The following is a 72,089-nucleotide window of genomic DNA, read 5'->3' on the forward strand; positions in this document are numbered from 1 at the left end:
ATGTTTCTAGCCCAACAGAGTGGCCAGTTGGGAGTTTTTTTGTTCCAAGTGTTTCTAGAGAAACCGCACTTGGTAGATGTGTTGCATGCAGAACATTCCAGAGTTACAGGATCAGGTTCGAAAGGAAGCCTTTCTTATTGAGAGGGAGTGTTGAAAAGTGTGCAACAAGAAATGTAAAAATAGAAATTCCTAAAAATAGCGGTTTGGCCAGTGTGGAATTTTGGCCACCTTGGATGAGAGGTGAAACTGCTAAAAACAACATCTTATAAAAATAACATTTCTAGGTCCCTTCCTATTTATAGCAGTCCCTGGTCTATCTATAGGAAGTAAATTCGAATTTGGTCTTACCAGCAGTTTGGAATATTAATTAATTAATTCTCCATGAACTAATTATTTAAGGAAAAGCAAACTTGAAGTCTTTGTGAGAACATGCAATTATTTCTCCATTGATTGGGGAATGTGTCCTTGATTTGTTCCACTAATTGAGGAATTAAGGATGAGTTCTATATTGAGAGGATCATATGACTTAGTTTAACTTAGTCAAGTTCAGTTAGATTAATTTAACAAGTTGTTAAATTAATGAGATATAGTTTGTTGATGCTCGCATGCATGTGACAACTATTATTTCATATAACTGAGTATTTTCTCATGGATAACTGATGCATGGTAGTTAATACAGAGACCCAGTTGTGATTAGATGGTGGGACAGTGTTCTGTCAGTTGCTAGGATATTTCTAGTAAGTATTCCTTGCATGCAAGAGGAACTTGAGTCCTCAAGGATTGCATAGTTGGACCTGAGGCTGACAACAGGTATGATTAGGCCAATTTACATGTGTTTTGTAATTGGACCCCAATCAAAATTGCACAAGGAAATAGGAGCTTGGAGGACTTGTGCAGCCTATATATTCAGGCCTAGGTAGTCCATGAGCTAGATCATCAAAGTACAAATAGAGCAGGATAGCTTTTGAGTTGATTATTTTTGTATGTTGTTGAGGATTTCCACTTGAATGATAATACAGAGTTGGGGTTTTATGCTGGTGCTTTCCCCAATGATATATTCTATGTTATGTGTGATTGATTCCTTTTTATCAGTTATATGTGTTCATGCTTGATGTTTCTCATGGTTGATTAGCTTCCGCAAAGTTTATGGTAGATGTAGATCTAGTATTATGCTTTAGTACATTGCATATATCAGTTGGATCTGCAGGTGAAATTTCTACATGTTATCAGTGAGCTAGTTGATTTGTAGAGAAAATTCTACAATATCTTAAAACAAAAATCTAAATCAGAAAGAAATATCCCTCTCTAAAGTTGGAATGGCTAGATCCCAGCTTTACAAGTGGTTTTGTGGTTACCTCTCGGTTTCTCTCCATATCCTAGGGAAATTACAGAGTGATAAAATTCTGGCAACCATACTGGGGAAGAAAATTATGATACAAACTATATTTTTCCCTGGTAAATATTCCTTTCAAATTTCAAAGCTATTTACAGTGTGTGACTGTGAAATAAATGTTATTAAGGTTGTTTTTCCACCCAGATTTTGTACATATATCTATTTGTAAATAATCTATTAAATATCTGGCTCCTAGAAAGATCTACACTAGATCCCATCCAGATCCTAACCCACCTAAAATTGTAAATAATCCTGAGAAACTTATTAGGAAGAAGAGTTTTACTGAGAGCCAAGAAAGCAATAATCCTTTTCCTAGAGTTAACTCTCTCCCTGAAAGTTTTATAACTGTAGAGGATATTGAATTTGACTTATCTTTTGAGCACAGTCTTTTCCGAACCAAGTCAGAAATTTTTTTCCATGGGACATCTTTTGATGAAAAAAAAAATTAAACCTTAAATCTCAACACATCAACCTGACATTTTAGATTATGATGAAGATGTTATAAAACAGTTTAATAAACTTGAAGATTTGGTGACTGAATTGAATCTAGTTGCTCAGAAATCATTTATTGATCAATCAACTGTCTTTTCTTCTTTTGCCTCATCACCCACCCCTCCAATGGTTTCTCTTATTACCACTATCCCTATTTCATCTATCATCCTTACAACTACTATACCAACTCAGCAGAGTATAATCCCACCTTCTTTACCACCCTCAATATCCACATCAACTATAGTTTCATCTTCTTCCCATTCCCATTTACCAGTCATGGCAACTCAATATGCCCCTCTTGTCTTACCAGGACAACTTCATGCCATGCCACAAGATTATCATAGTCGTATACCTCAATTTGATGGCACTGAGCCAATCACAACAAAACAACACATAGACAGAATGAATGATTATTCATATTTACAAGAAGTTGACAAAGATGATGTGAAAATGAGGCTCTTTGCACAAAGTTTGACAGGAGAAGTTAAGAAATGGTTCAGGGAATTGCCAGCAGCTAGTATTGCAGATCTCCCACAATTTCATCGAAGCTTTATCACGAGGTGGGAATTAAAAAATAATCCTCTTAGAATCTTGGCTAGATATGAGAGTATAAAGAGAGCTCCTGGTGAAACAGTTCAATATTATTGCACTAGATTCAATAATGTTTACAATTCTATTCCAACAATAATACAACCTCCACCAAGGCTAGCTCTGATCAAATTTCCATATGGTTTTGATGCAAATATGTCTTATCAACTGAGGGAGAGAAATCTTGCTACCCTAGAGGAAATGCAAAGGAATGTTGTTAGTGTGGAAGCAAATTTATTGGCTAAGAGAGCAAGGTTAAAGGCTGAGAGAAGAGTCATGATCAAAGAAGAACCTTCTTCTTCTTCATCAGATGCAAAGTTAGACACCTTAGTTAAAACCATGGAAAGAATGATGGAAAGGATAATTTTAACTGATAGGGCTCCACCAAGAGAAACTCAAGGGGGTCCTCAAATCAGAAATCCTAATTTTAGGAAGAATCCACCCCAAATTAAATAGAGAGAGCAAATAGGCCTAGCTGATCAACAACAAATTAGACCTCCATTCCAGGAGAATTATGCAAATGAAGAAGCTGAGATAGTTGAGGACCTTGAAGAAAATTAGATAAATCTATTTGGGGAAGGAGAAATAGACAATATTTTCTTAACTAAGGAGGAACAAGATCTATTCTTGTTATCACAACTAGAAGTCATCCCTGCAAAGTCAGATGATTATAAAAAGGAATATCAAAATGTTGTCATGGAGGTACAAAAATGGTGCAATTTGAGAAGTAAGAAGGCTGTAGGAAACCTTCCCACGAATATTCAGAATGATGACCCTTCCACCAGCCAAGCAAAGGATGATTCTAAAAGCGATACTTCTCAAAAACAGGATGTAGGTATCAAAGAAGTAGATAAACCTCAAACATATTTCAGTATTGAAAATGAATTAGCCAAGGTAAAAATTTATATTCCTCTGACAGAATTGATTAACAAGAATGCACATAGATCTCAAGTCATGAAGGCATTAAAAATAGGGAATGGAACAGACGCAGTCAACTTAACTGATGACCAACCTGAATTATTGTTTGGACCTGAAGTTGAAGGAATGTCTCAGGATGGTAATGTGCCACCTTTCTATGTTAGTTTGAACATCCATGACAACATTCTTCACAATGCCATGCTTGATTCTAGTGCTTCGCACAATCTTATGCCTAGAGTCATCATGGAAAAGCTAGGATTAGATATAACAAGACCCTACAAAGATTTATATTCTTTTGATTCTAGCAAAGTAAGATGCTTAGGTCTCATCAAATATTTATGTGTGACTCTGGCCCAAATCCTAGCAAAGAGTGTGGTGATGGATATTGTAGTAGTAGACATACCTCCCAAATATGGAATGTTGTTATCAAGATCATGGGAGAAAAATTACAGGGTACTTTGTAGATGGACATGACATATGCTACTATTCTTGTTTTTGGTCAACAGAGAAGGTTGTACAAGGAAGCATTAATGAAATATATGGTAAGTAGCCAAGACAAACCAAATAACTACCCCCTATATTCCATACATTTAGATATGGATTCCTTCATTCTATATAATGACATATGTGTAGAAGAGGAAGTGTCTGACCTGGAAATTAAATTGAGAAAAACAAAGGAGATGAAATTAGATGTTGGGAAAGAAGATGAAGAGGGTGAAGCCCTTTGGAACATGGATTTTGATGGGGTAGTGAGCAAGGAAGTGTTGTCTAGGTAAATCGTCTCTGTGGACAGATACTATCCCTCCAGCCCAATGAGTGGGACTAGCAACCTATGTGACAATCTACTCAACACTTTCCTAAGTTACAATTGAAAAGAGAAAAGAAGAATATGGCCTACCTCGTTCTAATGCTATCTTGATCTCCTTTGTTGAAGACCTTGAATCACGTGCGTCATGGGCTTGTTCTTGCTACTCATAGCATTTATGCACCTGCACAAGAGATCAAGACACAAAAATACATGCAAATACAAATAGCATATTCGAAAGCAACCTACTTAACTTATCAAGGAATGTTAAGATACATGATACATGAGCATACACATCAATGGAAAATGAACCAGCAGTTTTATATTGATAGAAAAAAAGGGGAAGCATACAACCAAGCCTTGATGTTGATAGCCTCACCTTGATTGAATGTCCAAGTCCAAGCTAATCTCTCCAAGCACTCATTCTCTATTTTCACCCTTATGCTAAGACTGCAAATAGGAATTCTCTTTAACATATCGGCGACACGACTCCAGAGTGTGGTAGCATTTGACTCAACATAGGACCAAGGGTCATAATGATGAAGTGGAATAATCAAATGAGAGGAAAAATGGATTACCCAAACCCAAAAGGACAAGTGACTAAGTGAGGATGTCCCAAACCCAACACGAGAAACAAATGAGTGTCATGTTCAAGAGTGACATGTTGCCTATACAAGAGATGTTTCACTTTCACTTTTTCCCCCACTATTTCTAGTGAGTACCTCTTTATTTTTACACGAGCTTCAAGAGGATACCATATGCTTGTCGTACAACTTCATTCTTCAAATGAATCCATCCTAGTAAGTTTTGCGAGTCCTAGGAAGGAGAAACTCGGTCTCATCATGGTGACGAGTCTTTCATCGTAAAATTTTACGAGTCCAATGGAAGAGTAACTCGGTGTCTTTTTCATATTTAGAGAGTTTGAAAAAGAGAGAAAAAAGAAAACTCCATCAAGTCCCTTTTAATAATTGGTCTCTCGAATCTGAAAAGGTAGATAATAATATTCGACAGAATCTCTTGACTATGTCAACCAAGGTGTTCCTTTTTCATAAATAGTCAATCCCAGCCTGAAAAAGGGGTAAACATATACTGATATGATGTCAACTCATTTAATTTAATGAGTTTGAAAAGACAAGTACTCAGCAATATTTTCATTTTCCAAGAGTTAGAAAAGAGCTTAAAAGTGACTCCTTTTGGAGGAACGAGTGGTATAAAAGGATATCAATTGGTTCTGGTGATGATGGAATTGTTCAAAACATGTAATGGTCAAGAGCTCAGTTAATAAGACCACTCATCGCAAATGTTCCTAAGGCACAGGTAAAACAACCAAGTGAAAGCATATGATTGGCCAAAGAGATGGTGACGATGGAATGGACAAACCAAGGCTCATCTAACAAATAAGATGATAAAAACAACAATCACTAGATGTAAAGTAGGAATGGTTTCATTTTTACACAAGCTTGAAACATGAGAAACTATGCTTAAATATACTTGAAGATGGTTTCATTTTTTCACAAGCTTGAAACAAAGATAAATTGTGTTTGAAAATGGTTTCATGCCCCCAACATAATGACTCAATTCGAGGTACATGCCCCCCAAGCTTCATTTCATTCACCTAAGTGGATGGAATGAAGGTTTAAATACAATATCAAGTGAAAGGCTTGACTGGGACTTTACGAGATCTTAATCAAAGACTCAAATTAGAAGGGGATTTTACGAGATCTAAGTAAAGACTCGAATTGGAAGGGGATTTGTTTCATTTTTTAATGAGCTTGACAGAGGAAAAGAACCATGCTCATGACACCTTGTTTCATTTTTAAACGAGGTTGACTTATTAAAAGAACTATCCTCATGGAGACCTAATTCATTTTTTAACGAGGTTGACATAGTAAAAGAACTATCCTCATATCCCTTGTTTCATTTTTTAAGGAGCTTGACACAAGACAAAGAACTCTGCTCCATGATCTTTGTTTCATTTTTTAATGATCTTGGCATAAGACAAGGAACTTTTCTCCATACCCTTTATCACAACCCAAAAGAGGCCATGGCTTCCAAGAGGTTCTCATCAAGTGGGAGAACAACACTCTGGAGGGGATACATGTTGAGGGATCCAGATGAGAAATTGGGCTCCAATGCCCCTAGTACATGATTTACTACATCACCTACTAGACCATAAGTAGATGTGGGCATGAAATAGGTGGCCAAGTAATTAACCTGTGGCAAGGGTGATATTGTTTGCACATAAGGACCATTTAGGGATGATGGTTTAGTGGGAGTTGAGTCAAGACCAATGAATGTAAGTTGATCAATGATCAGAATGCTTCCTTCCTGTGGGAAACACATCACTTGAAAGAGGGAAGAAACAAGGGCTCCCATGACATAAACATAGTCACTTCCAAGGAGTAGATTAAAATCTAAATTGCCTTGGAAAACCATCATGTCTATATCAACAGTCTTTCCTCCCAAAGTAATAGGTAACTTAGGAAGGATCCCTAATGGCTGACTAGTTCCTCCGTTAAAATCTAACAGATTCTGGGTGATGGGGACAAGATGAGGAGAACTTAAAGCTTGCCAAGCAGTTGAGGACAAGATGCTAATAGATGTGCCCTCATCTATGATTGTTTTAGGTATGGCCATATGGTAAGCATGTAGTGTAATCTAGAAACGCACATAAGATGGAAGATGATATCCTACCAGTTGACTCCAATCAAAGGAAGTGACCAAACTGCTCAGGGGCGTGTCATAAGAAAGGGAGAACTACCCTCTTGCTTTATGGGAACAAGAGAACTACTCTCATGCACCTCAGGAATGGGAGGATTTCCCTCTATCTCATTCGAAACTGAAGAAACTAGAAGAATATGAGTAGTATGAGGTTCACTCTTTATCGGAAAGGTACGTTTAACTAAAGGTGGAGTCAAGTCTACCATTTTCTCAACCAATGGTTGGTTGAAAATGGATTCACAAGTCTCACTTTCAAAGAGAGTGGGGTTGACAAAATATGACTTTTGATCAATCACTGGATCAACTAGTGGAGGATCAGGGGAAAGATTTTGATACCCAATCGGAAGACGAGGTTGAGAAGCTATAAGTTTTTCCAACTCTTTGGAAGCTTCATCCATAAGAGGACAAAGGTGAATGGGATGATTACCTTCACACAACTTACAGTGAAATTTGACTTTCCCCTTTTTCCCATAGGCATTATTGTTACTATTTGAAGGTTTATCACCAGCATGATCGCCAAAGGCTGATGATAAAGGTCGATGTGAACCTGTAGACCACACTTCTAAGACTTTGGGAATATGAGGACAATTTCGAAGAAGGTGGCCACCCTTACATAACATGCAAGGGAATTTTACATTCCGAGGCTGGTTGGAATATTTCTCCACATCAATTGCATTCGTAGTAATGGTTGTTTGGTTTCCCCCTTGCTTATTTTGCTTCTTCTTCTTTGTCCTCTTCTTCTTCTTCTGAGTTTCCTGGTTACTAAAATCCAGACTTTCACCAAGTGAAGAGGAAGAACGAGGTGAAGAAATATGCGAATAAGGTAATGGGTCAATTCTAGGATCAACATGAGGTTGATGTTGTTCAGGTGGAGGAGATCTTGGTTGAAAATTAGTTTGGACACTCTGAACCACCAAGGTCGCAAATAACCAAACTGGCAAACCAATGGTCAATCCAGGAAGGGACAACATTTCCATATAAGGAGCACCAACATTTCCAAAAGAAGGAAAAGGACTAGGATTCCCATCAGAGGGGTTTCCTTGACTGGTAGACTTAGGAAATGTTGCCATTGGTATCAACCTAAGATCTACTAAGGAGTATTTCCATAGGAAGGATGTTTTTCCATAGTCAATTAATTGATTTTAGAACTTTAACAAAAATAAATAAAAAAGGGGTAATCTAGGCAAGAGGGTTTACCAAGTATCCATGAACTGCAATATACACCTTAGCCGAAACCAAGGACTTAACGTACGATGGCCAATCTCCTCGAATGTTGTGTTCGGTGTATCATGTTTACAAGGCGGCTGACTTGGTTACCTGTGGCTAAAGGATAACAACCTAATGGGGTCTCCCAATATATACTCGACGATACAGGGAGCACAAGTCCCTGTTAACGTTGTCTAATGTAGAATCATTTGATGAGAGTGTCCCTATATACTTATCATACTGAAGTGCCTCTGATATACCAAAAAGTACTAGATAACCTTCTATATACTTCCATACTAGGATGAGATTTCACCCTCGGGATACACTGCAAGTAGTTAACAACAGTTGCTTAAAAGATGTTGGAACATGTCTCTAGCCTAGACCTCTAGATATTTTTGTTAAGTTCCAAATGATCCTTAGGTTAATTGAGGTAAATTTTAATGTTTATCTTCAAGTATGTTTCACTTTTATGGCTCAAAATAATGTCACCTGAACACCTATGATGCAACTATATGAGAAAAGGAAAACCTTTCATTTTAATGAAAGCTAGACTAATCAAGGGAAGAAATTTCAATCAAGTATGCATCAAACAAAACGCATCATGCAAAAAAGCATTCCACTAACTTTCATTTTTGTCTTCCAAATGCAATTCCAAAAGTAAAAATCATTTTGACATTTCACTATCCTAAATGCAACTATTGGAAAGCAAAATGATTTTGACTTTACAAAGATGCACTTATACGAATCATGCTTCTCTTTTTGTTTTGAATGATTTGATGCACCTAATACAGTATTTGGATTTCAAACACCGAAAAATGTGATCTATTTTCAGTGATGAATCTCAAAAAATAACTTTTCAATGCAACTAATATAATGCATTTTTACGAAGATTAAATTTCGAAATACAAGCTAAAACAAATGCAAAACGATGTTTTCAATGATTTCCACAGAAAACAACACTCAATCAATCATCAAAACAAACATCTCAATGACACAAACAAGTAGAAGTGATGACCAATTTACTAGAAACCCTAGAACTTACTCAAATTTCACTTCAAATCCAATGAGACAAATTTTCCAAATTAATCAAGTCAATCAATCAAAAACTGACAAATCCAAGCATACAGGATAGGGAAAGACCTTAGAGGCCAAGACACATTGGATTCCAAGGAATAAACCTTAAAAACTCTCACATTCAAGTATCATCGCTACTTTATATACCCAAACCCATGATGGTTGGGTTATCATCGCTACTTTTCAAAAACCCACGATGGTTGAGGTCATAAACATTACTTTATATAGAAAAAGTAGTGATGATTTCAGTGTGACTAGACAATGAATAAAAAAAATTCCATCACAATTGTACAGGTAAAAAATTGCGATGTCATTGCGACTGTTAGAGATAAACCCATGATGGGCGAGGAATATGGGAAAAAAACAAAAAGAATTCCAAGAAACAATCCAAAATTAGCACTCTAAGGAAGTAATTAGTGATGGTGTAAACCCATACTGATGTAGATAAGCCGAAAAATTGATGGTTGGTCTAACTCATCACAAATTCAAGGTGAAGGATGGGATGGAAAGGGTTATAGCTTCCCCGGTGGAGTCACCATTTTGTTTTCTAGGTAAATCCTCTTTGTGGACAAAGACGATCCCTCTAGCCCAATGAGTGGGACTAGCAACCTACGTGACAATCTACTAGACACTTTCCTAAGTTACAATTGAAAAGAGAAATGAAGAAGATGACCTACCTCATTCTGATGTTATCTTGATCTCCTTTGTTGAAGATCTTGAATCACTTGCATCACGGGCTTGTTCCTATTGCTCATGGTGTTTATGCACCTAGACAAGAGATCAAGACACAACAAGGCATGCAAATACAAATAGCATATTCAAAAGCAGCCTACTTAATTGATCAATGAATGTTAAGATAGATGACACATGGGCATACACATCAATGGAAAATGAACCAGTAGTTGTATATTAATAGAAAAGAAGGGGAAGCATACAACCCAGCCTTAATGTTGATAGGCTTTCCTTCAATGAATGTCCAAGTCCAAGCTAAGCTCTCCAAGAACTCCTTCTCCAAGCCAAATGAGTAGCATATAGGCACAATCTTAGCAAAAGGGTGCAAATAGACATAGACCAACCATTTGGGAATGGGAGAGGATGAATATTGTTACACTAAAATTTGTCACCATGACTATCTACAGTTAGTATGGCTTCATCAACTGTCATACTATCCTCCTTGGCAAGTCTCATACCTCTGCTCCTCATGTCAAACTCCAAGAAAGAGAGAAAGTCCTTAAAAAGTCAATTAACTCTGGTTACGCAGTTTCTCTTAGCCTTACCTGCGTGTACGCACCCCAAGTTCACAATACCTGCGTACTTGTACGCTCTGTCTGTAAAGGGGTGGGTGCGTACTCCTGTAAAGGTCAAAAGGCGCAAGTTTCACTTCAAAAAAGTTACTTGTGGTCATTTCTAGAGCATTCTAGAAGATGGTTTGACGTGGATTGAGCGCCTCCAGATGGTTCATGCATCCCTATGTAAGAGGAACTTATCCCATGAAGAGGGGAGCTATCCCATTGAAAGAGGGGCTTATCCCATTCATGGTGGACCTGATTAACTTCCTCCTAAGCACTATAAATACAGGCACTGGGCCAGAGGGAGGGGAGGTTGAAAGCTGAAGATTCCTAAGGGTAGATGTTGCTGAAATTAGGACTCCCTTATAGAGCTTGAGAGGAGAGATTCCCATCCTTTCTTAGCTTCATTTGGAAGTGGATGAGCTGATCAAAGTAAAGGAAAACTCTTGCTGGACCCTAGGAGGGACCTGCACAACACCAAGGCACAGGTTGTAATGGTTTCTTTTGTTTCCACTTAATACAATTAAGCTCATTTTTCTCAACAAGTTGTTATACATGATTTGTTTCATATACTCCTTGGTCTGTATGATGAATATGTTTTATTTTATGAGTTATTCAGGTGCTATGTAATCATTTGCTTGTTAGTGAATGCAGGTTTCGAAGAGAAGGAGGAGCTCATCTGGATCAGAGAGACTGGACTACTACAAAGCGTTGGACTAAAGGTATGCTATAAACACCTGATTACTTGTATTCTAAATGACATTTAGGGAAAGATAGTGTTTAATTGTCTTGTTTGTCGCTAGAAAGCCTTAGCTTCTAGGGAGGTCGGTTTTGTCCGCAAAATTAACTCTTTCCGCATGACAAAATGACTAAACAATTGCTAGGGGGCAAGTACTCTAAATGGATTGTTATCCTACAAGAGTTCGACTTGGAATTTGAAAAATCTAAGTCTAAGAAATCTTTAGTGTTTGCAGAGTTGATGTGTGATTTCCCGGGTGTTGACACGGAAACTGTGGCAGAGGAACCCATTGCGGACGAATCTTTGTTTCTCATCAGCACTTTAGATCCGTGGTATGGGGATATAATCGTCTATCACACATGTTTAACAAGATAAGCTGGTAATAATGATATATATAGATAGGAGTGTGTCAAAAATACATCGTCTTCGATCATAGGTTGAAAAACACCTTATGATCGGCAAAAATGATAAGTACAAAAAACCAAAATGTCGCATGTGTCTACAAAAACGACCATCCAATCACTGGTGATGCTTTCTATATGACACCATTGCACGGGCTACCCTACACAAGAACCTCCTAAAAGGTCCTGGGACTGCGACTACATAGTGCTGAAGCCTGATAGGAATATCATCTATAGTAGTCTCTGGTATATCTGCCGTCAGACGCTCTAGGTCTTGTTCCAACTCAGCTAAGGTCTCTGTAGCCTCATCCTGTGGGACCGGTGCCGGTGCAACTGGTTGTCTCCTCTCGAAAGGCCGGAGATTGGCTGGACGTCGTGGGCCTACATCTGCATTTTGGAAATTGTCACTGTCAGTTTTGAGATGATATAAAAACAAAACAAATATAAATAATTTAAAAACTTGTGAAAGTGAATTACCTGTGTCGTCCCACTGTTCTCCCGGTGGAAGAATCATGTCTGGATCTCCACGAAAATCGACTCCGGCATAAGGAAAATCCTGTATCGAAAAGATCTGGTCCTCCAACCAGTGAAAATACTCCGGTCTAAATCGGACAACCTCCGTGCCCTCGTCAGGATGACGAGCCATCACCGCAACCCATCGCATCAACTTAGGCTCTCGAGGAAGCCCAGCCTCAACAGTGAGATGCTACGGGATCAGCATCGGAACCCTCTCTAGAGAAAAACTCACAACTAAAGGCCCATAACCAAAAGTCTTTAGTTGCCCATTCTTTGCCCTAGTTAGTTGGCCCTTTAAATTGGCCAAAACAGCATCACACCAGTTGAAAATGGTGCCTCGATAGCAGTCAATCGCCATCCACATTTGGGACCCGGTGGCAATATGCAAAGCGGCAGCTCCGCAAAGTCTAGTAACTGTAAAGGCAATTACCGTAAGTTCAGGTCGGGATATCTTTTTAATCTCTATCCCCCTCTCCTGGTTTTGATCGTTGCACCACTCTAGACGGAGACTAGCGATGGACTGGCCACCCGGCCTAGTCCCGGACAGAGTCAATTGTTCGCCCCTCTTGGGCAAACCAGTGAGAAAGTAAATATCTGAGGGCTCTATCTCGAGCTGGTGCCCTCCAATGTAAAAGCACTGATCCTGGACCACGTTTCAACCAGCCACTCTAGAAAGCGCACCTGGGCCCTCATGCCAGGTATGGCCCAGTATCTGTAAAGACCGCATGCCTTTAAAGCATCAATGGAAGGTTGGTGATTAATCACGGCCAAATCAACATCTTCGTGTTCCCTTTCGCGCCAATCAAGCATGGTGGGCAATCTACACACCATAAAACATCTATTAGAGTCCATAAAATTAAAAGTTTTTGGTTCATTTTGGAGAAATGGGGGTTTGAAAATCCTCTCCGCGGTGTACGCAGCCCGCCTTTAGAGACAGAGCGTGTGTACGCAGGTTCTCTTAAGGCAAGCTGCGTACGCCCGGCATTTTCCCAACTGAGAAAATGTCGGGGTACGCAGGTCACCAATGGAGCACCTGCGTACCCCGAAAAGCGGACCTTGAAACCCCAAGGCCTCCAAAAAATGAAACTAAAGCTTAAAAACAAATTCTAAATGGATGGAAATGCAAGGGAGGATGTTGTAGAATACCTGATGAGACAAAGTTCGGTTTCGACGGTCGGATTCTCCGCAATGTCCACGGGAAGTTTCTTGCCAAAAGCCCTTTTTCTCTCCTCAACAGTAAAATGGTAAAAATGAAATGGTAAAAGCCCTTTTTATAGGTTTTTTGAGTAAATAAATGTTAAATTTGTTTATTTTCCACCATGAAAAGGTATTTTTCGAAGTATTTTATCTATCTTAAACAGGTATGAGTAATGTGTTGGTTTTTGTGCAGGATAAAGGATTTTCAGGGAAAATTGTCATTTTTCACAAACAAAAACATCAGAGTCATCTTTTAAGCCCTTTTCTGACTCCTAAAACATGAAAAGATTTCCGAGCGTTTCTTTTACACTCATTAAAATGGAATTAAAAGACGGTCCCCTTATAGCCCTTTTCTGACCGTAAAAACTGGAAAAGATTGCCGGGTTTTTGTCGTTTCAAACTCGATATTGGAAATAAAACGACGTGTCCTTGATCGCTTTTTACTTTTCAGGTCAAAGACACTAACTTTGAAAGTACTCCTTGGTCGTAAAAAACCAAGCGGTTCTCTCAAGTATTATTTTATACTTTTTCGGGCTTGGGAGACACAAATTTACGAAAAAGTTCAACGCTGGAGTCTTCTTAAGTTTTTCAGACTCTCTAAAATTGAAAAACGCCGAGTTTCGCCTATACTGGACTCATTAAAATTTCACAGTAAAGGACCTGTTCGATTACAAACAGGAACGAACCACTCCTTCTTAGGGTTCGAATTTAAACTAAGTTGGACTCATCCGAAGGATGAGCTTATAATCAAGCATATGTTATCCTCCTCAAGCTTGTAAAAAATAAAGAGGTACTTGCCAGAAATGGTGGGGGAAAAGAGAGAAAAATGAGCCTACTTGTTATCCTTTATCTTAGAAGAAACCGTGTCACCACTCTTGAACACGACACTTTTCATTCACCTGGGTCGGGAAATCCTTTGCCTCACAAGTTGATCAAACCACATTGAAAGTCTTCAGCCGGGTATTAACTTTGGGTCAATCATCACCAAGCCATCTGTCGTGTCATTATGTGTTCAAGAGGTCACTGCAAATAAACCATTCATCTGCAAAATACCTGTCATCCATTTTGACCATCCCTGAGTCAGTCCTTACAGCTACATTTCTTCAACTTGATCTATGATTTCGTGTTGTGGGCTTGCCTGCAACGGGTCGTTTTCTAACTGTTATAGACATTTTTGTGCCTTACAGCACTAAGCATGAAATGTCAATAATCTAAGGGATCCAAAGTCCCTAAACATGTTGTTCCTACCCCTAGAGGAACAAGGCTAACAAACCACAGTAATTCACAAAAGTTCTCCACCTGAAACTGCTCAAAAACAAGTCAATTCAGGATCATGTCAACTTCTCCACTGACCATCTGCGCTAAATGTCAACTGCTACACTGGCTACCTGCGTTGAATGTCAACTCCAACACTAGCTACCTGTGCTGAGCGAGTTTGGACATGTGGCAGACTCATTCCTCAAGGTGTCAGAGCCCAGGAAGCTTCCAAAATGACACTTGCCTCAGGGAATTCGATTGGTGATGAGTAAGAGGTTCCAAATCTCCAAGTGGAATCAAGAACTGATAGAGGGAGAGGACACTAGTCAGATCTCAAGCTGACTCATCCTCTCTCCAAAACATCTATATATGGATCTCTCCTCCATGAGATCTAGAGGCTGGAATTTTGTTATTGCAAAGAATTGATGTTGGTTTGAGACTGGAATCATTGGGTGCTTAATGCTTTGAAGGGAGGTGAAGATAGGAATTCCATTCTGCTGGGAAGGAGATGCTGGATTGGAGCCCTCTGGGTTGTATCTCTTCCTGAACCTTGTTATTTATCAATAAAGCTATCTTGGTTTTCTCCTATATACTGATGTATCTTTGATGTATGATTGCATTAGTGTATTTGATTTATTTCTAATCCCGAATCATTTATGAATATGAATATTTGCCTTTGTGTTGTGTTCTTCTCTTGTCTCAAGTAGTTGTTCTCTTGTCGCAAGTAGCTGTTCTCTTGTGATCTTGCAGGAAGGCAAGTAGTTGTTCTCTTGTGGTTTTGCGAGGAGGCAAGTAGCTGTGAACACCCAAAGAGAAGAGGATCTAGATCGAGGGACAAACGGAAGACACCGGTAAGTCCATTGATCTCTCTTCTTTCCCATTTCATAAAGGAAGAAACCAGAATAGCTGTCTCTGTTTGTTGCTAAGGCACTGTCACACCTTAGGTGGATAGGATCGTCCTGCATAGGCATTTTTCCCCACAACAAATTGGCGACTCCGCTGGGGACATTTGTTTTAGTCATTTTATTTGTGTTTACATCATTGTTTGTTTCATAGACTCAACAGCAACGATCGAACTGCTTCTGCAAAGTAGACAGTTGCTGCCTTGATCCTTCACTGGATTTTGTCTATGATCTGAACAATGGACTCACAAATGATTTGATGATCCTTTGTGATAGATCTTAGTACCCTCTCAAAGCATCCCTTTGATTATACCTTGCTTGTGTTTCTGATTTGGCCTGAAACTGTTGATTTTTGAGCAATCTGTGACCCAGAACCCAGTGAGAAACGAAAGTTTCTCCTTCAGCGCAACTGCTGTGAAGGCATTCTGCATTTCAACGTAGGTCCCGTGAAGGCTACCTGCACTGAATGTCAAACCCACAGTGTTGAGGTTGCGCTGAACCAGTTTGGCCTTGTGCAGCTGGGGTTCTCTGCTCTCTGTTGCCCTGTTTTGATCTCTGTTTTTTGCAGCCTTTAACCAGCATAGGTACCAGTCTGATAACTCCTTTTCTCTGCTTAAATTCCGCCTCCTTTTGTACAAAAAGACTATGAGTGTTTTTATGTGTTTGTGGCATCATTTACAGTTTTCCTTTGCATGAGTGAAATAATCATCCTGTAGCCCTTGATTCAGATCTGTTGATTGTGATCTTAGGAGAGAGTTCATTGGCTGTTTACAGTTGATTATACATTTACTTTTGCTTATTGGTTTGAGTTTGTCTCTTTTAAGTGTCGAAACAAGCTGTTCATTTCGAAAATCGCAAAGTGTTGTAATCTCTTCTACCCTTGTTGATTTCAAAAAAAGTAAACTTGTTTTTATCTGTCATTTAAAAGCAAATTCAAAGTTGTACAAAAAGCTTTCTTTGTAGGCATCAATACTAAGAAAGCGGAAAACAAACACCTGCATTGTGCATTTGCATTTTGATAAGTTTGCATGCTTGATTTAGGAACAGTGCATTAGAGTGTGCTGATTGCTCTTTGAGAAAAGATGGTGTCTTTCTTTTCCCTTAGTAGCTAGGATTTTCAAAGTTGAAAAGATATAAAGCTTGCTTATCATCTTTAGACTGCATTTAGGAATTTGTATCATACATCTCGTGGTGAACCTTGAAAGGCAAACTTCTAAAAAGATCAACTTAAAATAAACTGAATGAACCTAACAACGCTTTGCAACATAACGCACAACATAGAGGTCTAGGCTAGAGACGTGTTCCGGCATCGTTAAGCCTAGTGACTGTCGATCTCGTGGAAGGTGGGTGATTCCTCCTGAGGGACGATAGTGCTAGTACGGATTGTGCTCCCACGTACCGTCGCGTATATATTGGGAGACCCCTATAGGCATATATCCTTTATCCTTAGGAAGTCGTGTCGGCTGCCCTACTGATCGCAATGCAGTGAACACAGCATTCACGAAGATTGACCGCCCGTACCTTAAAAAGTATTCTGCGGTTTTGCGAAAGGTTTGGCACACCCTCTGCCTAGAACTCCAGAGCAGTTTCTTTTGGCCTTTTTCAGACTCTATAACAGAAAAAGTCCATCCGAGCATTTGTCACTTCGGGCTCGTTAAAACATCGAAGGAGACTAGAGTCATCTTTAGCTTTTTCTCGACTCTTTAAAAAGTGAAAAAGCAAGTTGTGTCTAAGCGTCGTTAAAATTTATTTTAAACGGAATAATCATCACCATTCCCTCGTTGGTCTTCGAAGTTAGTCTCTTTTCATCGCAAGTTCTTGTAGAATCGCTAGAAAATCTTTTGGATAGACTAAATATGTCTCAACAACCGTCGACATCTAGGACTGTGTCATCCGACACAGCAGCAGCAGAACCTCCTGTTGCTACTCCAACGATGTTCAATGGTATACCATCTGTCCCGGCAAATTATCAACATCAAGCCGGAGTCCCATCAGGGACTGCTTCGACAACATGGTTAGTTCCTATTTCTTCATCCGGATTATCATCTGGTATTTCTTACGTTGAAACTCAACAAATTGATCCAATGTGTCTTCAAAGGCCAATCTACCCTTTAAGTACTGGATTTCCGCCATATGGAGGGCAGTATGCCTTTTCATTGTTCCCTCCCGGAGAACAACCATATGGGAGTTTACAACAAAGTTCAGGTCAAACTGGAATTACATCCAGCGGTTGGGTACCAATACTGCCTCAGCAACCAAGGGTTGTATATTCAATGCAACCAGTCCACCCTGTGTCGAATATTCCCACTATACCTGCTATGGTGACTGCGTCGCAAGTACAAGCGCTACCTGTTGTATGTCAACCCCAACAGCCTCAGGTTGCAATACAACAGCCTCTTGTCTCAACGACTCAATCACAACCTCAGGTTAGTGCCTCCTTATCTAGAGCGACTCAGGCTCAAACAAGTACTATGACTCCTCATCTTGGTCAATCATCCAGTATTGGACAACAGCAAATGGTCCAACAACCAGGGCTGGTTCAATCAGAACAACCGCCATTCCAGCAATCATATCAAGGACCTGAGCAACAAGTCTTTGTAAGTAATGGGCAACCATATTATAGTGGTTATGCCCATCAACCTTGTCAAAGTTGCCAACATTATGCTGGTATGCAAAGACCCACTGCTCAGGAAATTCCATCGTATCCTGGGTATGCTTCGCCTAACCTGAATCAACAGTTGCCCTTTGTAGCAACTCTAGAATTACCAGATCTAAACCGGCTGACGAATGATCCAATTTCTTATGCCCCTTGGTGGCCAGCGATTCCGCATAAACTTCCATCAGATATTCCTAAATTTAATGGAAATCCAGGTGAAGATCCATTGAATCACGTGATGACATTTCATCTATGGTGTTCATCAAACACCCTAAACGATGATTCGATAAGGCTTCACCTTTTTCAGAGGACGTTAACGGGTCCAGCAGCAAAATGGTATATTGAGTTGCCTAGAGCTTCGTTCGACAACTTCAGTACCTTAGCCACGACTTTCTTAACCCATTTTCAATTACCGATAAGGTATGAAACGGGAACGGAACTCCTAACCAACTTCAAACAGACAACGGCCACTCACATATCTGATCATATACATGAGTGGCGACGTCGTCGTAGGATGGTGAAAACGTACGTTCCCGATTAGTTATTAGCTGAATGGTTTATCAAATCCTTACTTCCTACAATCACGGAAGATGTGGCAAAAGGGGGAGTCGTAACAGAAGAGTAGGTCATCGCTCGTGTGCAATATCTGGACTTGGTCTATACTCAGTCTGGCACGCTCTACGACAAAATACCTGACGCCCCTAGACCGGAATTCTCAATTCCTCCTCCTCCTAAATCAAACAATGACTCTCATGCCGGCGATGGCGTGATTGGCAAAACAGATACGAAATCGACAAAGGCTACATCTAAAAAGGCCTGTAAGATTTCTAGTCAAAATGCAAATGAGGAACTTCTTGCCTCGGAAGTAAATGTCATGTCGACCGACAAAGGCAAACAACTGAAGCAACCAGGGGGCAAGAAGAAAAAGAAAGGGAGAAAAAGGAAACCCCCTGCGGGGTGTCATATATGTGATGAGGATCATTGGACGAGAGATTTTCCACATATAGCTGAAGTTAAGAAACTCTTTAAGAGTTCAAAAACCCTAGCGGTATTAACTGATCCGTTTCCAAGCCCAGGAACCAAACTGGTTGCTAATCAAAATGCTTCCCGATCCCAAGTGCTTATGTTGTCTGTCTCAAGGCAGCAAAATGATGCTTTGACAAGGAATAAAGATTACGGGAATCCACGGCTGTCGAATAACAAGGCTAATGAACAACCTAGTAGTTCGACGACAACTTTAACCAAAGTTGTGCCACCCATCATTCCTGAACCAATGATAAAGTCGTCAGAGGGAATAGTACACAAATCGACATTTAATCCTCGTGCCAAAGTAGCACAGAATTATAATATAGTAGAGGACCTGGCCCAATCGCCGTCCGCTATGTCGACACTTGAGGTACCGCAAAATTGCCCCTCCCAAGAGCAAGCTTTATTATCAGCAATAGGTGGGATTGGCCCAATGGATTCCAATCTTGTGGCCTTTGATCATAAAGAATATGACCCTCAGTTACCAGCTCAACTAGCTTTCCTTATTCAAGTGAAAGCCCTAAACAAAACTGTTCATCAAACAATTATTGATGAAGGGGCATCTACATGTCTTATGTCGATGAGTTGCTGGAAAAATTTAGGCTCACCACCCTTGTCGAAATCGTCAACGACGTTAAAAGCATTTGATGGACGATCATACACTCCATACGGGATTTTAAGTAACTTGCAAGTTGAACTGGGGGGCAAAACAGTAGAAGTTGATGTTGAAGTAATCAATGGAAACCTCGATTACAACATCCTACTAGCAAGGCCCTAGATATATGCCATGGCCGCAGTTGTGTCGACCTACTTCAGGAAGATTGCATTTCCCTTTCAAGGAGGAATTACAGTCGTCGACCAACAAACTTTCCTCCCCGACAGTTCACAAGTTACGGGAAGCACTCCAATGATCCATGGAAGCAATCATTCGCTTCAAAACATTGGAGTAGGTCTCCTAAAAGACCCTGCCTTAATGGGTACTTTTGCCCTGTCGCCTGCGAGTAATCTGGCGGAAGTAGCCACAGTGGAAACCTACAATATGAAATCTTCTATATCTAATGGATTCAGAAGATTCCTAAACATTTTGTCAGCATGGATCATCGCCCTAATAGAAATACTGTAAATACAATGGGCTCCGAGGACGGTTCTTATCTCGTGTCAACCTCGTTAAAAAAATGAAACAAGGAGTCATGAGGATAGTTCTTTTACTGTGTCAACCTCATTAAAAAATGAAACAAATCCCCTTTCCGAGACTTAAAGGTAAACCTTCATTCCAACCACCGAGTTGAATGTAATGAAGCTTGGGGAGCATGCACCTCGATTTGCGTTATTATGTTGGGGGCATGTAAACTTATCGAGCAGTTTTAGTGCATAGTTCATGCTCGTTAAAAAATAAACATAAGATCGAGCAGTTTTAGCACAAAGTTCATGCTCGTTAAAAAATAAACGCAAGATCCGAGCAGTTTTAGCGCATAGTTCATGCTCGTTAAAAAATAAACATAAGTTTGAGCAGTTTTAACGCGGACTTCATGCTCATTAAAAAATAAACATAAGCACCACCCGGTAAATAACCACTGTGAATGTAATATCATCAGCCATCAAAGCCTTGGTCGTGTTTGCACCATCACAACCACTTTTCATTTGGCCGATCGTTCACCTCCATATGATTGTTTACCCATTTTGAGGAACAGCTGCGAAGAGTGATTTCACCTAGCCATCCTTGTGACACTGCCGTGATTGGAAAATTCCAACCTGTACCTGGAATCAGCTGCTAACCCTGTTTATCACTCGTTCCTCAAAAGACGAGTCTTCTTTAAGCTCTTTTCAACTGACTCGTAAAATATGAAAAGATTGCCGAGTTTTGGCCTTCCAGCTCGTTAAAGCGACCGGAAGTGCTATCCCTCCTCTAGATTTTAATCTTTTTGGACCAGAGGGATTATTGCACAAAAAGATCGAGCGCTTGTTTGGTTCAGCTCATTAAAACTATCGAAAACTCATCCCTTCTATATTGTTTTATACTTTTTCGGACTTAAGGGATTAGATGACGAAAAAGGAATTTTGGAGTTAACTTTACGTACCTTTTCAGACTCTCTAAAAATGAAAAGGACCGAGTTATCTTTGTCGTTAGACTCGTTAAAATCATTAAATAGCGACAAACTTGTCTTTAGACGAGAACGAGTTTCATTATCGCTAGGCTCGTTAAAACATAGCGATGGGCTTGCCCGAAGGGCAGGTTATAGAACAAGCATATGTTATCCTCCTCAAGCTTGACAAAAATAAAGAGGTACTGGTCAGCAATGACTGGGGAAAAATTGGGAGAAACTAAAGAAAACTTTGATGGTAGCAAGTCACTCTTGAACATGACACTTTTCCTCCGTACCACAATCGGGTTGGGTTGTTTCATTCACCGGTCATCACCATGGTCTCGCCATACCATCCATAATTGGGGTAATGCTACCAATCCATCGCATCAGTGTCGCCATATGTTCAAGAGAAGTCGTTCAGAAAGAGTCAACCGGGTCCCATCCACTGCCATACATTATCCTTCATCCATTCATGACCGCCACCCTGAATCATATGTCACAGATCGTTTTCACCTCCATTAAAATCATTAGCTCCGTTTCGTGTCACTGATGTGGGATTCATTAAGGCCCTCCTTTGACGGATCGCTTCTTGTCGACATCAGCTCATTATCCAAGAAGTTGATCTAGGAACAACCCCTTCAGTACTTTGAAGCTTGCATTCCTCAATGGCAAGTTTCTCACTTCCGGCGATAGGTATACATCAATGACCTTCGACCAGAAGATTTTGCGTGGTGTTCGACACCAAGTCCTTTATTCACACCACGTGAATTGTACTGCAGTACCTTGAGGGTCATTATCATTATCGGTGATTCCTCTCGCGCTTGTTAACGGTTTACATCATTGACCGGTAATCAAGCGATGTCTTTCCATGTTCGACTTCAGCGCAATTCTCACATGGATCGACTTGTACTTAGAGTGAAGATCGAACGAGTTTGAAGACCCCGGATCTAGTTTCATCCATCCGGGCTGCGATATATATTCAGGAAAGATAGAGACATTTGACATGTACATCATTGCAGCAGATGATCATCCTACTCAAAGGATGATAATTTCACCAAAATTATCAGTCTACCATCAGACGATCGTCTGTTCTATGTACAGAAATGAATTTATAAAGCTGAGCATGGGAATGCCCGCCTCAACTAGATCATGAAAGCAGTATGAAAAATAATGTATTGTATTGTATCTTATTACAGGTCTCCTCCCAGCAAATGGATGAACTACGGACCCTCCTGGATAAAGCATTTCACCCGATAAACGGCCTCATACTTTAGGGGGCAACTGTTATAGACATTTTTGTGCCTTACAGCACTAAGCATGAAATGTCAATAATCTAAGGGATCCAAAGTCCCTAAACATGTTGTTCCTACCCCTAGAGGAACAAGGCTAACAAACCACAGCAATTCACAAAAGTTCTCCACCTGAAACTGCTCAAAAACAAGTCAATTCAGGATCATGTCAACTGCTCCACTGACCATCTGCGCTAAATGTCAACTGCTACACTGGCTACTTGCGTTGAATGTCAACTCCAACACTAGCTACCTGCGCTGAGCGAGTTTGGACATGTGGCAGACTCATTCCTCAAGGTGTCAGAGCCCAGGAAGCTTCCAAAATGACACTTGCCTCAGGGAATTCGACTGGTGATGAGTAAGAGGTTCCAAATCTCCAAGTGGAAGCAAGAACCTCCAAGTGGAATCAAGAACTGATAGAGGGAGAGGACACTAGTCAGATCTCAAGCTGACTCATCCTCTCTCCAAAACATCTATATATGGATCTCTCCTCCATGAGATCTAGAGGCTGGAATTTTGTTATTGCAAAGAATTGCTATTGGTTTGAGACTGGAATCATTGGGTGATTAATGCTTTGAAGGGAGGTGAAGATAGGAATTCCATTCTGCTGGGAAGGAGATGCTGGATTGGAGCCCTCTGGGTTGTATCTCTTCCTGAACCTTGTTATTTATCAATAAAGCTATCTTGGTTTTCTCCTATATACTGATGTATCTTTGATGTATGATTGCATTAGTGTATTTGATTTATTTCTAATCCTGAATCATTTATGAATATGAATATCTGCCTTTGTGTTGTGTTCTTCTCTTGTCTCAAGTAGCTGTTCTCTTGTCGCAAGTAGCTGTTCTCTTGTGATCTTGCAGGAAGGCAAGTAGTTGTTCTCTTGTGGTTTTGCGAGGAGGCAAGTAGCTGTGAACACCCAAAGAGAAGAGGATCTAGATCGAGGGACAAATGGAAGACACCGGTAAGTCCATTGATCTCTCTTCTTTCCCATTTCATAAAGGAAGAAACCAGAATAGCTGTCTCTGTTTGTTGCTAAGGCACTGTCACACCTTAGGTGGATAGGATCGTCCTGCATAAGCATTTTTCCCCACAACACTATCGACATCGACACATTATCTAGAAAGATGATCTAGAAATCGTAAGTACCTTGAAATCCGCATGCATCAATGGCAGATTTCTCGCCTTCGACGACAATTTACATCATTGACTTTCGATCGAAGGATTCCGTGACATGTTCGACATCAGCGCATTCATTCACATCTCATGGATTGTACTGAGTACTTTGAGAACCATTGACATCACTGGTGGTCTCTCTCACACTTGTTAACAATTTACATCATTGACTGGTAATCAAGTGGTTTCTACCATGCTCGACATCAACCCATTTATTCGCATGGATAGAATCGTACTATTTCGGGAAGTAGAAATGAAAACCCTGGATCTAGTTTCCACCATCCAGGCTGCGAGGAGTTTTGTATTCATTGTATAGTAGACTAACTATAAACAGATGGCTGCGTCCATACTGTGTCTACATGAGTCTATGATTATGATGTACTGCGAAATCATTCCTGTATCAGAGCAGTAGTTAGTTTGTTAGTTAAAGTTTTTGATCTGAGTATGGGAATGCCTACCTCAGCGATGATATGATCTCATACATGTATTTTGTGTTGAATACTTGCAGGTTCCAACTGGGCTCTCCACAAGATAATCCTTGAAATGATAAAGTACTTCACCCTTCCTAGATGATATGAAACCCTAATCTACTACAGGCTTCGCACTTTAGGGGGCAATCTGTTACACTTGTCACCATGACTATCTACAGTTAGTATGGCTTCATCAACTGTCATACTATCCTCCTTGGCAAGTCTCATACCTCTGCTCCTCATGTCAAACTCCAAGAAAGAGAGAAAGTCCTTAAAAAGTCAATTAACTCTGGTTACGCAGTTTCTCTTAGCCTTACCTGCGTGTACGCACCCCAAGTTCACAATACCTGCGTACTTGCACGCTCTGTCTGTAAAGGGGTGGGTGCGTACTCCTGTAAAGGTCAAAAGGTGCAAGTTTCACTTCAAAAAAGTTACTTGTGGTCATTTCTAGAGCATTCTAGAAGATGGTTTGACGTGGATTGAGCGCCTCCAGATGGTTCATGCATCCCTATGTAATAGGAACTTATCCCATGAAGAGGGGAGCTATCCCATTGAAAGAGGGGCTTATCCCATTCATGGTGGACCTGATTAACTTCCTCCTAAGCACTATAAATACAGGCATTGGGCCAGAGGGAGGGGAGGTTGAAAGCTGAAGATTCCTAAGGGTAGATGTTGCTGAAATTAGGACTCCCTTATAGAGCTTGAGAGGAGAGATTCCCATCCTTTCTTAGCTTCATTTGGAAGTGGATGAGCTGATCAAAGTAAAGGAAAACTCTTGCTGGACCCTGGGAGGGACCTGCACAACACCAAGGCATAGGTTGTAATGGTTTCTTTTGTTTCCACTTAATACAATTAAGCTCATTTTTCTCAACAAGTTGTTATACATGATTTGTTTCATATACTCCTTGGTCTGTATGATGAATATGTTTTATTTTATGAGTTATTCAGGTGTTATGTAATCGTTTGCTTGTTAGTGAATGCAGGTTTCGAAGAGAAGGAGGAGCTCATCTGGATCGGAGAGACTGGACTACTACAAAGCGTTGGACTAAAGGTATGTTATAAACACCTGATTACTTGTATTCTAAATGCATATTTAGGGAAAGATAGTGTTTAATTGTCTTGTTTGTCGCTAGAAAGCCTTAGCTTCTAGGGAGGTCGGTTTTGTCCGCAAAATTGACTCTTTCTGCATGACAAATATATAGGTTGGGAAAGGGAGTTAGGATCTCTCCAAAGATAGGAGTAGGCCCTCATCTCAAGGAGGTAGCTCATAGGGATAAGACCAAGAGGCAAAGTTGGGAGAACTCGACCTCATCTACACCGAACAACCTCCAACTCGCCACTTTGGAAGCTTCTAGATCACGAAGCTTCTCATCCTCTTTGGGAAAATTTCCTTTTTAGGATCATTGCAGGTATACAAGTAAACAGAGCAATGGCATCACAGGTCGAGTATAATACATCAAGTGACCATTGCGTTTTTTAGTCTCATAAGAGCGATGATTCTCAAATTAGGGTTTAAGAGCTATTTCCTTTAGGGGAAGCTCAAGGCATTTTCTAATCAATGTCTTAGGGAGGATTTGAGATGCATCTATGAATGATTACACTATATAATGGTCATGTTTTGTGTGCTTTGGAGTATGTCACAAGGAAGTGCATGAGGTGTGACAAAATATTGTGTAACAGGAAGGAGCAGAGGCAGGTGTTTGGGTCCCAAACTCATAAACAGGTATAGCAAAGGGATATTCTTACAAGCTTAATTTCTAATGCACCAATAATATAGCTGAGTATGAAGCACTGATTTTAGGACTACAAATCTTGAAAAGGTTGGGAGCTAAAAGGATTTCTATACATGGTGATCCTGAACTCATCATTCAAATTAAAGGTGAGTACTTGGCTAAACACCCTAGACTAAGGGCCTACAGAAATGTTGTCTTAGATTTTTCTGTAGCGTTTCCTAGAGTAATAATTGTCTCTGATTCCCAAAGGTCAAAATATCTTAGCTAATGCATTGGCTACCTCAGACAGTACTTGTAAGATTCCTTTTCATCCCAATAGAAAATTTGAGGTTGAAGTGAAGCATAGGCCAATTGTCCCAGATAACATTAGATATTGGCAAGTTTTTGGTAGTGATAAGTAGGTAGAAAAATTTTTGCAGTTAAAAGAAGAATTTGAGAATGTACATATTGATACAGATAACAATGTAGATAATGATATGAATGAAATAGTGTTGAACGAGACTAATGAAAATCTAAAAGAGCTTGAGGTCCTACAATTGAAAGACAATGTGTTGCCAAGGGGTTTGGTACCATTAGAAGAGTTGTTTGATTTTAATGATGTGGCTAAAAAGCCAAAGATAGAACCTATAGGAGCTGAGGTTGAAGACTGTAATATAGGTACTGAGGAAAATCCTAAGATTGTAAAGTTGTCCAAGTCCTTACCTCCCAAAGAAAAACAAAAGTACATTGATCTACTAAAATAATATTTTGATGTGTTTTCTTGGGGTTATGAAGATCTAAAGGCATATGATACTAGTATTATACAACATACCATTCCCATCAGAGAGGACCAAAAACATTTCAAGCATAAATTAAGGAGGGTAAATCCAGTTTTGTTACCCTTGATAGAAAAAGAGGTTAAAAAATGTTTTGATGCCAAAATCATTGTGCCTTTAATATTTTCAAAATGGGTGTCAAATCTAGTGCCAACAAGGAAAAAGACAGGAGAAATAAGGCTATGTGTGGATTTCAGGAATCTAAACAAAGTTTCTCTCAAGGATAACTACCCTCTACCTAAAATGGATCATATTTTATAGAAAGTAGTTGGTTCCAGCAGAATTTATTTTCTTAACGATTTTTCAGGATATAACCAAATTCTAGTACATCCTGATGATCAGCATAAAACAACTTTCACAACACCTTGGGGAACCTTTATGTATGTGAAGATGCCCTTTGGCCTTATGAATGCAGGGGCCACTTTCCAGAGAGCAATGGATATTTCTTTCACAGATGAGAAGGATAGATTTATTGTGATTTATCTGGATGACATTATTGTATTTTCCAAAATAGATGAAGATCACCTGCTTCACTTAAGGAAGGTTTTTGAGAAATGCAGGAAATATGGTATTTCCTTGAACCCCAAAAAATATATTTTTGGTTTAGAGGAAGGAAAGCTACTTGGTCACATTATTTCAAAACATGATTAATAGACCCTAGCAGAGTTGAGGCCATAATGAAGATTGATCCTCCCAGGAACAAAAAATAAATTCAATCTTTCATTGGAAGGATAAATTTCCTAAGAAGATTCATCCCAAACCTAGCCAAGATTTTGAGAGAAATCACAAACATGCTGAAAAAGGATACTGAGATAAAATGGAATAATGAGGCTAAAAAATATTTCAGTGAAGTGAAAGTAGCTTTGACATGTGCTCCTGTTTTAATTAGCCCTGATTTTACTAAAGATTTCATGATTTTCTCTTTTGCATCAGAACACACTATTGCAATAGTATTGTTACAGAAAAACAAGGAGGGACATGAAAAACCTATAGCATTCTTCAGCAAAGCTTTAAGAGATGCCTCCTTGAAGTACAATATCATGGAAAAACAAGATTTTTCTTTAGTAAAGGCTTTGAAGGACTTCAGAGTGTATATTCTACATTCTCACATAATTTCTTTCGTTCCAAGTGCAGTGGTGAAAGATATCCTCACTCAGACTGATCCAGATGGGAAAAGAGGCAAATGGATTGCAGTGATTTTAGAATATGACATTGAAATAAAGCCTACTAAACTCATCAAAGGTCAAGGACTAGCCAAATTGATGGTTGAGTCAAATTTTCATGCACTAGACATAAATTTTGTAGCTGCTCTAGATGAACAACAAGATATGGCGACTCCACATGTATTAAAAAACTTTCTTACTTCCCCCTGGTATGCAGATATTGTGTATGTTTTGCAAAATTTACAAGCTCCTACTGGTTTGACCAAAACCAAGGCTAGATTTCTTAAACTAAAAGCTATAAAGTTTTGCATTTTGAATCAAGCTTTATATTGGAAGGATGTTGGAGGTATTTTACTGAATTGTTTATTGAAGGATGAAGCAGATAAAGTCATGGAGGAATTTCATCAAGGTGATTGTGGAGGACATTTATACTGGAAATCCACTGCCAACAAAATCCTAAGAGTGGGTTTTTACTAGCCTACCTTGTTTACAGATGTTCATAAAAAAGTTTCAACTTGTCATCAATGTCAAATTTTTGAAGGCAAGAGAAAACTCCTACCTCTACCCCTCAAGCCTATCTCAATGGAGGTGCCTTTCCAGCAGTGGGGTTTGGATTTTATTGGAGAAATTCACCCAAGTTCTTCAGCTCAACACAAGTGGATCCTAACAGCAACAGACTACTTCACCAAATGGATAGAAGCAGTCCCAACTAGACAAGCTACAGATTTTATCATCATTCAGTTCATTGAAAACCATATTCTCTCCAGGTTTGGTTGTCCCCACAAAATTATTACAAATAATGTTGCAGCTTTTAAATAAAAAAGGATGATTGATTTTTGTAACAAGTATCATATAGTGTTAGGTCATTCTATTGCCTATTATCCCCAGGGAAATGGGTTAGCTGAATCCTCTAACAAGTCATTGGTGAACATCATAAAGAAACTACTGCAAGAAAACAAGAAATTTTAGCACAAGGACTTGATAAATTCCCTATGGGATGATAGCATAAGCACAAAGAAATTGATTGGAATGTCACCTTTCCAATTGGTTTATGGAGTGGATGTAGTTTTTCCTGTTTCCCTAGGAATTCCAGTGCTGAAATTGTTGCAGGAAGAGGAAGCAGAACCAAATGATGCCCAGAGAAGGATCAATCAATTGATACATTTGCAGCAAACTAGAGAAGAGGTTTACAACAATACACAAGTCATTCAAGATAAAATCAAGAGAATTCATGACAAGAGGATTAAAGAAGATGATTTTCAGCTAGATGATATTATTTTAAAGTGGGATGCCAGGAATGAAGAGAAAGGGAAACATGGGAAGTTTGATAGTTTGTGGAAAGGCCCTTATAGGATTGCATCTCTCTAAGGAACTCATGCATTTTTGTTAGAAGATCTCACTGGAGAAACACTGCTCGAAGGACCTATAAATGGTAGGCTACTCAAGCACTATTTTATTTGAAGGCAGCTAGTAACAAACACATCATTGTATATATCATTTTAATATTTTAAAAACGAGTGGTTTTTCATCAGGAATTGAAGCCCGGAGTGAAGGCCCTAAGTTCAGATGAGTTGTTGTTATATTTTGTTTGATTTTTCAGTTTACAAAGGTTAGTCTTAGTTTGGTGATAAACATATTTGCCCAATGGAGAAGGCTACTGATCTACAATGTTCTTGACACCTCACAAGGAGGGTGTCATCCCCATTGGAGCCAATGTTAGGGTCCTATAAATATAGGAGTCATGTATTTTCAATAAGTGTTTATCCCATTGGGATATTGTAAATGTTTATTTTATCATTTCAAGATTGTTATGTTGAAAAGAAAAATAAAAAGAAAAATGAAAAATAAAATAAAAGGGAAAAAAATAAAAAATAAAAGATTAAAAAATTTAAAATATATATATATATATATATAATAAAGGCCCCCTATAGTGAGCCAGTTAAAATGTCGCTTTTCGAATTAATTAGAAAAGTTTCTATTATCTAAAAACTTTGGTTAAAATGTTTTTTTGGCATGATATGACATTTGTCGTGTTGTTATAAAATGGGCGCGATGGTCGAGATCTCCTCTGCTAATATCAATAGCGGGAGGGACTTTTCAGACCCCCTGGCACTCTCGACAGTTAACGAAAGGGGGGGGGGTCCCGAAAAACGGATTCTGCTGAAACCTCTGAAGACGAAGTGTCAGCTCCTGGGCTTTTTCGACGAGCCCCATCCCAAAATAGTTTACCACTCACACCCCCCCACCCCGACCCCCTAAAAAACCACACTCTCCTTTGCGCCTCCACACATCACCTCCCCATGTCACCTCCACCTATTTCCCCCATGCCATTTTTCCTTCCTCCATCTTCCAGGTCACCGCCACCTCATCCCTCTCCACGTCAACATCTCTTCGTACCACCTGACCGTTCAAACGTTCAAATTTACCTGCCAATTGAACGTTGGGCATTTAATCCTTCCCGCTACATTGATCCATTACGAATTAATGTTTTCCCCCACACCTAAAACAGTTAATTTTCTATTATGATCCCTCACCATTCCCTTTATAAACCACCACATGGGCCAACCTTTCTTCCCTTTCATGATCTTATTCTATGTGCAGGTAGTTGCAGGGTGAAATTACAATGAGCAGGTGTTGTTGTCAATTGTTATCCCAACGAGATACATTCAAATTACAAACCGGGTGACCCATTTCTTGATCATCCTCAATTCACAATGTCTACACAGAAGGGAAAGAGAAAAATGGTGGAAGAACACCCGATTATTGATTTGAAAATGGGGCTCTTAGGCTTCTTGTCTAACTTACAAGAACCTTTCCCACTTAAAAATCTTTAAATTTTTCCAAGTCTACTTGATTAACCAATGCGGAAATAAGAAATGCTTGACAATATGGGTGTATGCTCGTATTTGTTTTCAGCTGATTATTTACTTTAAAATCTGTTGTTTGTGTTGATATGGGAAGGTACTTAAACTGATATATAAATGCATATCAATAATTAAAGCAGTAATAAAAACAAACACATAAGACAACAGTATAATATGGAGTTCACCCTGATATCCTGGGCTACGTCTCCTTGAGCTCTAATCAACTCGATTAGGCTCTATGGGATTATGGCAATAGTTATTTTACAAGTGCCTACACTCAACTCCAATGTTTTATACAGGAAAATTGGGCTCAGAACACCATCTTATCCCCTGGCTCTTGGAGCTCTTCGGCTTTCTAGCTCTGGCTCTTGGCTCTGGCTCTGGCTCTGGCTCTTGCTCTGACTCTAGCTCTAGCTCTGTGGCTCTGGCTCTAGTTCTAGCTCCAAGCTCTCTCTTCTGGCACTTGCTCTGGCTCTTGGCTCTGGCTTCTCTAAGCTCTTTCTCCTAGCCTTTTACATGCTTCTGTGAGTCACTCGACTCCCAAGAAACTCCAACAGCAATATGCTACTATCAATTGAGCTCTCTGATTTTTCCACTCAACCTCTGAGTTACTCCCAGACTCTCTGCGCATTCAGCGTCTTCTCGCTATTCGCTCCTTTTTTGCCTATTACAGTGAGATCTTACTCTAGCTTCCCTGCTTTGAGGTCTTCTTACTGCTTCTTAGGCTGCTCTCTTTTTCTCCCCTTTTACTCTTTGTCTGTTCGTGGCTTAACACCAATCCATCTCATGATTGTTCGCTTCCTCTCCCGGCTCTTTGGATCACCTACCTCTGTCCACTGGAATTCCCTGATCTGCATCATCATCACTATAATGCTTCACAGAGAGGTGGCCACTTGTCTCCTCACAAGCTAAGCCAACTCTTCATCAAATGATTCGTTACTTCAGTTACTCTGTGAAATGATTCATCCACCAACTCAGCAGTCCAATCGAACTTCAAACTTTATGTGTTGAAGCTTATTTTCTCCATCGAATCTAGTTTCCCATCAGGCGCAACCTCCGCCATTAGATCTATGGCCTCCAGATCCAATGGTTATCGCTCTTATCGCGTGGTTGACTTGATCGAATGTTAGCTCGTGATGAGAGCAGATTTCTCTCTCATCCGCTAGACACACGTCAATCGTTGTATGGAATCGCTCGTTCTCCTGACAATTCTGCTTACCACCCAAAATTACATCCCAAAACGCTTCAGATATTCCGTCAGTTTTGGAGCACAGGACCCGCCTTCTGTTTTAGCGCTTTTCCCACAATTTCTTGGCTTCCCTTATGACCAAGCACTTGGGGCTTTTCCTTCTCGAGGGGTTTTTCCCAGCACGAATCGTGCATCAGAAACAACCTTTGTTTTCTGGTCTGAGCCTCCTAACTGCCATTTTTGCACCATGCATAGTCCCCATGGGCCACCGGTTAATGCGCTTTGACCGAAGGTCCTCATTGCTCTGTGCTGGCTGCAAATTATCATTATTTCAGAGGTTATTTCTGATAGGCTTCGACATCCACAAGGCTTTAAACTTTGGTATGAGCTTTTACAGAGTTCGGGTAGGGGCATTGGAGCCCGATTTCTCTTTTGGATCCCTCGACATGTATCCCCTCCAGAGTGTTGTTCTCCCATCTGATGAGAACCTCTTGGAAGCCATGGCCTCTTTTGGGTTGTGATAAAGGGTATGGAGAAAAGTTCCTTGTCTTGTGCCAAGGTCATTAAAAAATGAAACAAAGATCATGGAGCAGAGTTCTTTATCTTGTGTCAAGCTCCTTAAAAAATGAAACAAGGGATATGAGGATAGTTCTTTTACTATGTCAACCTTGTTAAAAAATGAATTAGGTCTCCATGAGGATAGTTCTTTTAATAAGTCAACCTCATTTAAAAATGAAACAAGGTGTCATGAGCATGGTTCTTTTCCACAAATACGAGCATACACCCATATTGTCAAGCATTTCTTATTTCCACATTGGTTAATCAAGTAGACTTGGGAAAATTTAAAGCCTTGTAAGTGGTAGAGGTTCTTGTAAGTTAGACAAGAAGCCTAAGAGCCCCATTTTCATATCAATGATTCCCCAGTACCAAACCTTGACTGAATACCTATGATTTACACCAAATTCAAGATTGTTGAGACTGATTGTGAGTTTTATTTATACAAACTTAACAATTAGGTGAAGAAAAAAAATACCTGAACATAGCGATGATCTGAGCATATAGGAATCCTTTCTCCCCCAATTCATTTTCCCCAAACCCATTTCTTCCCTGAGTTCTACACCTGATATCACCTTCGATACCTTCCTAGCAAAAAAACAGTCATTGCTCAGAACAATGAGATTATTTTCTCTGTATCTCCCAAAAGCATTTGTCAGGATTTACAAATAAATCCCCAAGCATCCCTGCATCCCTTTTCCTTAGACTCATTGATGGAATTATACAAACAACTTACCTTTCCCTAGAGAGCTCATATTTTTTAGTGTTTCCTCCCTGAAAATGTTGAGTTACCCAGAACAAACCCCCATACCCTGTTTCCATTTTCCCATAAATGTCCAAATAGGTAATTTCAATGGTCACTCGACTGCTTGGTTATAATTCAGACCAATGGGTAGATGAAGTAGTTTTAGGATTCTTGTCAGTTTTCTCAGTGGGACAAAAGCCTTCAGTTTTTTTCAATTACAGTCAATTCCTATCTAATGCAATTCATGATCAGTTTATGAAATTCAAAGTCGAAGAAATATTCAAGTATCAATTATTATTAGTAGATACAAGGTTATATTATCAAGCAGACATATTCAAATTCCAACTGCAGAAGATGGACGAGTAGGGCAACCCTTTGTTAGTTATCCATTGGAATTCACTGATCAGAAGGAACTCAAAGGAATACACCTATACAGAATTTTTGGACCAATTTCTTCACACTTCTCTATGTTTTTTATGCAGTGACATCATACCAAGGATATCTCCAAAAATCAAGAAAGTCTTACACCTTGCAGAACAGTCAAAGCTTGGAGACTGGTACTTATACCATAACTACATAGAGATAAGGATTTATGGATGTGAACGCCCTCCATATTGCCTATGAGTGTTTGTACTAATAATAATATTTGCTTTAGAGTATGTTATACATATGCTTAATATGGATGAACTACATTTTGTATCTAACAAGAAAAAATCACAGTTCAAACTAAAAGCACAAGTGGGCCCTTACATTGTGAACATTAGAGCAGCACCAAAGGAGGTGGAGACAGTCGCGAAACAGATGAATTTCAAACTCAGTTTTACATGGTCCTATGACCCCTTGGGATTAATCTCTAAGTTGATGATTGAAGGAAAAAATACTCCTTATCCTCATACACCAAGGCCCGAGATAGAAAAATATGCAAACCAAGAGGAATGGGTAGAAAACACTTTGCAGGAAGTTGAGGAAAAACTGGTTAGTCATTCATCATTATAGACTCCCATCCCTAAAGATAAAGAAAGAAAGAGGCCAAGGGAAAGTATGTCACCTACCAACTCAGAGACACAAGATGTATATTTTCTTGTTTTTAAGAGAAGGAAGAAGGATCAACAGTCCACAACCAGAACTGATAGCAGAACTAATCCTCAGGTGATCAACATTTAGGAAGAATCTTCAGAAGAAAGGGATACCCAGGAGCAGACAAATTTAGTGTTTACAGGCACTCCAACCACCTCACTTCCCTATATAGAAGAAATAACTCAGTCTCTTGTTTCTTCTACTTCTCAGGCTCCACCATAGCAAAGTATTTTTGCTAGGTACAGAGAAATAAAATTAAAGAATGAAGCTCTTAAAGCTTCAACATACTCAGAATTATGGAAACAAACTGCCACTACTTAGCACAGCCTATTGTCTATTTTTGACTCAGAAAAGGGGCAATTTCAAATGACCTTTTTGGAGCCCAAAGTTGCAGCCCCCAAGGGTGTTGAAGATTATAAAGCCTCAGTATTTTCAGTTGACACTAAGTAGGTCCATGCAATTGATCAAATTGATTTGCATAGGAGGTAGGAGAAATGATTTATTCTTCTTTGACCAGCTTTGCCATGGCTGCTTTAAAATTAAAGGCTTCATTGAACAATGTGCACTCACATCTCAAAATTGAGAGGATGTCCTCTATGGATAAAGAGATTAGAATAAAAACACTAGAAGAATTAGTTATTAAACTATGATATGATCCTAGTGATGTCAAGGTAGAAGAGGAAGTGATTAAAAACAAAAATGTTGACATTCAAGCTCTCAAAAAGCAGCTTAAGCTCCCTACTACAAAACACCCCCAGACCAAAGATGTCACTAGTTTGGAGATGGAGAAAGAGAAGTTGTTTACTTTAGTGGTGGAGAAGAATGCTCAAATACAAAAAATGGAACAGGACATGGAGGCACTACTAAAGGAAAAGGAAAATGGGAAGCAATAGGTACAACAACAGATATAGTAGTAGGTTAATCAGCAGCAAAGAATATAATTCAGCCCCTGTCACAGATATCAGTTTTAGATCCCTCAGAAAGGCTGACTCAATCTTTGGGGGAATTGTCATTAACAAGCAAAGAAGTAGAGAAACTAACAGCATCTTTGACCAAGATGGAGGAGAAAAAAATAAAGGTAGATAATGCATACTTGGTAGAAGTGCAGAAGAACTTCAAGCTCATTCAACAAATTCAGAAGTATGAGGACCAGTCTTTTATCATTCAAATGTTAGGGGAGGAAAAGAGCAGCATTTGGCATAACATCAATGCCAACATTACAAATTTATGGCCCTCCATTCAAATCATTTTTGAATAGGAGGAATTGGTATGAAGAGTGAAGATAGTAGTAGATCAGACAAGAGCTGACATTGAGCATAGACCAGAAGAAGCACACAAAATTATCAAGATGTTGAATTCTAAAACTAGAGAAGAATTGGAGGAGATTAATATCCAAGACAAAACAAAAGTAGTGATGGAAGTCAAAATAGTTTTGACTAAAAAGAATCTGATGGTATAGTTGGAAAAAAAATACAAAGAGTTGGAGCTACAAGTAAAGAGATTCAATAAAAAGTTTTTTGTACTACAAGAAAAGGGACTTCCAGAGCTCAGAAACTCTAATGGAAAATTGATTCCATTAGAGAGTTATCAAGAAAATTTGTGCAACATTGTTGCAGATGTATCAAAGTTTGCAAAAGCAAAGGGAATCATCAATGGAGAATATTTCCTACAAGGTCTGCAACATTATTTGAATATACAACACGAGATTCCAAGATTACACTGAGGTGGATGAAAAAATTAGGAGCATGGTGAATTTTTCAATCCCACATGGAGAAAGGTGGGACCAACTATTGGAGTTGGTTGATCAAGCATAAAACCAAAGACCTACATTTTTGGCATGAAAGCAAAAGCAAGGGTTGAAAAGGAGCACAGTTAGTAACGGATTCCCTCAAAATTTTCAATAGACAACCGAATTTGTTCAAGGCTTCTATTTTAGTTCAATTTTTAGATAAATATGTAATTTGTTAGAATACCTTTTAGAATGAATTCCTTTTGGAATCTGAAAGTAGTTTAGCATAGAGTCTATAAGTATATTGTAATAAGGCTTAACAAGGGTTGGAACTTGTATGAAGAAATGAGCTATACTTTGATGTAAGTTGTGCATGTACTTAAGTGATCAATTTGCAATAATACAAAGAGTTTTTGTTCCAAGATTCCCATGTCAAACAATTGGTGATGTAATTTCTCATATGAAGTTGTCATAGTCTTAATTTTCCATATGTTTTCTATCTTTACTGTTTCAAGAAGATAAAAGGTTGAATTTTCTTAAGTGTACTCTACTGTGGCTTGTAAATAATATCAATGTTTTCATTATGATGTTAAGCATAGAATTCATCCCAGCATGCTTTGTATTTAATTTAACTAAAATCATATTCATCCTATACACTCCACAAATACTTTAAAAGATCCAAACGTTTGCCTATCCTTCCCTGTGACAGTTGCTCTGTCATTTTTTTGTTTGATCACCCAAAGACTCATGACTCCATGCTCAATGGACTTTCCTTTCAATTTTCAACCAAATATTTGAAAAATCAACCTCATAACTCAATAATTTTCCTAATATCTTAAAACAGAAATCTAAATTAGAAATAGATATCCCTCTCTTAAGTTGTAAGGGCTAGATCCTAGCTTTACAAGTGGTTTTGTGGTTACCTCTGGGTTTATGTCCATAGCCTAGGGAAATTACGAAATGATAACACTATATGTACCAATTAAACCTTTCTCACCTTGATTTGTAAAAAGAATGATGTTGAATCGTTTAATTTTATAGGCTCAACATAGATGATGATTCATGGGAAAGATGCCTACAAGATTACAAGCTCCAATAAGGATTAAAACAAGCATGCCAAAACCATGGTTACATAAGGATAAGGAATGTTTCAATTGAAGGAATTGTTATGCATTAGATATAGTCTTGGAAATAAATGGGTTACATTAATAAAGTTTTTAAAGATCCATAAATGAGAATTCAATGGAATGAGGATACCTCAATGACACAAGTCAAGGATCCCAGGAAATTTGCAGTCTCAAGCAGTCCTTTATTTGTCAAAATACAATGATATAAAATAGGTTGTTATTTTCCCTCTTCATTTCTCTATAATAACACAAATCCTAATTTATCATCCACATTTATGAAGAGCCATGATACTTTAAAATTAGTCCCATATGGTAGGCTTTATGGAGTTAGATAAATAAAATACATTATAAATTGATTTCTCTCCAAATCCATTATTGACAATAATCTAGTTTGATGTTCCCATGTAGACTCAATCATAGCTTGAGGTCTTAAAACCTTCCAGTTCCTTTGATTTTATGATGTATTTGTTGGTACTGATGTTGTATGGATCCTATAGCATCTATAACTAGTTGAACAAATTATTTTTTTACTTCTCTCATTGAATAAGTGAGCATGTCTAGATTCTCCAATTGTACTAAGAAATCTAGATGTTTGGAAGGTTACTACCTCAATTTATCATTTGGGATATCAAGATCTTTTTCTTCCTAAATGCTAGATCTTTTTCCTTGTGATCTATAAATTATTTCAACTTTTGATTCCTCCGGCCCATCTCATTTCAAACAGCTCTCTTTTCGAGCAAGGGGAATCTCTACTGCTATGTTCAATTGATCTGTTATTGTCTCCTTAGTCTACTATTGTGATGTTTGACTATTAGAATAGAAATATTTGTTTGCCAACTTTTCTAATTCTGGTTTAATATCATGAGTGTAAGAAGATGAGCCAATCTTGACTCTTTTATCTGAAATTATATGGTGAGGATCATAACACCAAATACTTCCCTAATTAAAGTTCATTTCCTTTAGTATAATTTCAACTTGTTCCAATGCATGTTTGGTGTTAACAATTATATGCCCTATTCCTTTCTTTAACTTAAATATATGTCTCTTGTGTCTAACCTTAAAATGGATCTGATTCACATGCAAGCTTTGCCTTGTAAACTCCAAAGAAAAAATCCTCATAGGTAAAAATATTGGCACTTGATAAGGAGGAACTTCAACACCATACAATCTTATTTCTATATAGTGCTCAAATACAAACCAATTTCCACCTCAGTATCAGGACTGAGTTGTAAATACTCTTTAACTTGTGGTAGAATTCTGGGTGGGGATTGATTGTTTAAAATAGTAAACACCACAAACATAAATGAATATAGATATTCAGAGAAGCCATTATTTTGAGGTTTCTTTCTAATAATATCAGTCCAAAGCACAACACTCTGAGGTTGGTTTAGAGAATCTAAAAGTATGAGGTTCAAGTGAGAAAACTTAGAAATGTGACAATACAAGATAAGGTAGACCAGAAGAGAAGGGAATCTGAAATGCCTGGTGACTTGAAAACTTTGAAAATGGAATTTAATTTATTGTGCTAAATATATAGGAATGTCTAGTACTACTTCAGGTTGCATCATTAAGCTTAGAAACCATAGGGCTTTTTCATCTACTTTCTAAATAGTATCTTCCCCATGCATACATAGGATGATAGTGAGGAATTGTTATGCCTTCTCTGAAAATATGGATCAACTACATTGGACTGGGGGATTATGGATTCGGTAGGAAAAACAACTTTCAACAAATTCTCTTTGTTTTTCTAGGATAAATATCTATAAATTTGAACTAGGGTTTCATCTGTAAAGCCATGAGAATTTACAATGGTAGGAAAGCGAAAGTAATTTCTAATTATGTTGGTATTAACTTGAATTACAATTTGACCTTCATGAGAGGCCATAAAATCCTTGTAATGAGTGTAAGAAAAACCACACTAGTTAATAACTTCACGAAAAAGTCAGACCTTAGGTATAATTGCAATGCATAACCCAGACTAGACAACTCTAAATTGGTCATTTGACATATATGCATGGTGCATCATTTGTTCATAGATAACTAAAAGGTCAAAATGGCAGTGTGTGTCAAAAATATCTGACTCCCTATCTAACAGAGGAAGTATCTCATAATTTCCAATTTCTTTGGGAGTTGATAGTCTATTTTGGGCCATAGTTGAACAATTACAAGCATTGATAGGAGGAGTTGAATTACCTAGACAATATGTAGATACCATGATCTGTAAAATGATTTCGACAACTTTGAATATGGATGACGATCTAAGATGGTGTACACTTTGTCTCTACAAGAAGTTTTTCCTCTAATTTTTGTTCATTATGACCCCTTTTTTTCTTTTATACTTTGGCATGATCAGTTTTAAATTCATTCGACGTGGAAACCACATCAATTTGCTTCATAACAAAATATTTCAAAAGTGGAAAAAAATAGTGAAGGTGGCATGCTCGCTTGGCAGTAGGCACAAGTTGGCTTATCAAAACCATAAATGGTTAAGTGAAACCCCCCCTTCCCGGTTTTGAAAACAATAAGGGGGGTAGCACTTTTAATCCTAATAGTTTGTCTTTCTCAAAAGTGGTTTAAATGAAACCATGAAGAGTGGAACACCCCCCCTCACATTAAATTTGTTATCACCTGGATTGAACCTCAAGCTGAAGGAAGGCAATGCCAAGGCAACCACAAACCACAGTCATCCAAGTAGCTATCCCTACTAGGCCGGGAGATGGTTCCCTCCATAAGGATCTCAGCTAAGATGAATGGATCAGGAAAATGATATTAGGCTAGGTATAGTAGCACAAATTTTGATTTGATTTTGAAGGGGTTTTGTTGGATCAGGAGGAGCTAGACAGTTAGGGCTAGGGAATTAGGTCAAAATTGCAGGGTGTTCAATGGGGCAAGGTAGACATAATGTTTAGCACTCTAGAGCTTGATGGGTGAGGTGTTTTAAGACTGGTGAGAAGCTAGGAAGAGCATGTGATTACCATGGATCCTTCCTAAACTATAGAAAACATATAATGGTGAATATTTCCCCAAAGCATAGCAGTGATGTTATTAATTCTGCCTATCAACTTGAAAACATTCACTTAGAAGCAATGAAATGATTAACGAAGTACGCGAAACATATTAAAATATGATCACAAGAGAAGAAATTGAACTAAACTACATACCACATGGATCCCAAAGAAATAGTTGCAATTTTTATTAATCTCCTGCTAAACTGCTACAAAATGATGTACAATCAAGGCATAAGCATCCAGCTGAGTCCAACCCTTTACAATGAGAAAGAAGAAGAAGATATATGCATTGTTTCAACCTCCTCCCATCCTCAAGGGTCGAATCCCTAAGATGAGGAGCTAATCTAACCAACACTGAACAAGAAACTGGAATATAGGCATCCTAACAACATGCCTCTAAAAGTGAGAAAACTGATTCATTTGTGCTCAAATAATATAATGAATCTACCTTCTATTACCATTATCCATCATATTTACAAGCCAAATCATCATTTACATTAGTAAAACGTCCTCCATGAGAGAAAATCCATTAACATAGTCAAAACACAGAAAAGAATCATCATATGCAAAATTTGTCCTACGCACAGCACCACTTTCAGGTCACTTTTGGAGGCCTTCCCGGCATCCAAATTGAGCTCATGATATCTCATTTGAAATATCTTCAAGTATAATTTCCAAGACACCTAGAAGTTCTTCATTTGAAGCTTATTTGACCCCTCAAAAGTTGATTCTCCCAAGACTGCTTCTGTGTGTCCAAAAAGTGGCAGAAAGGTCATTTTTAGGGTGTTTCTTCACTTTTTGGTGGACCTGTTCTGCCCAAAAACTTAGAAAATCCATAGGGTGCATGTAATCATCACTCTAAATCCAAAAATGCAAGCCATTTTTCCATTGGGTTCCCCTAGGAAAAGCGCAGCGCGTGTTGAGCTAGATTTTTTGTGTGTGCAATTTCCAAAATTTGCAAAAAAACAAAATCTCCTCCAAACTTGACCAAAATTGGTTAGAAGCACCATCATCAAGCATCTAGATGAGCCAAGGAAGCTTCAGCAAGCAAATTAAGCCTATCCTCCTCTTTTTGTCCCTTTAGAGCCTTCCTTAGCCTAACTTTCATCTGTTTGACCCTCATGTTGCAAATTTTGTTTCGGTTCTTGTAGTGGTAGGCCATGTGCCTTATCATCTAGTTGTTCCTATTGGCCTTCTGCAACAACTTCTCTAGGTGCAAATTGACTCTTTCAAGCCAAATCTTTCTATCATCTTCAATTTCCTTCTCAATAGGAGTCAAAGCGACCAGTGCCTCTTCCTTTTGCATAGTTGATTCACCCTTGTCACCTTGTCATTTTATCTTAAGAAGTTCCAGCTCCATGAGGACCTGCTTGTCACTCAACTACTTGTTCTCTTGTTCCATATATGTGATGACATTCTTGGCTCTCTCCAAATTATCTATCAATTCTTGGACTTGAGCCTCCTTTTCTTGTATGATTATGTCCTTTATTGTTTCTTTATCCTAAGCCTCTAAGTCAATTGTTTCCATGCCATGATGAGTATAATGCTGCTCCGTCTCATCATGCTCTGTCAAATAAAAGTATCTCTCTTCCTCATCATCAAAAATTTCCTCCAGCATCTTTTCTTTCCCTTTGTGTAGATGTTGCACCTGTTCCTGTTGTGTTGATGAAGAAGGCAAAGCCCCTTCCACATCCTATGGAGCAAGCATTTGCCTATGAGTTGATGAAGAAGGCAAGGTCCCTTCCACATCCTGTGGAGCAAACACTTGCCTATCAGCTGCAAACAATCTCCTTGTGCCCCTCTAATATGTCATGTAGGTCCCGGGCACCTCAGTAGCTCTAATCTCTTTGGCCTTCTCATCTGTCTTCACCCGAGCACTGCTAGAAGGTCCTCCTGATTCTTGAGACATTGGTGGAGGAATTTGAGGACCCTTGAAGATTTCATGAGCAATGAATGTCTTTCAAGAGATGTTGAGGAGGCTAAGATGATCAAGCACAATCATCGTAATCAGGGAGTAATGATAAAGACTACTCATCTGCTGAGGGTATGGCTTTTTTTGCACAAAGTGGGCCATCTTACCAATATTCTTGAACAAGAAATAAGGGAGGTTTAACATCCTCATCCTAGTAAAATGCATGAGAAGCCTAATGTGATAGGTGTACAGTCTAGAAAATCTGCCCTCACAAGTGAAATATTTCATGATGATTTTCATCATGGGGGCATACTTGTCTTCAAGAAATCTGAAAGGAAAAAACCTTTTTGCCTCATTTCTGTACCTGCGTTTGATATAAGGCTCATAATAGTGTTCATCCAGGTCCTATGCCTCGTCCCACTTCTCCCCTACATTTGGAATCCTAGTTGCATCTGCAATAATGGAAGGTGAAACTGTAAATGTCACTCCAATAAGAGTCACCTTGTTGTCTTGAAGATTAGCTACAAAAAGCCTGGTGAGCTTAGTGTGGTGTTGAACTCTCTCTACCTGCTCACAGAAATCATAGCACCCTAGATGTTTGAAACAAGTGACAGCCAACTGAGAGGCCTGAAATTATCTAAGGTTTGATGGCTCTTCCCTAATAATTATGCCTCCCTTGTGTGGTTTTCTCTGATGCCAAGGTTTATCTGTCCAACTTTCACTGTCAGTGTTTTCTTCCTCCTCATAGTCTCTGTCTTCTATGTCCATGTTTGCAAATTTTGAGGTTGTGCACTCCTAGAAAAGGGATGAAGGGAGTGAGCAAGAGAGATTTAGGAGTAAGGGAATGGGAAATGACCTTGTGAAGCATTGGGTGGGCTAGAAAATGAAGGGGAGGGTATGAATCATGAAAATGAGGGAGAGGGGCTTGGGTCCTTTTTTGAAGTATAGCTTGAGGGATGAAGGATGAGAGGATATAGAATGTTATGGAGTGATATAAGGGAGAGTTTCAAGACTTTAGTAATAGATGGTGGAAGAAAAAATGAGGATTGGGGTTTCTAAGGTGTAATTGAGGGAGAATCTAGGGTTTCACATTTGCCAATGTAAACTACCTTCAATCACTTCAATTACAAATCAATGATGAGGTATAGTGAGGGCACTTACTTGTTTGAGGGATGAGAGGGTGATCTTGGAAGTTTTTATGAAGCTGGAGGCTTTTTGGGTCCTTGTTGGTACCATTCCATTACCATCTTTTTCTTCTAGAAACACCATCATTTGTCTACCTTTTTCCTCCATAGACCCCTTATATCCCTCGAAATTGATTAATTAATAGCATTATAGTTGTTAGTTTGCATTAAATTTAATTTATGAATTTTTATGTTAGAAATTAGGAATTTTCAATAAAAAGATTACAGGAAGTCATAACATCCTGTAAATGGTTTATCATCTGACACGTGGCATGACAGGCAAGCCAAAGCAATGGATAGGAACGAAACCTGGAATGTACATGCATGGTGAAAAATCAATTCTACAGCAAATCAAAAGCTCCTGGTTATGCGATCCACGCTGGTCAAGCCCCAGCCTTTTGGTTACAAAGGCAGTAAAAGCCATGGTTTCCCAAACCGATTTCATTTTGTTTTTTTGGAAATCGGTTTAGATTAGAAATGACCAAAAATCATTCCATTGTAAAAGTAGAAACATCTGCTTAATGAATGTACATTCGATTCAGATAGGGACAGGCAGATAAAGACTGTGTATTATTTTGTTTTCAAGAACAGTTACGATTATTATCTCTGTGCATCGTTTGAGAACAGAACTCTTGCATGTGATTTCAATCTTCAGCACTTAAATATAGTCACGGTTTTACTCCAGCAGTGTTTATGCATTAATACTCTCGTTGCTTGAGTTTACTTCAGTGTACCATTGAAACGTGGACAGGCCCTGCGTGGATTGGTATACTGTTAATTTCATTTCCTTAGCAGTTTTTGAATTTGAATAGAACGCGTAGTGTTTAGTGTTATTTCCATATTTATAACTTTGTCGATTTGATTAGAAATTCTCACAAATGGTATTTATGGTGATAGCTTGAAGATTTTATCGTTAGATCATTCAACCATATCTTGTAAGAGATTTGATCCATTGTTATATTTTAAAGCATCTCCATAGACTCTGTTTTCATGCATTTAAACTTTAGTGTGCTTTTGATTTTTCATGAATGCTTAAGTGTTAACTAGACAGAGCTCTTGTGCATAGCATCCTTGTAAGAGGATTAAAATCTCAGTCTAGCAATACATTGTATCCTTAGGACAGTTAGATAAGTTAAGGTGATCTGAGTGTTAAGCTGAGAGGAAACACATCTTAACCTTTTGTAAAGAAGTACTATAGCCTATCACAATAAACACTTAGTTAGGAATCCTTTATGTGTATAGACTTTAGACACATGCCTCGAAGTTTACTTACCCTGGTTGATAATAAATCTAGTCTAATCTAGCACCCTAGATTGGCCACTACAGTCCTTGTTGCTCAACGTGCAGCGCCCTCCTAAATGCACAGTGCAGTGTTAATTTACACTGCCAGAAACGCCCCACGCATAGCGCTCAGCTTGTACGCATAGCGGAACCCCCTGAACGCGCAGCGCCACCTCCACTACCTGAAATGCGTAGCGCCAAACTCCAGAAGCACAACGCCACTTCTCCTTGGCCCAAAACTCACTCAACTTCTCCTCTTTTCTTCACTTTTTGACTCCTTTGCCAAATGAGAATGATGAACTTGAAAATGAAATTTGACACCTTATATAGGAGTAGATTTTGATTTTTCACTAGAAAAACCCACTTTCTAATGTTTCTTGACCTTTTTCAAATCTCTGTTTTTAATGCCTTTTCTTCTTTGTTCCTTTTTAGGTGGATGATGCTCAATTTGAACTGATTTTTGCAATGTTTCTTTGTCTTGTAGCAAGGAGAGATGCATTGGTGCAGCCAAGATCATTTATTACATAAAGTGACTTAAAATTACATAAGAAATATAAATTAACTCAAAATACTATGTTTTCACCTCAAAAACATGTTTTTTGAGGTGAAAATTACATTAGTTAAAAAGATAATTATATAGTGACTATGACTTACTAGCCATCATTCTTGATTTATTTATCATCCTCATACCCTTTCTACCTTTTATTTACACCTTTAAATCATGCCCTTGACCTTGGAAATGAAACCCTAAGACCTAATGAAAACATGCCCTATGACCTAATGAAAACATGATTGCATTTTGACCATGAAACCATGACTGAAGACAACCTGAAGATGGGTCAGCAAGTATACTTTATGAGGGAGAAATTAGATTTTCTAAAGAGAAGACAACCATCAGTGGATCAGTTTGACATGACCTAATGAAATGATGTAAAAATTTCAGTATGGGACCCCTAAAATGAAAATGCAAAGAGCAAATTTGATCCCTGATGGAAGTATGCAAATACTGACACTAACATTGGCCTTATTGGGGATGGCATCTCCTTAGAGGTGTCAAGAACACCATAGACCAAGTGCCTAGCTGATTGGGCCAATACGGTCAAACAAACAGAAGACTAAAACAAAAACAAAAACCCCTTTTTTTACAATTTTAAAGAAAAATGACTCAATACAAACTGAAAACTGACTCACAACCAACTCTAAACTTGACTATAAACCAAATCAACCAAACTTGACACAAATCATTCAAGCTTTATAGCCTTCACTTCAGGCCCCAAGCTTAGATGACAATGTACTTGAAATCTTGCAAGGAAAAGTAAACTAGTATATACAATGACAGTGAAGCAACTTCAGGGAACAACATCAAAAGTAGTAGTGTTTCAGGAGCCTACCATTCACTGGTCCTCCTGAGCACTCTTGACCATCCATTTCCTTTAAAAAAAATGCATTATGTCCTCAATAGGCTGAGATCTTATATGGTGCTTTCCATAGATTGTCAAACTTACCATGCTTTCCTTTTTCTTCATTTCGTGCATCCCATCGCAACACTACATCTTCCAGCTGAAACTTTTCTACCTTGGTTTTGCGGTCATAAATTTTCTTTATCTTCTCTTGCAACCAGAAAGTGTTTTGGGAAACCTCTTCCCTTGTTTGCTGAAGGTGAATCATTTGATTAATTATGCACTGAATATCATCCTCTTCGCTGTCAGCTTCCTATAATAATCTCATGACCGAGACTGCAAGTGATGTGGGAAATATCGTATTAGTACCATAAACCAACTCAAAAGGTGACATACCTATTGATTTCTTGTTTCTCACTCTGTTGGCCCACAAGGCATTAACAAGCTTTCGATGCCAATTCTTCTTGTTTACCTCCAACATTTTCTTGATAATGTTCACCAAGGATTTATTTGATGATTAAGCCAATCCATTGCCCTGTGGGTAGTATGTCGTGGAGTGACCCAATGTAATATTGTACTTGTTGCAAAACTAGACCATCCTCTTTGACTTAAATGCTGCTACATTATCTCTTATAATATTGTGAGGGAAACCAAAACGAGACAAGATATTAGATTCCAAAAACTAGATAATTACCGTATCCGTGGCTTTCCTTGTCAGAATGGCCTCAATCCACTTGGTTAAGTAATTGGTAGCTTTCAAAATCCATTTGTGTTGTGTTGATGATGTAGGATGGGTTTCTCCTATGAAATAAAGTCCCCACGGCTGGAAAGGTGCATTTACTTCAACTAGCTTCAGAGGAAGAGGAAGCAACTTCCTTTTTCCTTGAAAAACTTGGCATTCATGGCAACTCATAACTGTCTTATATAAATCTGAAAAAAAAGTTGGCCAATAATATCTTGCTCTCAACACTTTGTTAGTTTTTGTTTTCCAAAACAAATTACCACCATAATCACCTCTATGAAAATCATTCATCACCTGTTGAGCTTCATCTTCAACCAAACAATTAAGAAGAACCCCTCCCAGATCTTTCCAATAAAGAGCACTATTTAAAATGTAGAATTTTGTAGACTTGAGTTTTAGTTATCTATATTTACTTCTTGACATCCCAGGAGGTGGCGAAAGATGCTCAAGAATGTAAATTATATCAGAATACCAAGGCAATTTGAGAAACATTTCTGATACTTGAGTGAGTGAACCACCATCTTCATCATCTGACATTGTTGCAATGAGATTTATGTCTAAAGAGTGCAAATTTGATTCAGCCATCAGTTTTTCCAAGCCTTGTCCGTTGATCAATTTGGTAGGCTTAATCTCAAGATCATACTCCAACATTGCTGCTATCCACTTACCTCTTCTTCCCTCCGGATTAGTTTTCATGAGAACATCCTTGACGGTTGCGTTAAGAACATATGCTATGGTATGTGAATGCAGAATGTATACTTCAAAATCCTTCAATGCTTTTATAAGAGCCAGAGCTTGTTTTTCAATGATATTGTAACGCAAGGTAGCATCTCTAATAGTCCTACTGAAAAAAACAATGGGTTGCTCCACCTGATCCCTCTTTTGCATCAACACCGCAACCATAGTGTGCTTAGACGCAAATGAAAATATAATAAAATCATGAGTATAATCAGGATTGATCAAAACTGGGGTTGTGGTCAAAGCAAACTTTACCAAGTTGAATGATTTCATGGCATCCTCGTCCATTTCATAGTGTTGTCCTTCTTCAACATATTAGTTAATTCATGTAAATGCTCAGCCAAATTTGGTATAAATCTACGTAAGAAATTCATCTTACCATTGAAAGCTTGAATCTCCTTTTTGTTGCGCAGAAAGTCTATTTGTTGGATTGCCTCCACCCTTGAAGGATCAATGCGAATACCATCTTTAGAAATTATATGACCAAGGATTTTACCTTCTTCCATGGCAAAAAGACTCCTTTTCGGGTTTAGAGAAATCTTGAACTTCCTACATTTCTGAAAAAACTATCCTTAAGTGGTGCAAATGCTCATCAACAGAACCAGAAAATACCATCAAATCATCAAAATAGACTACCAAGAAAACATCCTTCTCATTAGCAAAAGCTATGTCCATCGCCCACTGAAAAGTGGCTCCAGTATTCATCAACCCAAATGGCATCTTGGCATACTGAAAAGTTCCACATGGTGTTGTGAAGGCAGTTTTGTCTTGGTCTTTTTCATGCACCAAGATCTGATTATAGCACGAGTAGCTATCTAGTAGTGACAATTTGTGATGCTCCAACTACTCTTTGCAGAATATGGTCCATCTAGTAGTGACATTTGTTGAGGTTCCAGAAATCTATGCACAACCTTATCTCTCCAGTCTTCTTTCGTACAGGGACCAAATTTGAAATCCAATAAGAAAATCTAATTGGAACAATGATGCCAACTTTAAACAATCTATTTACCTCTTTCTCGATGGATGGCAGCAACTTTGGATTGATTCTTCTCAACTTTTGTCTAAAATGTTTTTGATCCAGCTTGATAGGAATAGTATGTTGAATGATGTTCTTGTCATACACTTTCAAATCTGAATAATCCCACGCAAAAACATCAGAAAATTCAGAAAGTAACTTAACATACTTAGCCTTTGCTTTAGGAGACAATGTCTTTTATAACTTTGCAAGCTTGGGCTGGTCGGTTGTTCCAAGATTTACATCTTCAACTCCTTTTTCCGTAGTAACCAAGGTCGGTTTTATTGCCACATCATATTGATCAAAGAGCTCCTCTAAAGGTATGAGACCTCTAGGAATAATATTAGCCTTTAGCTATAAAACCTCCATCTGATTTACCTCAATATCTTGTTCATTGGAATCACAAACAACATCAATGAAAGTATTCTTAAACTTTCCTTCATTCTGCAAAAAGGCATTAATTTCATTGTCATCCCAAAAAACTTACCAATACCTCAAATTATGAGGAACAGTAGGCCTATGTTTGACATGAATTTCAAATTTATTGCTAGAATTCATTGGAATCTTCAAATTTCTTGCTGCAGTGGTGAGTGAATCTACAATGATGTTTTGACTCCAAGGTACTGCTATCAAGGTGTATTCCAAAAACATCTTCAAAATATCTAGAACTACATTTTTGTAGGTTCTCATCCACGAATTCTTTGCTTGATATTCTCCTTTTACTTGTTTAATCACCAGCTCTGAATCACCATAAACATAAATCCTTTTTGTGCCCAGTTTCTTCAAAAAATTTAGACCTGTAATCAACACCTCATACTCCACTTCATTATTAGAGCAATCAAAAGCTAACTTGTAGGAACATACTCTAACATTACTTGGGACTTTGGCAGGCTGGAAAGTAGGGCTTCGAATCCAAATTCCAATACCAACACCGTCTTTACCCACAGCACCATCGAAGTCCATGCTCCAAAGGTCGGCTTCATCTTCTAGATGCTGGAATTTTGTTTCTTTCACAACCTTACCTTCGCTTATTACTTCATTTTTCTACTCTTCACTGATCTTTTTCTGCTGTGTAAGCTGCTTAGAAGAAATTGCTATTTTTTCTTTTTCTTGATTAAGAACTGCTCTAAAATTCTCAAAAATTTTTGGTACATCATCTACTTCTACAAGCTAAATATCTACATCATTCAATCCACTATCAGAGTACAAAACAAAAGACTCTAAATTAGTATGTACAACATTTATCAGATGATTCACAAGCTTCTCTTTACTAGTGATCATATACTTCATTTTCTTTTCCCGATACAACTTCCTTAATTGACTAAAAACAAGGATTGTATCATAAGAGAAGTCAAGTTGTAAAGTGCCTTTGAGTTTTTCTCCCCACGATCTAGATAAGAGCATACTAAATTGTGGTGGTATATCAACAACTACCACATCCATCAAGACATTTTTGGATGGGATTTGATCTAAAGACACCACCAAATCTTTGATGAGACCAATGCAACGAACTCTACCAGAATCAAATGAGTACAAATCGTGATATTTCTGGGTGATTTCCAGGCCCAAATTTTCCATAATGGCTTTAGGCATCAAATTGTGAGAAGCTTCGAATCTAACATAACATTATGGAGAATATACTCATGCAGTCTAAGACTCAAATAAAAGGGAGGGACTTCACTATCTTCAGGCTGACCTTCTATGGTTGGACCAAAAATGAGTTCCGAATGATCATCCTCGACATTCACCATGTTAGACAAAGGATCTATTTGCAATATTCTAGATACATGGTGTTTATATCTGCTATTCTTAACAAGCTCAGTCAAAGGAATGGACACTTTTATTTTAGCAATCTAACTTTCTAAATTAAAGGATGAAACTTTCTATACCTCTTTAACACTAATGTCCCTCTTATCTATTTGCTATTTTGTTGCACTATCTTTTTGTTGATTGTTCTTCTCGTTTGCAGCGACACTTGTTGATGGTGCCTTGTTGGGATTCAGATCAGCAAGATCTTTGCCTTTCTTCTGAATGTTTGAGGAATCATTCTTTGATTGCACATCCTTTCTTTTCTGAATGGGATTGACCAATACATCTCTGCTCCTTAAAGAGTATTGCCTCTGCTGTGTAGTCAAAGCATTCATATAACAACGTTGATAATCATCAGATTCAGCCTCCAAAACCACATCATTAGCTAAAATGTAATCCTCATCCCTTTGAATGTCTGGGACTTCTGCGTATTCTTCATCTTTGGTCAAAAATATGGTCATACCATCAGTAGTGAAAAAGTGATTTGTTTCAATTACCGGATCGCCCTCATCTTCTTCTTCCATTCCTTGAACATAGTTCTACTGTAAGGGAGTTCTGATTTTTTGTTGTTGTTGTGCTGGTTGCTCTGGTGCTTTTTGTTCTCTTTTCTTGATTCTAAATTGGGGCTGCTACTGTCCTCTAAAATTTGGATTCTAGATTTGAGGTTCAGGTCTATCTGTGATGGATAATCGGTCAACCATCCTTTCCACTGTTCGAATCATTGTATCCATCTTTTCATCTGAAGTAGATGCTTCTTCTTTCATGGTCACTCTTTTCTCGGATCTCATGCTTGCTCTTTTGGCCAACAAGTTTTCTTCTACGCTCACAACATTCTTTTGCATGTCTTCTAGTTTTGTCACGTTCCCACAACTGATATGCCATATCAGTATTGAAACCATTCAGAAACTTGAGCAAAGCCAATCCCTTCGGTGGTTTAATGTTTGTAGGAATAGCATTGTATACTGCATTAAACCTCACACAATAGTCTTGCACACTCTCGCCGACATTTCTTTTGATGTTCTCATACTCGGAAAAAATATGAAGTGGATTCTTCTTCACCTCCCATTGATCCAAGAACTACCTATGGAGGATTGGTAAAGTGGTGATAGAAGCTGCTGGTAAGGCTCTGAACCATTTCCAAACTTCACCTCCAAAGCTTTGTACAAACAACCTCATCGTCACATCTTCAATTTCTACTTCATGGAGGTCAAATAAATCATTCATTTTATCTACATGTTGCTGAGTTGTAATGGTTTGAGTGGCATCAAAGAAAGGTATTTTGGTTTGATAATTAGTGGGCATGGCACCAAGATTTTGAAGTAAAACAAGGGGTGCATACTGGGCAGCGATGACTCGAGGTGGGAGAGGTGGATTTAAAGCAAGGATTGGGGTATTTAGTATATTCAAAGGGGAATTAACAACAGTTGGAGTAGTATGAACAATCTGTAAAGATGAAAGCAGTGGGTAAGGAATTGTTTGAGTTGTCGTAGATGTAAAGGATCTGTTTCAAAAATTAAAAGATGGCCTATTTTTCACCCAAGTGTCTACGTTTGAAGAAATGTTTTGCAAATGATCGAGAGCATGAATAAGTTGTGACCCTGATTTACTTTGTGTAAACAAATCTTCAACGGGGTATTCAAGAGATATAGAGGAATCAACAACTATTTGATCAATCCAACTCAAATATTTACTGCAAAATAGACTTTTCTCAAAATGAACATCAAACTCAATATCTTGCAGAGTGTCTAACCTTTCCTGGAGTGAATGAACACAAGGACTGAAAACTTCACTTGATTTTTCTTCTGCTACACTAAATTTCTCTGCAGCTTTCTTAGATTTCCACCCAATTTCGTGAGGATCACTGACAATGGTTGGAGGATCTAGATCTGGATTGGATTTGGTGTACTTTCGTGAAGCTAGTATGCTCAATTTTGAAATTTTATATATTTCTTTACAAATTTCCAATTCAGCCTAGTAAATTCTAAAACTCATCATCCACAAGCTTAAGAATTCAAATGAAAGATATTACTAGGGTGATTAATCTTTCGAGTCCCTAGTATGGTTGCCACTATGTTATCACCTAGATTGAACTTCGGCTGAAGGAAGGCAATGCCATGGTAACCACAAACCACTCTTAGCCAAGTAGCTAGCCCTACTAGGTCGGGACAGGGCTCTCTCTGTAAGGATCTCAACCAAGATGACTGGATCAGGAAAAGGATATTAGGCTAGGTGTAGTAGCACAAAGTTTGATTTGATTTTGAAGGGGTTTTACTGGATCAGGAGGATCCAGACAGTTAGGGCTAGGGAATTAGGTCAAAATTGCAGGGTGTTCAATGGGGCAAGGTAGGCATAAGGTTTAGCACTCTAGGGCTTGATGGGTGAGGTGTTTTAAGACTGGTGAGAAGCTAGGAAGAGCATGTGATTACCCTAGATCCTTCCTAAACTGTAGAAAACATATAATGGTGAATATTTCCCCAAAGCAAAGTAGTGATGTTATGAATTCTACCTATCAAATTGAAAACATTCACTTAGAGGAAATGAAATGATTAATGAAGTACACAAAACATATTAACATATGATCACAACAGAAAAAACTAAACTAAACTCCATACCACATGGATCCCAAGTGTTACAGGGAAAAGTTTCTATTTAGAACTGCTCTATCCCACTAAGGTGTGACAGCTACCTTAGAAACAAACAGAGAAAAGCTACTTTTGTATTTCCTTTATGAATTATAGATAGAGAGGAATAGAAAGAACCAACCTGTGTCTTACGCTAATCCTTTGATACGATCCCTCTCTTCTTTGATAGTCTCCAGCTACCTGCTTCCTAGCACGCCCAGCTTCACAAAGTACCTGCAAGATCACAGAAGCATAGCACTATACAAAGACATGGATCTATATTCATAAACAACTTAGGATCAGATTTAAATTGACCATACAAATGTAACAAGCATCAATGATACAAAAGCATGGAGGAGAACTCAAATAGCTTTTATTGATAAATAAGAAAAGATCCAGGAGGAGTTACAACCAGTGGTTCTGACCCAGCATCAACCTCCCAGCAAAGAAGCCCCTCTTCACCTCAAACAAAGCATAGATCACCCAACAATCTGATGTTTGTCTCTAGAAACCAACAGCAATTCCTTACAATATGCAAAATTCCAGCCTCTGGATCTCTGGGATGAGGGATCCATATATAGATATTTGTAAGGGGGATGAGTCAACTTGTGATTTGATTAGTGTCTTCTCTCTGTCAGTTCTTGCTTCCACTTGGAGACTGAGGGCCTCTTACTCATCCTTGGTCAAATTCAGTGAGGCAAGTGTCACAGGAGAAGATTCTAGAAGCTTCCATTGCCTCTCCACCTCGCGGAATGACACTGCCATTTGTCATTTCTCGCCCATCGCACCCCATAGAAGGGAGTTTTGAAATGCAACGCACCCTCACAGTGCATTTGGGTGAGATGCAACGCACCTAGCCAGTGGAGCAGCTGCAATGATCCTGTTTTGACCAATTCTGAGCAGTTTCTGGTGGAGAACTTCTGGGAGAAGCTGTAATCTGTTGGCCTTGTTCCTTTAGGGGTTATAACAACACTTTTAGGGACTTAGGAGCCCTTGGTTTATGGACATTTCATGCTTGGAGTTGTAGGGCACAAAAATGTCTATAACAGTTGCCCCCTAAAGTATGAGGTCGTTAACCTTTTGGTGTCGGGTGAAATGCTTTATTATGAGGATCCGAAGTTCTTTCAATGCTAGGAGGAGACCTGTAATAAGATACAATACAATACATTATCTTCATAATTTTTTCATGATCTAGCTGAGGCGGGCATTCCCATGCTCAGCTTTATAAATTCATTTTCATGTACATAGGACAGACAACCGTCTGAGTGTAGACTGATGATTTTGATAGAGCCAACATCCTTTTGGTAGGATGATTATCTGTGCTTGCAATGTAGTACATTTAATGTTTTTATTTCCCTGAATACATATCGCAGCCCGAATGGATGAAACTAGATCCAGGGTCTTCAATCTCGTTTGATCTTCACTCGAAGTACAAGTCGATCCATGTGAGAAATGTTCTGAAGTCGAACATGGAAAGACATCGCTTGATTACCAGTCAATGATGTAAACTATTAACAAGCGCGAGAGGAATCACCGATAATGATAATGACCCTCAAGGTACTGTAGTACAATTCACGTGGTGTGAATAAAGGACTTGGCGTCGAACACCACGCAAAATCTTTCGGTCAAAGGCCATTGATGTAAACTTGTCGCCGGAAGTGAGAAACTTGCCATTGAGGCATGCAAGCTTCAAAGTACTGAATGGGGTGTTCCTAGATCAACTTCTTGGATAATGAGCTGATGTCGACAAGAAGTGATCCGTCACAGGAGGGCCTTAATGAATCCCACATCAATGACACGGAACGGAGCAAATGATTTTGATGGAGGTGAAAACGATCTGGTGATATAAGGTTCACGGTGGCGGTCATGAAAGAATGGAGTATAATGTATGGTAGTGGGTGAGACACAGGTGACTTCTCTGGATGACTTCTCTTGAACATATTGGTGACATTGATGTGATGGATTGGTAGCATTAACCCCGAATGTGGATGGTATGGCGTGACCATGGTGATGTGACCGGTGAATGAAACAACCCAACCCGACTCGGACACGGAGCGGAAGTGTCATGTTCAAGAGCGACTTGCTACCAACAAAGTTTCTTTGAGTTTTCTTCCCAATTTTTCCCCAGTCATTGCTGACCAGTACCTCTTATTTTTGTCAAGCTTGAGGAGGATAACATATGCTTATTCTATAATTTGCCCTTCGGGCAAACCCATCGCTATGTTTTAACGAGCTTAGCGATAGTGAAACTCGTTCTCATCTAAAGACAAGTTTGTCGCTATTAATCTTTTTAACGAGTTTAACGACAAAGATAACTCGGTCCTTTTCAATTTTAGAGAGTCTGAAAAGGAACGTAAAGGTAACTCCAAAATTCCTTTTTTGTCATCTAATCCCTTAAGTCCAAAAAAGTATAAAACAATACAGAAGGGATGAATTTTCGATAGTTTTAACGAGCCGAACAAAACAAGCGCTCGATCTTTTTGTGTAATAATCCCTCAGGTCCAAAAAGATTAAAATCTAGAGGAGGGATAACACTTCCTGTCCCTTTAACGAGCTGGAGAGGCCAATGGCTCGGCAATGTTTTCATATTTTACGAGTCAGTTGAAAAGAGCTTAAAGGAGACTCGTCTTTTGAGGAACGAGTGATAAAACGGGTAGCAGCTGATTCCAGGTAAGGTTTGGAATTTTCCAATCATGGCAGTGTCACAAGGATGGCTAGTGAAATCACTCTTCGTAGCTGTTCCGCAAAATGGGTAAACAATCAAATGGAGGTGAATGATCGGCCAATGAAAAAGTGGAGGTGACGGTGCAAACATGACCAAGGCTTTAATGGCTGAAGTACTACATTCACGATGGTTATTTACCGGGGAATTGTTCATCTTTTAACGAGCTTAAACGTGGGTGGAAACATTTGCTCATGTCTTATGTTTATTTTTTAACGAGCTTGAACTATGTGCTAAAACTGCTCGATGCGGGTTTTATTTTTTAACGAGCTTGAACCCTGTAGTAACACTGCTCATGATAAGCTTGCATGCCCCCAGCATAATAACGAAAATTGAGGTGCATGCCCCCCAAGCTTCATTGCATTCAACTCGGTGGTTGGAATGAAGGTTTACCTCCGAGATCTTTGAAATTCTCAACTTGGAAAGGGAGTTGTTTCATTTTTTAATGAGGTTGGCACAGTAAAAGAACTATCCTCATGACTCCTTATTTCATTTTTTAACGAGGTTGACACGAGATAAGAACCATCCTCAAAATCCACCATATTTACAGTATTTGATAGAAAATCAAAAACTGATTGATGATTAAGGTTGCTGGAATAGTCTTCGTGGTAATCCAGAAGATGGGAGCGATGGTGGTAATCCTCCCATGGTGCCTCTCCTAACATCATTGACTGAATGATTCCTTTGTCTGTAGAATGTACATGCGACCAAGGATCCGAAGAGGTATCATATTCCTTAGACCTATCTATCCAAACACTCGATGAACATTGATTTGGGTTTGCCCCCCAAGCCAAGAAAATTGATTGCTACAATATTTCTAAAATGGCGATGATCCATGCTGATAAAATGTTTAGGAATCTTCCGAATCCATTAGATATAGAAGATTTCATATTGTAGGTTTCCACTGTGGCCACTTCCGCCAGATTACTTTGAGGCGGTAGGGCAAAAGTACCCATTAAGGCAGGGTCTTTTAGGAGGCCTACTCCAATATTTTGAAGTGAATGATTGCTTCCATGGATCATTGGAATGCTTCCCGTAACTTGTGAACTGTTGGGGAGAAATGTTTGTTGATCGACGATTGTAATTCCTCCTTGGAAGGGAAATGCAATCTTCCTGAAGTAGGTTGACACAACTGTGGCCATGGCATATATCCAGGGCCTTCCCAGTAGGATGTTGTAATCGAGGTTTCCGTCGCTCACTTCGACATCTATTTCTACTGTTTTGCCCCCTAGTTCAACTTGCAAGTTACTTAGAATCCCGTATGGAGTGTATGATCGTCCATCAAATGCTTTTAACATTGTTGATGATCGCGACAAGGGTGGTGAGCCTAAATTTTTCCAGCAACTCATCGACATAATACATGTAGATGCCCCCTCATCAATAATTGTTCGATGAACAGTTTTGTTGAGGGCTTTCACTTGAATAAGGAAAGCTAGTTGAGCTGGTAATTGAGGGTCATATCCTTTGTGATTAAAGGATACAAGATTGGAATCCGTTGGGTCAATCCCACCTATTACTGATAATAGATCCTGCTTTTGGGAGAGGCAATTTTGCGGTACCTCAAGTGTCGACATAGCGGACGGTGATTGGGCCAGGTCCTCTACTATATTATAATTCTGTGCTACTTTGGCATGAGGATTAAATGTCGATTTGTGTACTACTCCCTTTGGCGGCTTTATCATTGGTTTAGGAATGATGGGTGGCACAACTTCGGTCAAAGTTGTTGTTGAACTACTAGGTTGTTCATTAGCCTTGCTATTCGACAGCTGTGGATTCCCGTAATCTTTATTCCTTGTCAAAGCATCATTTTGCTACTTTGAGATAGACAACATAAGCACTTGGGATCGGGAAGTATTTTGATTAGCAACCAGTTTGGTTCCCGGGTTTGGAAACGGATCAGTCAATACCGCTGAGGTTTTTGAACTCTTAAAGAGTTTCTTAACTTCAGCTTTATGTGGACAATCTCTCGTCCGATGATCCTCATCACATATGTGACACCCCGCAGGGGGTTTCCTTTGCCCAGAAAGGTTTGCAGAAGGTTTTTCAGGAGATGACTCATCCTGCTTCTTTTTTCTCTCTTTCTTTTTCTTCTTGCCCCCTGGTTGCTTCAGTTGTTTGCCGTTGTCAGTCGACGCGGCATTTACTTCCGAGGCAAGAAGTTCCTCATTTGCATTTTGACTAGAAATCTTACGGGCCTTTTTAGATGTAGCCTTTGTCGATTTCGTGTTTGTCGCGCCAATCACGCCATCGCTGGCATGAGAGTCATTGTTCGATTTAGGAGGAGGGGGGACCGAAAATTCCGGTCTGAGTGCGTCAGGTATTTTATCGTAGAGCGTGCCAGACTGAGTGTAAATCAAGTCCAAATATTTCACACGAGCAATAACTTGCTCTTCGGTGACGACTCCCCCCTTTGCCACATCTTCCGTGATGGAAGGTAGTAATGACTTGATAAACCATTCAGCTAAAAGCTGATCGGGGACATACGTTTTTACCATTCTACGATGACGTCGCCATTCATGTATATGATCAGATATGTGAGTGGCCGTCGTCTATTTGAAATTGGTAAGAAGTTATGTTCCCGTTTCGTACCTTATTGGTAACTGAAAATGGGTTAAAAAGGTTGTGGCTAAGGTACTGAAGTTATCGAACGAAGCTCTAGGCAATTCGATGTACCATTTTGCCGCCGGACCCGTTAACGTCCTCTGAAAGAGGCGAAGTCTTATCGAATCATCATTTAGGGTGTTTGATGAACACCATAGATGAAAGGTCATCACGTGATTCAATGGATCTTCACCCGGATTTCCATTAAATTTAGGAATATCTGATGGAAGTTTATGTGGAATCGTTGGCCACCAAGGAGCGTAAGCAATTGGACTGTTTGTTAACCAGTTTAAATCAGGTAACTCTAGAGTTGCCACAAAGGGTAACTGCTGATTCAGGTTAGGTGAAGCATACCCAGGATAAGATGGGATTGCCTGAGCAGTTGGTCTTTGCATACCGGCATAATGCATTTGATGCTGGTATGTTTGGTAAGGTTGGTGGACATGACCATTGTAAAATGGTTGGTTTTGACCGTTTTGAATGTACGGCTGTCCACTGTTAGCAAAGATTTGTTGCTCAGAACCTTGGTATACTTGTTGGAATTTCGATTGTTGGTATTGCACCAGCCATGGTTGTGAAGCCATGTGTTGTTGCCCGATACTAACAGTTTGACCAAGATGAGGGGTAATTGTACCCGTCTGAACCTGTGTCGTTCCACTAGTCGGCGATTGTGGTTGAGTCGCAGGGTCAAGGGGCTGTTGCATTACAACCTAAGAAACCTGAGGTTGGCATACAACAGGCAGCGCTTGAACTTGTGACACCGTCACAATAGCTGGCGTAGTCGGGATATTCGACATAGGTACGCATTGTTGCATTGAGTATACAACTCTTGGTTGTTGAGGTAGTATAAGTACCCAACCGCTTGAGGTAATTCCAGTATAACATGAATGTTGTTGTGAACTTCCGTATGGATATCCTCCCGGAGGGGATAATGAAAGGGTATACTACCCCCCATACGGAGGTAATCCAGAACTCAAGGGAATTGTTTGCCCTTGGAGGCCGGACTACCCAAATTGACCTCCAAATGGATCAATTTGTTGAGACTCAACATAAGAGTTTCCAGATATTATTCCGGATGAACAAACAGGAACGGACCATACTGTCGAAATAGCCCCTGAGTGGGCTCCTTCTAGCGGCTGAGAGCTAGTCGGGACAGATGGTATACCGGCGAACATTGTCGGAGTGATAGCAGGGAGTTCTGTCATCGCTGTGTCAGACGACACAGTCCTAGATGTTGACGGTTGTTCAGACATTTGTAGTCTATCCAAAAGATTACCTAGCGATTCTACAGGAGCTTCCGCTGGTGGTAGACTAACTTCTGACGAAGAAGGGTATAGAGTGATCCCGACTCCAAATTGCGTTGGAGTACTTGTTTGAGGATCTTCTACAATTTCTTCTATGGCAATCAGACCAGGTGGAAGGGGAAGACCATCAGGTCCGTAAAATATTTCTGGTGCCGAAGAAGGTGTGAAATCGGTAGCGACAGATGTTTGAAGAGCAAGACTCTTCGAACCGGTTGTAGATGGAACTGGTTCGGTAACACAAGTGTTTACTCTCAGACTAGGATCAGTATCACTGTCCTTTTGTGGCTGCTGAACTTCTTCTGTAGAGGCAGGGGTTCCAGAAATGTTTGGAGTAACCTGAGTCTCTGATGTCGTTGGAACACTTGTTCTAACTTTAATAGGAGAATTGGAACTGGTTAAACGAGTTCGCTTTGTCCGTACTGGCTTCGATTCCGGAGACAAAGACGGTTGTCGTAAGCCTCTGCGAACGACGGGGTTTCAATTGACTTTCTTCCACGATTGCGGATTACTCGATCAACTAAAATAAAGGGGAAGTATGTTTCCGAATTAAATGAATTTTAGACGCTTTGACACAACTTGTTTTTTCAGTTTTTAAGAGTCGAGAAAAAACAAAAGATGACTCTAGTCTCCTTCGATTTTTAATGAGCCTGAAGTGACAAGTGCTCAGATGGACCTTTTCCGTTAAGGAGTTTGAAAAGGAACGAAAGGGACTACTCTGGAAGTCTAGGTAGGGGGAGTACCAAACCAATCGCAAAACTGCAAAATACTTTTTACGGTACGGCAGTCAATCTTCCCGAATGCTGTGTTCAGTGCATTGCGATCGATAGGGCGGCAGACACGGCTTCCTATGGATAAAGGATTTAAGCCTATAGGGGTCTCCCAAAATATACTCGACGGTACGTGGGAGCACAAGTCCATACTGGCATTTATCGTCTCAAAGTGGAGGAATCACCCAACCATCAGTGAGAACAACAGTTACCAGGCTTTACGACGCCGGAATACGTCTCTAGCCTAGACCTCTAAATGTTGTGCGTTAAGTTCCAAAGCGTTGTTAGATTCATTGAATTTATTTTAAGTTGATCTTGCTTATGAAGTTTGCCTTTCGGGTTCACCATGAGATGTAGATGTAATTCCTAAAATGCAATCTAAAGATGATAAACAAACTTTTTATATCTTTTGTGCAATGAAAATCCTAGCTACTAGGGAAAAGAAAGACAGAATCTTTTCACAAAGAGCAAAGAGCACACTGTAAATGCACTTTCCTAAATCAAGCCAAACAGACTGTCTATATGCAAATGCACATGCATGTATTTGTTTTTGACTTTCTTAGTATTGATGCTAAAAAGAAAGTTGATGTACAAATCTGAATTTCTTTTCAAGCGACAAACATAAACAAGCTTCTTTTCGAAATCAAAAATAGAGATGATTACGACACCTTACAATTTTGAAATGAACACTCGTTCTTGACACTAGAAAATTACAAATTCAAACCAAAGGCAACAGTAACAGGATAATCAACCATCAACAACAATCAAACTTTCTCCTATGATCGAAATCGACACTTGCGACAGATTCAAATCAAAGGACGACAGTACGACTATGCTACTTTTGCAAAGGAAAGCTGTAAACGACTCAACAAACACACAAAAACATCTACAGTTCTTTTGTACAAAGGAGGCGGAATAACAGCAAGGAAAAGGGGTTTCAAACAGACATATACTGATCACAGGCAGCGAAATTCAGGGATAGAACTGGAAAGAATGAAGCACAGGAACCACAACTGCACAGAGCTAGTCTGATCAGTGCACCTGTAACACAGAGAATCTAAAATGCAGTGCAGGTTGTCCCTTCGGGAAGTGCGCTGAAATTCAAAATCTCTGAACAGTACCTGCGCTGGGCGAGAAACGAGACTCTGTCCGGGTTCTGGGTCACAGTTTGCAGTTCAGTCCTTGGTTTTTGGCCGAGTAAAAAGCAATCAGTAATGCAACAATCAGGGGTAGATCTAAGGAGGATCTAAGAGCTATCACAAGGGCAATCAGATAGTTTGTGAATTAGTTGTTTAAATCATAAACAGATCCAGTGAATGGATTGAAGCAGTAGTTATCTACTTTGCATTTGTTATGGCAAATGCAGTTCGAATGCTACTTATAAGTTTATGAAACAAACAACAAAGAATGATAAACAAACAAACTAATTATCTCCCCAGTGGAGTCGCCATTTTGTTACAGGGAAAAGTGTCTATTTAGAACTGCTCTATCCCATTAAGGTGTGACAGCTACCTTAGAAACAAACAGAGAAAAGCTACTTTTGTATTTCCTTTATGAATTATAGATAGAGAGGAATAGAAAGAACCAACCTGTGTCTTGCGCTAATCCTTTGATCCGACCCCTCTCTTCTTTGATAGTCTCCAGCTACCTGCTTCCTAGCACGCCCAGCTTCACAAAGTACCTGCAAGATCACAGAAGCATAGCACTATACAAAGACATGGATCTATATTCATAAACAACTTAGGATCAGATTTAAATTGACCATACAAATGTAACAAGCATCAATGATACAAAAGCATGGAGGAGAACTCAAATAGCTTTTATTGATAAATAAGAAAAGATCCAAGAGGAGTTACAACCAGTGGTTCTGACCCAGCATCAACCTCCCAGCAAAGAAGCCCCCCTTCACCTCAAACAAAGCATAGATCACCCAACAATCTGATGTTTGTCTCTAGAAACCAACAGCAATTCCTTACAATATGCAAAATTCCAACCTCAGGATCTCTAGGATGAGGGATCCATATATAGATATCTGTAAGGGGGATGAGTCAGCTTGTGATTTGATTAGTGTCTTCTCTCTATCAGTTCTTGCTTCCACTTGGAGACTGAGGGCCTCTTACTCATCCTTGGTCGAATTCAGTGAGGCAAGTGTCACAGGAGAAGATTCTGGAAGCTTCCATTGCCTCTCCACCTCACGGAATGACACTGCCATTTGTCATTTCTCGTCCATCGCACCCCACAGAAGGGAGTTTTGAAATGCAACGCACCCTCACAGTGCATTTGGGTGAGATGCAACGCACCTAGCCAGTGGAGCAGCTGCAATGATCCTGTTTTGACCAATTCTGAGCAGTTTCTGGTGGAGAACTTCTGGGAGAAGCTATAATTTGTTGACCTTGTTCCTTTAGGGGTTAGAACAACACTTTTAGGGACTTAGGAGCCCTTGGTTTATGGACATTTCATGCTTGGAGTTGTAGGGCACAAAAATGTCTATAACACCAAGGAAATAGTTGCATTTTTTATTAACCTCTACCCATCCTCAGGGGTCAAATCCCTAAGATGAGGAGCTAATCTAACCAACACTGAACAAGAAACTAGAATATAGGCATCCTAACAACTTGCCTCTAAAAGTGATAAAATTGATTAATTTGTGCTCAAATTGACTTTTAATATAATGAATCTACCTTCTATTACTATTATCCATCATATTTACAAGCCAAGTCATCATTTACATCAGTAAAACATCCTCCATGATATAAAATCCATGAACACAGTCAAAACATAGAAAAATAGTCAACCTGTGCAAAATTTGTCCTATGCACAGTGCCACTTTCAGGTCCCTTTTGGAGGCCTTCCTGGCATCCAAATTGAACTCATGATATCTCATTGTAAAGTGCTTCAAGTATAATTTCCAAAACACCTAGAATTTCTTCATTTTAAGATCATTTGACCCCCCAAAAGTTGATTCTCCCAAGGCTGCTTCTATGTGTCCAAAAAGTGGCAGAACGGTCATTTTTAGGGTGTTTTTTGGCTTTTTGGTGGATTAGTTCTGCCCCAAAAACTTAGAAAATCCATAGGGTGCATGTACTCATCGCTCTGAATCCAAAAATTCAAGCCATTTGTCCATTGGGTGCCCCTAGGAAAAGCGCAGTGCCGGTGGCCCTGTGCGTTGAGCGAGATTTTCTATTTGAGCAATTTCCAAAATTTGCAAAAAACAAAATCTCCTCCAAACCTAACCAAAATTGGTGAGCAGCACCATCATCAAGAATCTTGATGAGCCAAGGAAGCTTCAGCAAGCAACTTAAGCCTATCCTCCTCTTTTTTTCCCTTTAGAGCCCGCCTTAACCTAACTTTCATCTGTTTGACCCTCATGTTGCAAATTTTGTTTTGGGTCCTGTAGTGGTAGGCCATGTGCCTGATCATCTGGTTGTCCCTGTTTGTCTTCTGTAATAGCTTCGCTAGGTGCAAATTGAATATTTTAAGCCAAATCTCTCTATCATCCTCAATTTCCTTCTCAATAGGAGTCAAAGCGACCGGTGCCTCTTCCTTTTGCTTAGTTGATTCACCCTTGTCACCTTGTCGTTTTATCTTGAGAAGTTCCAGCTCCATGAGGACCTACTTGTCACTCAACTGCTTGTTCTCTTCTTCCAGATATGTGATGACATACTTGGATCTCTCCAAATTGTCCATCAATGCTTGGACTTAAGCCTCCTTTTCCTGTATCATGATGTCCTTTATTGTTTCTTCCTCTTGAGCCTCTAGGTCAATTGTTTCTATGCCATGATGAGTATAATGTTGCTCCGGCTCATCGTGCTCTGTCAAATCAAAGTCTCTTTCTTCCTCCTCATCATCAAAATTTTCATCTGACATCTTTTCTTTCCCTTTATGCAGATGTTGCACCTGTTCCTGCTGTGTTGATGAAGAAGGCAAAACCCCTTCCACATCCTGTGGAGTAAGCATTTGCCTATGATTTGATGAAGAAGGCAAGGTCCCTTCCACATCCTGTGGAGCAAACACTTGCCTATCAGCTGCAAACAATCTCCTTGTGCCCCTCTGATATGTCATGTAGGTCCCGGGCACCTCAGTAGCTCTAGTCTCTTTGGCCTTCTCATCTGTCTTCACCCGAGCACTGCTAGAAGGTCCTCCTAATTCTTGAGACACTGGTGGAGGAATTTGAGGACCCCTTAAGATGTTATAAGCAATGAATGTCTCCCAACAGATGTTGAGGAGGCTAAGATGATGAAGCAAAATCATCTTGATCAGGAAATAATGATAAAGACTACTCATTTGCTAAGGGTGTGGCTTTTTCTACACAAAGTGGGCCATCTTCTCAATATTCCTGAACAAGAAATAAGGGAAGTTTAACATCCTCACCCTGGTAAAATGCATGAGAAGCCTAATGTGATAGGTGTACAGTGTCGAAAATCTTCCCTCACAACTGAAATATTTCATGATGATTTTCATCATGGGGGCATACTTGTCTTCAAGAAATCTGAAATGAAAAATCATTTTACCTCATTTATGTACCTGGGTTTGTTATAAGGTTCATAATAGTGTTCATCCAGGTCCTGTTTCTTGTACCACTTCTCCCCTACATTCGAAATCCTAGTTGCATCTGCAATAGTGGAAGGTGAAACTGTAAATGTCACCCCAGCAAGAGTCACCTTGTTGTCCCAAAGATTGGCTACAAAAATCCTGGTGAGCTCAGGGTGGTGTTGAACTCTCTCTACCTGCTCACAGAACTCATAGCACCCTATATGTCTAAAACAAGTGACAGCCAACTGAGAGGCCTGCAATTCTCTGAGGTTTGATGGCTCTTCCCTGATAATTCTGCCTCCCTTGTGTGTTTTTCTCTGATGCCAAGGTTTATCTGTCAAACTGTCACTGCTAGTGTTTTCTTCCTCCTAATAGTCCTTGTCTTCTCTGTCCATGTTTTTAAATTTTGAGGCTATGCACTCATAGGAAAGGGATGAAGGGAGTGAGAAAGAGTGATTTAGGAGTAAGGGAATGGGAGATGACCTTGTGAGGTATGTGGTGGGCTAGAAAATGAAGGGGAGGGTATGAATCATGAAAATGAGGGATAGAGGCTTGGGTCCTTTTTTGAGGTATATCTTGTGGGATGAAGGATGAGGGGGTATAGAATGTTATGGAGTGATATAAGGGAGAGTTTCAGGGCTTTATTAATAGATGGTGGGAGAAAAAATGAGGATTAGGGTTTCTAGGGTGTAATTGAGGGATAATCTAGGGTTTCACATTTGCCAAAGTAAATTACCTTCAAACACTTCAATTGCAAATCAATGATAAGGTATAGTGAGGGCACTTACTTGTTTGAGGGATGAGAGGGTGATCTTGGAAGTTTTTATGAAGCTGGAGGCTTTTTTGGTCCTTGTTGCTCAATGCGCAACGCCTACCACAGGCGCACAACACCCTCCTGAACACACAACGCAGTGTTAATTTACACTGCCGGAAATTCCCTATGCACAGTGCTTAGCTTGTACACGCAGTGCCACCCCCTGAATGCGCAGCACCACCTCCACTGCCTGAAACACACAGCACCAAACTCCAGAAGCGTAGCACCACTTCTCCTTGGCCCAAAACTCACTCAACTTCTCCTCTTTTCTTCACTTTTTGACTCCTTCTTTGCCAAATGAGAATGATGAACTTGAAAATGAAATGTGACACCTTATATAGGAGTAGATTTTGATTTTTCACTAGAAAAACCCACTTTCTAATGTTTCTTGACCTTTTTCAAATCTCTGTTTTTAATGCCTTTTCTTCTTTGTTCCTTTTCAGGTGGATGATGCTCAATTTGAACTAATTTTTGTAGTGTTTCTTTGTCTTGTAGCAAGGAGAGATGCATTGGTGCAGCCGAGATCATTTATTACATAAAGTGACTTAAAATTACATAAGAAATATAAATTAACTCAAAATACTCTATTTTCACCTCAAAAACATGTTTTTTGAGGTGAAAATTACATTAGTTAAAAAGATAATTATATAGTGACTATGACTTACTAGCCATCATTCTTGATTTATTTATCATCCTCATACCCTTGCTTCCTTTTATTTACACCTTTAAATCATGCCCTTGACCTTGGAAATGAAACCCTAAGACCTAATGAAAACATGCCCTATGACCTAATGAAAACATGATTGCATTTTGACCATGAAACCATGACTGAAGACAACCTAAAGATGGGTCAGCAAGTATACTTTATGAGGGAGAAATTATATTTTCTGAAGAGAAGACAACCATCAGTGGATCAGTTTGACATGACCTAATGAAATGACGTAAAAATTTCAGTATGGGACCCCTAAAATGAAAATGCAAAGAGCAAATTTGATCGTTGATGGAAGTATGCAAATACTGACACTAACAAACTAACAAAAAAGCAAGGAATTCCACTTTCTCTTAGATGATATACCATATTGCACGTGTCCTTCGATTGTCCTCCAACTTGGATGTTGGCTTAGGGGGTCCTAACCCAGGTTCAGAGTTAGTTGCACCAAACAAATCCCTACACTACTGGCCCTTTTGGCATCAATCCACGGTGCACGGGCTGAAGTCTCACCTGAAGCAGTATGGGGGGATGTTGGAACCAAGTTTCTGCACCCAAAGATCAATGTGATGTCCTTTTGGCGACCTAGATCTGCCTTTGCGCAGACCTCTGTGCCCCAGTGGCCTAGTGCTGTAACTTCCTCTGATTAGCCTCTAGACCTCTGCGAAGGTCTATGACTAGCTTTTGCGGACTCTGAACAAGTGAATTAGCTACTTACGCACGCTTTAGATTACCCTTAAACCATTATTTTCTCAGATCTACTTAACTATTTGATAACTTTAACAGAAAGTGTTATAATCTTCGCATAATCACTTAACATTAATTGCGTTCAGATAACAATGTAGATCAAGTAGAGTCGCACATCAATATATCATTACTTCATAAACCCATTATTCATCACAGAATAAAGCACATTCATACATAACAGAAATTAATAGATAAAACATAGGAATTTCTGCAACAATATTCTTTATTGATATTCAGTTAAGCTTACAGACTCAAAACTTCCCTGCGCACTCAGCTACAGGGGTCCGTGCACTCCACTGTGGACACTATTTTAGGCTTCTACGCACTCAACTGCATAACCTTCCTTCTTACTCTCCTGTGCTAACTCTCTAGACTCTTTTCATTGTACCCATAGACAACTTCCATTCCTTCCTTATACATCCCTAAGACACTCCTATTTATTCTTCAAAAGCTGACTCAACTTACATAAAGGGTAAAACCCTTTTCTATTCTTTAGCTAACTACACACTCTGCAACCACAATTTGTGGAGACTTTACGTCTTTTTACATCAAAACTTGGGATTTTGCCCCAAAACATGGGCTTTTTCCCCAACACGGACCTAGGGGACCCCATCCTAATAGGCCCCCAACACAAATATCATGATTCGCCCTCAAGTCACTCAGCTAGCACGGAGATCCTGCTGCGAAGATCCCCCAGCTCCACTTGCACCACTGCTAATTTAGTCACGCTCTGCATGGCTACATGCTTCACCTATTTGACCAGTTGTTCTGTGGCTAGTCCTTCACTACCTTGCTTAATCTTCTGTTGTGTAAGTTGCAGGTTCTCCAACTTTTCCTATATGTTGGCGGATACTTGGTAGGCTTCTTCCAACCAAGGATCCAACCGCACCTTGAGGACTGCCTCTTTTTTCTGCGTGACTTCCACTTCTGTAAGGAGTTGCTTCCCCTCCTGCAAATTGGCGAGGCGTTGCATTGTAGCCACTGTGTGCATCGTCGCTCGCACTTCGTCATACTACTGTTGAAGCTCGCGGGTCTCTGTCTTTAATCTCTGCAGGTTGGTATCTTCCTGCAAGGTTGTCACTACTTCTAGGGCCTGCTCAAACAATATTGTGCAGTCCACCACTATGGCATTAACATTATTTATTCCATCCTTAACAGCTGCTTCGCGTTGTTCCATAACTTCTAGCGGGGTCGAAGGCTATGAACTAAGCTCTAGTTCTATGATTTTCAGTTTGAGCTTGAAGTGAACTTGGGCCACCTCTATCTCAGTGTCACAAATACGCGTTGCAAGTTTCTTGATGTTGGCCTCAAGCGACGCCTCCTCGAGTATGTGCAACTTTGGCATTGTCCTGCATGCTTCTGCCGCCGCGGCCGCCAGATGGGCGCTCTATGCCTAGATCATCTCTTTTGCCCTCAGGGCCTTCGTCTTTTTGGAATACATTTTCTCGTTGTTCACCCGATATTCTCTTATGAGGATGAGTGTGCCCAGCTCTCGTGCTCATAACTCCGCTGTCGCACTTGCTTGCAATGTGTGAAGATACTCATTGGGGAGTGTTGCGAGGTTGAGGCCAATTTTCTTAAGATTACTCACGCTAACCTTGTAATCGACTATTTCCGTGCTCAAGGACCCTTCTAGTAGCACGACTACTCAGAGATCCACTGATGTGACCATCTTGGCAGCCTGACTGGTCCCTGGTGCTAGACTCATTTGTGCAGCACTCACCTACCATGTGCCCACCTGGATCCTGTTGGTATAGTTCTGTAGCTCACATAGATCCTTCTAAAGAGTGCCTAGGGACTACAGGTGCTTTTTTTTGAACTGTTGCAACAGTTCCGCTATGGTATCGCCCACTTTATCTTTGATCTTGTCGAGATCACCTTCTATGAGCATGATGGGATCCAGCGGTGGCTTTGTTGCTTTCAAATTCTTCCAAAGCCCTTCCTTTTGTTGTCCCTTGTACCTCTTCACCCATAATGGAGTGCTATGTTCTTCATCTCTGCCACCTCCTTGGTCTAACTGCTCCTCTTCCTCGGTTTGGGGTGAGGTGGATTTATTGCTCCTCTCAGAGTCACGTTGTTCCTGTTCGTCCTGTTTCTTTGCAGCACGGTCCTTTTCCAGCCGAGCCTTCTCTTCGACCTCCTTCCTTCGCTTCTCAACCAACTACTGGACCACTCACTTTGTTGCCTCCTTCTTATTTTTCTCCGTGGAACTCCCTGCACCTTTGCTAGTGCTTGCAACCATATTGGATGGAGAATGCCAATCTACTAGCTAGCATTTGATAACCTCCTGAATGGCATCGTCTGTGATAAGATAAGGCAGATCAAACCACTTTTGCTGCAGATCCTTCCGCGCCCTGATATATACGCGGTGGAAGTCTACCTTAAACTCTGCATACTCGGATAGATGCTCAAACACTATCGGGGACAATCATGGCTTGTGTTTGATGGTCATGTGAAGGCTTGCCTCCATCAACACCCATAAAAATTTTGTCTCCGTGACTCGCACGGGGTCCTTTGTGGCCCAAAGGGAGGCAAATTATGCAGCCGCTGACAATCCTTTCTCCACAGGAAAAAACTGGTTGTTCTCCAACAACTCCCAAGCTATTAGGATGATGGAGAGAAACAACCACGCGTAGTGGAAGGTTTTTCTCTCATCCTAAGCCTCGTGATAATTCGCAAGGAACTCGCTACAAAGGTAGTGCGACTAGTTAAACTACACGCCTTTCATGCACTGTGCAGCTAATGAGATTACTGGCACCAGAACCTTGTCTGCGTGGCATTTCCTCATGACCTTACCAACGAGGATCTACATGGAAATTTTCACCGCAGGGTCGGTGATAGATGTGATGGAGTACTCGCGTGGCTTCTTAACTAGCTTTAACTTCTCCTTCATCCTTTCTGCCAAGTCGCGCTCACTGGTTTTTCCCCCAAACTCCTTGGTCAGATTCAAGCACAAATGTGGCAGGAGCGTGATCCAATGGATCAACATGTCTTTGATTGAGATCGGTGCACTCATCCACAAGCATCCATCATGTACCAGGGTCAGCAATTGCTTGAGAATGATGTTATTGATGTTGAAGCGATGGTAGTGGGGCACCCATAGCAAGTTTAGCAGGCCCGACTGATTCACTTCGCGAATCCACTTGACTGGCTCCAACGCAATGACACCAAATTCTTTATAGTACACCCACTTCATGTAGTTCTTCATCGTGAGGTGGGGGAACCTCTCATGGTCTGCCAAATCCCAATCTTCCATTTTTAAATGGGGAATCTGCATTAGGCGCAGGACTTCAAAGGTGATTCCTTTTGATAGCAAGGGCATATTTATGAGGAATTTCCCCACATCTAGGTCCTTAGTGACCTTCACCTTTCCCTTACATGGAGGATGTAATCTAGCAATTTGGAGATGGGTTCCATGTCCTCGGCATCTATATCCTCTGTTCCTTCTTCGACCTCCAAATCAACAACTTTCTCCTTATCCTTCGTCGGTTGTTTATATTTCTTCTGGGCCTGGGTAGAAAAGTGCTTCCTAGGCAACTTGCACACTGGCATTGGTATCTCCTTCTTGTCTTTCTTGGGCTTGGGATTTTCATGCACTGGTGTAGGCTTCGGCCTAAGCGAACTCGGCACCGTAGGCACAGGATTCGAAGCCTCTATGTTGACAACTTCTGGAGCCGCTCCTTCGGAGGCAATAGTTCCTCTCACCTAGTCCAAACATAATGCTGAGAATAAACTGTTGGGTATCCTTAGGTAACGTATCAAACACAGAGCTTGCTACTAAATCTGCGAAAACCCGAGGATTCATAAATGACCGACAGCACAGCTCAAAGATTCTAAGGATGCAAAGTGTTCTTTTTTGAACAGCCACGCATAATTTATAGGCGAATTTGAATTCAAATCCGACTATTCCCCCAAAAATTCATCCATAAACGCTAATTTGGCAGCAGATCTTCAAATATTTCAGCCTTAAATGCCACCCCCCCACTCCTCTTAACCATCTCCTGGCTGTGAAATCATGAACAGTGATTGTAACGATCATTTTTTGGATATGTTGTGAGGTGTCTCCCCTCATAGCGCATCTCCCTTTGTGTGCCTTCTGATACTATGACACCACCCTTTTCCGCGCAGCCCCTCTGTCACATAGTTCCACCAACTGGGAAATGTATTTTATAGTCCCACACTCCCTTGCAGTTGCCTGGAGCACTAATACTGTCCTTCCATCGTGTAGTAATTGATCCAGATCCTGTGTGTATGGCTTCAACTGGCTTCCATTTACCCTTCTCGAAAATGGCTCTCCATTCAACTTTGTGAGATGAATTGCTCTTTAACAACATATGGCCCCAGCCATTGCATCAAAAACTTTCCTGGAAACTTATCGAACTTGCTATCATAGAATAAAACCAAGTCATTTACCTTAAGGTGCATAGTTTGATGTGCCGATCATGCCAAGCTTTTTCATGTTCCTTCCAAACCTGCTGATGGAATCTACCCAAAAGCATATCTTCTTCGAGCTCCATTAGTTGCACAAGTTGTTCTTCTAAGGCTCCATGATCCACCATTCTTGTGAAATCCGCTATGCGTAGACTCGGCAGAATATATTCCATCGACATTACAACCTATACACCATAAACCAATCGGAAAGGCATCTGACCTGTTAAAATTTTGCAAGAAGTTTTGTATGCCATAACACCACTTGTACGTGCATGTCCCAATCATTCTTCTGCACATTGCAAACCTTCATCAGTGCATTCTCCAATATCTTATTGAAAGCCTCAACTGTTCCATTAGCCTGAGGATGATATGGTGTACTTTTCTGATGGTAAACCTGGAACACTTTTGCCAGTGCACTGATCATTTTATTGAGAAAATGTGTACCATGGTCGCTCATCAATATCTTCAGGTAACCGAACTTGGTCAACACATATTCAAACAAACACTTTGATGTTGTTTCCCCTGTACAACCCTTCACAGGCTATGCATCCGCCCATC

Source organism: Pinus tabuliformis, chromosome 7 (assembly GCF_031772625.1).
Source record: "Pinus tabuliformis cultivar Carrire ecotype Pingquan chromosome 7, CPIR1, whole genome shotgun sequence".
NCBI lineage: Eukaryota > Viridiplantae > Streptophyta > Pinopsida > Pinales > Pinaceae > Pinus > Pinus tabuliformis.